General features: G+C 35.6%; 2 protein-coding genes across 2 annotated transcripts; one reads left to right on the top strand and one right to left on the bottom strand.

The window, feature by feature from the left end:
• Positions 1-36,119: 36,119 nt before the first annotated feature.
• LOC131635484 (F-box/kelch-repeat protein At3g06240-like) lies at positions 36,120-38,342 on the top strand. Its single transcript, XM_058906102.1, has 2 exons — positions 36,120-37,901; positions 37,998-38,342. The coding sequence occupies exon 1, from the start codon at positions 36,410-36,412 to the stop codon at positions 37,667-37,669; it is 1,260 nt and encodes a 419-aa protein (XP_058762085.1). The 5' UTR covers positions 36,120-36,409; the 3' UTR covers positions 37,670-37,901; positions 37,998-38,342.
• Positions 38,343-50,021: 11,679 nt separating this feature from the next.
• LOC131635477 (putative F-box protein At3g16210) lies at positions 50,022-53,656 on the bottom strand. The gene has a single exon (XM_058906093.1). It carries the CDS (start codon positions 53,424-53,426, stop codon positions 52,179-52,181), a length of 1,248 nt encoding a protein of 415 aa, XP_058762076.1. The 5' UTR covers positions 53,427-53,656; the 3' UTR covers positions 50,022-52,178.
• Between the last annotated feature and the right edge of the window lie 18,433 nt (positions 53,657-72,089).

Genomic DNA, 72,089 nt, shown 5'->3' with positions numbered 1-72,089 from the left:
TGTATTCGAAAGTGATTTCTTCGAAGTAAAGAATCAAACTCAGCACATATTCTTTGTAAGGAATTAGATTCAGGTGCTTCGTGTCCCATTCCCCTTTGACTTGGTAGATTACCAAGGCCGAGTCTCCGTAGACTTCCAGGAATTTGATTCTTAGATCGATTGCAGCTTTAAGACCCAGAATACATGCTTCGTATTCGGCTATATTGTTAGTGCAATTGAAGCATAACCTGGCAGTGAATGGTGTATGACCTCCTGCGGGGGAAATGATCACAGCTCCGATGCCATTGCCAAGTGCATTAGAAGCTCCGTCAAAAACCATAGTCCACCGGGATCCTGGCTCGGGTCCTTCTTCTGGTCCTGGTTGTTTGTAGTCATTGACTAGCATAATGTCTTCGTCTGGGAAGTCAAAGTTCAATGCTTGATAATCATCCACTGCTTGATGAGCCAGATGATCAGCTACCACACTTCCTTTGATTGCTTTTTGTGAAGTGTATTGAATGTCATATTCTGTTAAGATCATTTGCCATCTCGCTATTCTTCCAGAGAGATCAGGTTTTTCGAACACGTATTTGATGGGATCCATCTTGGAGATTAAGAAAGTGGTGTGATTTAGCATGTACTGTCTTAGTCGGCGAGCCGCCCAAGCTAAGGCACAACAAGTTTTTTCGAGTAGTGAGTATCTTGTTTCACAATCGGTAAACTTTTTTCTAAGATAGTAGATTGTGTGCTCCTTTCGGCCGGATTCGTCATGTTGTCCTAGTACACACCCCATTGAGTCTTCTAACACAGTTAGGTACATTATCAGAGGTCTGCCTTCTACAGGTGGCAACAAGATTGGAGGTTTTTGGAGATATTCTTTGATTTTGTCAAAGGCTAACTGGCATTTGTCATTCCACCTTTCCACTTGATCTTTCTTCAACAGTTTGAAGATCGGCACACAAGTAGTAGTCATGTGGGCAATAAATCGGGCGATGTAATTTAGACGTCCCAAGAATCCTCTGACTTGTTTCTCGGTACGAGGTATAGGCATTTCTTGAATGGCTTTAACCTTGGAGGGATCAACCTCAATACCTTTGCTGCTGACGATGAAACCTAAGAGTTTGTCGGATCTTACTCCAAAGGTACACTTATTTGGGTTCAGTCGCAACTTGTATTTCTTGAGTCTGTCAAACAACTTGCGTAAATGACCCAGATGTTCTTCCTCGGTGTTGGATTTTGCAATCATGTCATCGACATACACCTCTATTTCTTGATGAATCATATCATGAAATAGCGCTACCATTGCACGTTGATATGTTGCTCCTGCGTTTTTCAGACCAAAGGGCATTACTTTGTAACAAAAGGTTCCCCAGGGTGTTGTGAAGGTTGTTTTTTCCATGTCTTCGGGTGCCATCTTGATTTGATTGTACCCTGAGAATCCGTCCATAAAGGAGAATACCTTGCATTGTGCGGTATTGTCAACCAGTACATCGATGTGTGGTAAAGGGAAATCATCTTTGGGGCTTGCCCGGTTCAGATCTCTGTAGTCCATGCACATTCTGACTTTCCCGTCTTTTTTAGGTACAGGCACGATGTTAGCTATCCAAGGAGGATAACTTACAACTTTTAGGAATCCGGCATTGAACTGTTTTTCAACCTCGTCTTTGATCTTTTTTGACATATAAGGCCTACTCCTTCGTAGTTTCTGTTTGACTGGAGTGCTACCTTCTTTGATTGGCAAGCGATGAACTACAATGTCCGTGTCAAGGCCTGGCATATCTTCATAGGACCAGGCGAATATCTCGACGTAGTCTCGCAGCATTTGAATCAGTCTTTGCTTGATGCTGTGTTCTAAATCAGCCCCTATTTTGACTTCTTTCTTTTCTTCGTTGCTGCCCAAGTTGATGACCTCAATTGGCTCCTCGTGAGGCTGTATGGCCTTGTCTTCTTGTTCTAGCAGCCTTGCAATTTCTCTTGGCACTTCACAATCTTCCTCACTTTCGTCCTCAGTTTGGTAGATCGGACTTTCAAAGTCATGACGGGCAATAGCAGAATCGTTGTTGACTGGATCCAGAGTGTATGTGAATCTGCATGTTAGTTATGTGAGTGTGTGTGAAGAAAAACATAGCTATTTGAAAGCGAAGAAAGAAAGAAAAAGGATCACAAAATTTAAATATGCAAGCGTCCCATGATTTTATTGAATGCACATGATCATGATATGATAAGCCCTTATAGAAGGGCCAGTGTGCTTTGGGCAAGGCACACGGCTTTCAGGCTCATGGTTCGATTGTTCAGGAACCATTTTTTTCTTTGCACAATATACACAAAGAAAACAGGAAATGGCATTTACTCCTGGTCAAAGGAAATCACATCCTCAGCTTTCCAGTTGTTCAATCCGCTGTTGTGAGCAGGGAGTATCCAGCTGTTCCAGTTGTAGTTGTCTTCTTCATCTTCCACAGCATTGATTTCATTAGTGGGAAAATGAGCCGGTGATCCTTCGGGATAAGTGATATACTCTGCTGGATACGAGAGCCCAGGCTGAGATATCTCTGCTGGCTGAGCAAGATGCTCAATAAGGCCGTCCCATGCAGTCGGGATGATGTTTTGAATAGAGACTTGTGCATCCTGACGAGGAGTGTATGCTGACAGAAAGCAACCCTCGTTATTTGGTATTTCCCTGGATTCTTCAAAAGTGAAATTGTCATCGTAATGTTCATCCCATCCAGTTGGGACAATGTCCTTCATAGCAATTTGTGAGCTCGGAGGAGCGGAATATTTCACCATATAGTCATATTTGCCGCTGGGTTCTCCTAGCGTGTCCCATACTTCTTTGGGTGGATTTTGATATTGCTCAGTGACGGGACTTGTGAAACTTTCGTCCTTTCCAATTTGATCACCCCATCCAGTCGGGGTAATGTCTTCCAAAGCAATATAAGAATTCTGAAGTGTGGTATACTGATAATTATACCCGCCATTTGGTTCTCCCACAGCATCCCATATTCCCATGGAAATGGGTGGAATCTCATCTGGATATGGCTGAATGATATGGTTCAAGAATACTCCTTCATCTTCAATAGCGTTTACTTTTTGGCTGACGAAGTGTGACATTAATCCTCCAGAACGAGGACCTTGATCATTCTTTTGATTTTCACTATCATAGCCCAGGCCTAGCTTGTCAGACTTGTAGGGTATATCGGGAAGTTGTCCCCATACTGTGCAATCACCCTGTTCAATCATGGCTTTGGCATCTTTGAGAGAAGCCATAGTTCTAGTTGGAGTAGCAGGAATATGCTTGGTGGTAGAGACATCTGGGGAGACCACCTCAAATGATTGGCATGGAGTTTCGATGAATTCGTCCTCCAACTCAACATATTTGGAATTGCTTAGGTGACTAACCACATATTCCTCTTCGCCATAGACTGTGACAATCTTTCCTTTTACTGGATATTTTAACTTCTGATGCAGGGTAGAAGTTACAGCGTTTGCCCCATGTATCCAAGGACGTCCAAGTAAACAGGAGTAGGCTGGGTGAATTTCCATTACGTAAAAGATAGAATCAAAGATTTGAGAACCCACTCTGATTGGGAGATTCACTTTTCCGTATACCGTTCTTGTTGATCCGTCAAAGGCTCTTACCACAACATCACTTGGTTGTAACACAATTCCTTCGAAGTCAAGCTTTTCTAGTACTGTTTTCGGTAACACGTTCAAAGAAGAACCGTTATCTACTAGCACATGAGATAGAGTGGTGCCATTACATTCAATGGAGATATGTAGGGCTTTGTTGTGATTTTTTCCAGCAGAGGTTAGATCCACATCAGAGAAACCGAGACCATTGTTCACGGTTAGATTGGCAACACAATTCTCAAATTGGTCGACTCAGATCTCTTGAGGCACATGCGCAGCTTTAAGGAACTTCATCAGAGCTTTGGCATGAGCTTCTGAATATTTTAGCAGAGATAGCATTGAGATTTTTGAAGCGGTGTGCCCTAGTTGCTCAACAATATTGTAATCACTTTTGCAGATGATTTTCAATATTTCCTCCATTTCTTGCTTTGATGGATCCTCAGCAGTGATCTCCACCGGGGTTTGAACTTGTTCAACTTGTGGCTCTTTGCCTCGAGCGTTGTTATCTTGATTAAGAACTGGGACTCGGACTGGACCACCAGCAACATTTGGAGAAATTTCTGGTGAAAAGATTCTTCCACTTCTCGTGATCTTGCTGGTACCCACAATATTACCCACAGTTGGAGTAGTTAACTTTGCGGCCTCTTCAGTCGAGGTACCCTGCTTAACTCCATGAACGTAAACATTAGTGTCGTATCCCCATGGGACAACTTTGTCTGAGGAGTATGGAAATGGAGTTGGACTAGCAATGACTACTGATGCCACTTTGAGTGTAGCAGAAATTTTGAAGGGAGCCTTGGCAGAGATTTTGAATGGTAAGCTGGAGATCACTGAGGCATCCTCTATTCTCATCCCGTTTGCAAAGACTTCGCACAGCACGTCCATAGAAGGGAGCCTCTCAAACATAATGATACGGTGATCCATCCATTTTTGAATTCCCATCCTCAGATTTTCACAACCATTGGGCAGGTATGAGCAATAAAAGCAGTCGGGGTCACACCCTGGAAAGTAACCAGCTTGGATTAGATTTCCTTTGACTTCGCCGACTGGAGTTGATAATTCGTTCACATCATAGATGTAAACAGTGTCCAGGATAGCGTTAATAGTTTTGTCATGCTTTGGCATAGGTGCAGTGATGACATTTGGAGTTTCTGGAGGATCGAACTCAATTTCCCCAGCATCTATCATATCTTGTATTTTATTTTTCAGGGCCCAGCAGTGATCTGCGTCATGTCCTGGAAAGTTTGAGTGATAGGCACATGTTGCATCAGGGCGATAATTCGGAGAGGAAGTGTTGACATTCTTTGGAGGACCTTTTAACGTGATCAGATCTGCTTTTAGCAAGTGCTGCAATGCCTGAGAGACTGGCATGTTGATTCTGGTGAAATTTCTTCTTGGTGCATCTGGTCGATGCGTATATTTTGGCTGTTGATCTTTTTGAAGTGCAGATGCGGAGATCAGAACTACCCCTACAGATTGATGCTGCTCACTTTTGCGACTTTTCTGAATTTGTGTTGCATTGACCTCATTTCTCCCGCTGATGGGCCTTTTTGTAGTACCAGAGGAGGAACCTATTTGAATTTTTCCATTTTGAATGCCACTTTCGACACGTTCTCCGGTCAGTATCAGGTCAGTGAAACCTGATGATGAGCTTCCCAGCAAATGGCTATAGAAAGGGCCCGTTAAAGTGCCCATGAACATGTCGACTAGTTCGCGATCAGATAAGGGTGGTTGAACCCTTCCAGCCATATCTCTCCACTTTTGTGCATATCCTTTGAAACTTTCTTTTGGTCCCATAGACATGCCCCTTAGTTGAGTACGGGTTGGCGCAAGATCAGCATTGTATTGGTACTGTTTGTAAAAAGCAGCAGCTAATTCTTCCCAAGTATGAACCTTGGTATTTTCCAGCTGGTAGTACCACTCGAGTTGTGTACCCGACAGACTTTCTTGGAAGAAGTGAATCCACAATTTGTTATCTGTTGTATGAGGTTGTATCTTCCTCACATATGATCTCAGATGTAGTTTCGGGCAAGAAACTCCATCATATTTTGCAAAGACAGGAACTTTGAATTTTGGAGGGATAACAACATCCGAGATGAGCCCCAGATCATTGAAATCTAGGACAGGTACTTTTTGTATCTCCATAGCTTTCATACGGTCTTCCAGCTGTTGGTATTTGTCATCATCCGGTTCGTCCCCAGAATGATCATCTTCTTCATTTGAAGAGAGAGAGGGTTTAGCAGAACCCTGGTTGCTTTGATTGTCTTCTTGTTCATCATCACCGTCTGTTTCAGGGATTGGTGGCTTTTTGAACTTTTTGACTGGGATTTTGATCTTCCTTTTCAGGTGACTCAAGCCTACAGATCCTTTGGGATTCTTTTTCTTCTTGATTATCAGGGCTTTCAGTTCTTGTTGCCCCTTTGCCAGTTCCAGAATTGCCATTTGAACTTGGGCATTCTGTGCTTCGAGGTTCTTGATGCTTGTCTCAGATTCCATCTCTTCTGACTGAAATAAACAGCGAGGAGATGAGAAATCCGTCATGAGAACCTGTTACGAAATGTGTATGACTGGATGCAATGTATATGAATGAAATGTATATGCAAATGTATATGAATGCAATGTATGAAATGTATATGCAATGCATGAAATGAAATGTGTGTGCAATGTTTTCAAGGATCTTAGAGTTTAGATTTGTTAAAGAAGAAACAAACATTAGTTAATCAATTTATTCTCTTTTTTTCTTTGCCTCATTTGGGCTTACAAGACAGAAATAAAATAAATGATCCTTCAGGTCTCCCATGGACGCTTTCTCTTTGCCCCCAGGAATATGTTGATCTGCTGTTATTCTTGAAGCTGTCTGGTGAGCTCCAATATCCTTCTCTCATAGTCCTGACAGTGTGCTTTGAAGGTGTCTCTTTCCTCTTTTAGTTGAACCCAAGATTTTTGCAACTCTTCTAGGTCAGTTGGCATATCCGGGTGTAGAATAACTTGAGGTTCGTATCCTTCGACTTCTGGCTCAATAGTCACTGGTAGAATAGCGGGATATGGCATAATGAGTTTCTGAGCATGAGTGCGGACCCATCTGAGGTAAGGTTCCATAGGGATAGAATTCCATTGCCCCAAAATTTTGCTTTCTGATCAGTGCATATTTATGCACATTCTCCTATATTTTTACTTAGGCATTTCCTTACTTTACCTTGATTATTTTTCTATTTTAATGTGTTTTTATAATTTAGTTTATTTTTGCCTTTATATGATTTTCGCACTTAATTTTCAGCATTAGCAGTCTGCACTAAAATGATCATAAGTTGAGCTCCGAGAATCCGATTGAGGCGTTCTAATAATCTCCGGAAAGCTAAGAGAAAGAGCTACAACTTTCATGTTGGAGTCAAAGTCAGATTCGGAGCGCATATTTTCCAGAATTTCGTTTAAAGCTGCAGCATTAGTTTTATTTAGTTTTGGATCATTAGTTTATGGGCTTGGGTTGCGTTTTTAACCCAGTTTGAGTTAGTAGAGAAGAAAACCTTATTTTGTTTTATAAGGGTTGGCAGCCGCTAGAATAGGAGAGACCTTTTTTGCCACAAATTTTACCTTTGGTTTCATGATTAGAATGAAGAACTAATTCCCGAAGGCAAATCCTGCTGCTTATGGGTTCCACTGCTTTGAGGTTATTCTAATACTAATTTAAATTTGATTTCTGTTCAATTTTTTTCTATGAAATCATTTGCTTAATTTGATTACAATTGTTTGCTTAATTCGATTGTTATTCATAGGATAGAATTGATTAAATTCGATTGTATGCATGTTCCTAAATTTAATTGTGTGTTATCGTTTGCTTAATTCGTTAACTCGTCATATTCTTAACCGTTTGCTTAATTCGGTAAATAGGAACATAACTCGTATGATTTTGATAAGCGCTTGTCTGATTAATCTCATAATCGAATAGGATTGAAGCCGTTTAGGGATTGGTGTTATTATAACCGATGATAAGTCGAAACCCGAAACAGCAGGATTAGCCGTTTAGCTTATTTTGATAATCACTTATTTTACTCTATTTTATAAATCGATCCTGAACCAAAATCCCCATTAATCGTTATTGTTAGTTAATAAGATACAAGAATCCTTGTGAGAACGATAATCCGAGTTAATTTGTCGCTATACTACGTTTTTGAAAAACTACTCGTTTTGATCCGCGCGAGACAGCGGATCAAATTGGCGCCGTTGCCGGGGATTCTTGTCGTTATTAACTGATTTTAGAGTCTTAGGTTTAATGTTTATGCGTTTAGGCCATAGGTTCCTCGCGGTTTCGGCCATAACACCTTTTTTAGTCGAAAAAACGATTTTTTTGGAAAATTGAGTCTGATCGATAATCTGTTTTTGCCTACTAGGAGCAGAAAAATCGTGCGATCAGTACTCCCTTACTCTAGAAGAGTAAGGGAATTTGACCCCAAATCGCCAAATTCATCGTTTTTCTATTTTTAATGAATTTTTTACTGTTTTCATAAAGTCGAAAAAATCCAAAAAAATTCCCAAAATTATTATTTGTCTTAATTAGATTAAATTTAGTGTTTTTATCTTTTTATGAATTTATTTTAATCGTTTTTCTTCCTTCTATTTGTTTCTGCCTGTTTGGGACATAGTTGGTATTTCTGTGTTTGTTGATAACATGGCTGAACAAAGAACCTTAAGGCAGTTGGCTTCCCTTGATGCGAACTTATGCATTAAGTATCCTGATGTTGGTGTACCTTTTGAATTGAAATCTGGTTTAACACATTTGTTGCCTAGATTTAATGGTTTTGCAGGAGAGGGTCTGCATAAGCATCTGAATGAATTTGAGGTTGTGTGCTCTGCACCTACCGAACCTTCACTAGAGGATATTATCAAACAAATGGCTGCGAATAATCTCCAGTATCAACAACAAATAGATTCTACTCTTCAGAATTTGCAAACACAAATTGGACAACTTGCCACTTTGGTGAATGCCATGCAGCAAGCTAAAGGATCAAACCAACAACCCTTGGAGGAGCTATCTGATTTTCAAATAGAGTTGCTTTTTGAAACTGTTGATGATACTTGTACTGATTTGTTTGCAGATGATTTTCCATCATTGTCTGGTTTTGATGATGTTTACTCTTGTGATGTTTGTACTGACACTAAAATTTGCTCTGTCTGTGCTGAGATTGAGGTTGCCTTGCAGGTTGATGTTTCTCATGCAGATAAAGTCATACATGAAGTCGTTTATGCGGCTGAAGCTCTTGACATTCCGGCTGCCCCAAACACTCCATCCATCGAGCAGCCTCAGTCCTTAGAGCTGAAACAACTCAATGAAAAACTCCTGGTTATAACTTCTTCTGACCTTGACTTTGATCAAGAAAATAAGCTTTTGCAGGTTTTGAAGAAGCATAAGAAGGAGATTGGGTGGACATTGACCGACATTCTCGATATTAGCCCGTCCATAATTTTGCATAGGGTCTCAATTGAAGTGGAAGGTGAAACAAAAGTAGTGAGGCAGCCCCTGAATCTTTTGATCTCCGAGGTTGTGGAAAAGAAGATCACATGCCCATTCGAAAATTTTACTTATCGAAGATTCTTCTTTGATCCTGGAATAAAAGGAGAAGACACTAATATAAATTCCAAGTTCAACAGGCATTACCCAAAGCTACTCCATGAGATCCCCGCTTTGGAAGAAGAGAATGTAGAAGACATCTCTTTGGGAAAGACTGCTTATGTGATCACTTATCCTCCATGACTCATCGGGTGTGTTCTTTCCTTTCTCTCACTCTTACTTTATATTTATGTTCTTTCATTGAGGACAATGTATGTCTTAAGTGTGGGGGAGAGAATCATTTATTTGTTTTGTTTACTTTAAAAAAAATTGTTTTTTGTTTTTTGTTTTTTGTTTTTGTTTTCTTGTTTTATTTTTCAGTTTAAAAAATATGCATCGTTTTGAAAGTTTTAGGCTATAGACTTATTTGAGTCGAGTTTGTGGAGACTTTGGAAAAATTCACAAGATCGGTATTGTTTTAACACCGTAAGTTTCTGCATATGCAAATTGATTTGAATTTTTTTATTATGTTTTAGCCTTAAATTCTCATTCTTTGACATCTCTTGAGTAGTTTATTTCAGCAGTCGGCACCATCTCTCACACACTTTACGCAGGGAAGCCGATGAATATAAGTGAATGTTTCAAAAAGAAAAAAAAAGAAAAAGGTAATGCACCTTCTAAGTTTGGTGATCCTCACCCGATCACTTAATCCAACGGTTGTGGAACCTTAAAAAAAAAATCAAAACTCTTTGTTAGTTGGTTCAGCGGTTTCTGGTGCTAAACTTGGTAGGGAGGATTACGGTCCGATCCCCCGCAACTACAATTGAGTAAACAAAGGGTTATGCCACGTAAGGACCAGAACCCCGTGCAAAAAAAGGATCAGAGTCACTAACCGGTCATCTTGCTATAAGTGTGTGGAGATAACGGGCTTAATGTGATTGCGCCTGAATGAAAAAGAGCAAAAAGGACGAGTAAGTTAGGCTATGGTATAATAACATGATTTGAATTGGTTTGTGTATCTAGGAGGCTTATGTCTACATAACTGTGGTTAGTGTTCTTACGATGTCCTTAATATGCAAGATTAGTACTTGTCGATGCAAACTTACCCGAAGAAGATTTGTAGCCTAGGACGAGTAACTGTTGATGTATTTGTGCTTTCTTTGTTTTGTTTTTCATTTTGCTCGGAGTGCAAAAGTTCAAGTGTGGGGGAATTTGATCAGTGCATATTTATGCACATTTTCCTATATTTTTACTTAGGCATTTCCTTACTTTACCTTGATTATTTTTCTATTTTAATGTGTTTTTATAATTTAGTTTATTTTTGCCTTTATATGATTTTCGCACTTAATTTTCAGCATTAGCAGTCTGCACTAAAATGATCATAAGTGGAGCTCCGAGAATCCGATTGAGGCGTTCTAATAATCGCCGGAAAGCTAAGAGAAAGAGCTACAACTTTCATGTTGGAGTCAAAGTCAGATTCGGAGCGTATATTTTCCAGAATTTCGTTTGAAGCTGCAGCATTAGTTTTATTTAGTTTTGGATCATTAGTTTATGGGCTTGGGTTATGTTTTTAACCCAGTTTGAGTTAGTAGAGAAGAAAACCTTATTTTGTTTTATAAGGGTTGGCAGCCGCTAGAATAGGAAAGACCTTTTTTGCCTCAAATTTTACTTTTGGTTTCATGATTAGAATGAAGAACTAATTCCCGAAGGCAAATCCTGCTGCTTATGGGTTCCACTGCTTTGAGGTTATTCTAATACTAATTTAAATTTGATTTCTGTTCAATTTTTTTCTATGAAATCATTTTCTTAATTTGATTACAATTGTTTGCTTAATTCGATTGTTATTCATAGGATAGAATTGATTAAATTCGATTGTATGCATGTTCCTAAATTTAATTGCGTGTTATCGTTTGCTTAATTCGTTAACTCGTCATATTCTTAACCGTTTGCTTAATTCGGTAAATAGGAACATAACTCGAATGATTTTGATAAGCGCTTGTCTGATTAATCTCATAATCGAATAGGATCGAAGCCGTTTACGGATTGGTGTTATTATAACCGATGATAAGTCAGAACCCGAAACAGCAGGATTAGCCGTTTAGCTTATTTTGATAATCACTTATTTTACTCTATTTTATAAATTGATTCTAAAACCATAAACCCCCAATTTCATTTATATTAGTTAGTAATGAAACAAGAATCCTTGTGAGAACGATATCCGAGTTGTCGTTACCGTTACACTATATTTTCAAAATACTCGTTTTTGATCCGTGCGCGACAGCGGACCACTTTCTATTCTATAGACACTGTCCCATGCACGTATGAACCTTCGTCGGTGTCTATGAGAATCATTCTCGTAATCAAACACAATGCCACGGATAATCATGTCATGAGGACCGTTGCTCCTTGCATATCCGAATTGGCGTAGAGCTAAAGAGGGATTGTAAGTGATGCCTCCTTTGATGCCAAGGAGTGGCACATTAGGGTACTCTCCACAATGATCAATGATAGTAATGTCTCTTTGAAAGAAGTTGTTCCACCGGATATCTGAATGAGACAAAGACATAATCCTGCGAGACCATTGCATTCTTTGTTCATTTCTCAACACTGGTCGGGGAAGATGAAATGTAAACCACCTAGCCAGTAGTGGTATACAGCACATGAGAGTTCCTCGTTTCTTCATGGTACGAGTGTGTAGATAATGTAGAATGTCTCCCAGCAATGTTGGTATCGAGAATACGATGTGTACACTTATGAACTGGTCGGGATTTGGGAATAAAACCAAACCATAGATCAAAAGGGCCATAACTTCCTCAAAAGCTGGATAACTTTTGTTTTCTAGCAGTAGTCGATCCTTTTCCAACAAGAACTTGGCAAGCAAACCCTTAACTCCACTCTTTGTTTCCCAATTGGACTCGATTTCTGATTTTCGCAGATGTAAAGCAACAACAATGACTTCAGGTTTTGGAATCCTTTCTAAACCAGTGAAAGGTAATTGATTTCGAACAGGCAATCCCATTAGTTCAGAGAATTCTTCCAAAGTGGGTACCAATTGGTAATCAGGAAAGGTAAAGCAATGATGTTCAGGGTCAAAGAACTGGAACAGGACCCGTATCATGTCTTCTTCAAATTTTGAGGTAACCAAATGGAGTAGGTGACCATGCCTTTCGGTGAATTGAACATTCCTGGGGAATTCTGATACTAAGAGCTCGTTTGACCCAACTTTTTTAAGTCTTAAAAGTTACTTTAAAGTTAAAGTTAAAAATAAGAGCTTTTAAAATAAAGTTAAAGTTGTTTGTTTATGATTATTTTTTAAAATTATTTTTAATTTAAAAGTTGTTTTTTAACATATATATATATATATATATATATATATATATATATATATATATATATATATATATATATATATATATATATATATATATATATATATATATATATATATATATATATATGCATATTGATTAATTGTTGTATTAACATATATAATTTAGTGTATAGTATAAAAAAAATAATTATTATTATTGAAAATCATTATATAATAAAATAAGATATAATATGTAAAATGAATAAAAAGTTGGACAATACTAGCATCTATAAAAATGATAATGCAAACAGAAGAAGAAGAAGAAAAAAAAATAATAAATAAAATATAACTCTAGATGTTATTAACCATAGAAAAAATTGAAAAACTTACGGTCTATTGTAATAGTGCCATTTTTTTTAAAGAAAAATGTTTTCAATGGGATTCGAACTGCGGCCACATGTTTTAAGCTTCAAAAAAGTTGGTTTCAACTCCTTTTTTACAAGCTCCTTTTACTCAATTTTTTGTCTTTAAAAAAAAGCTACTTTTTTTTCATAAGAGCTTCATAAAAAATGTGTTTGGCCCTCCGTCTCCTTATAAGGAGAAGAAAAGTAGATAAAAAGTCGGGCCAAACAATACCTAAGTCTTTTAGTTCAGATGGTACCGTTGAGATGTTGATTCGGATGTAATCTCAGGTGGCGGGAGCCATTACCTGCAAAAACAAAGGTAAACTCTTTGATCCTTGAAGTGTTTTGTGAGAAAATGATATGCTTATGATGCAAACATGTGGCACACAAAAACAAATCAAACAATAGCCTTAGGTTTAAAGGCTTGCATGGAGCTGATAGGTGATACCCTCCCCACTGAAGTTGAGTTGGTTAAAACCTGTCCTAGAATAGTATTCGGGTTCTATGATCCTTGGAAGTAACATCTCAATACGGCGCTCGAGCGGCCGATCAAAATATTCCTCGAGGATAACTAACTTCGATCAATTTCAAAGCTAGCCACTTAATAGGCCACAAGTCAAGTTCAACTAAAAAGGTTCTAAGACAAATTAGTGTTTAATGACATTTCAGAAGCCTAATATACTCCTTGATCGTTTTCAAGGGACATCAGTATAAACCAAAGTATCGCACTAATGATGACTACCAGATCAACCGTATCGGTACATGCCGTACAGTTTCCTTGGTCTATTGTCATATACTTAAGGTATCTCGAGATTCGGGTTAGAATCTTCCACACAAGCAAAATACCCAAACAAACCTTTGAAAAATAGAGCAATCAAGTCAAACAATTGAAAACATCGAAGTAATCTATTCTCTTAAGGTAACCCCTTTTGAAAACATTTTGTTTTTTGAAAGTGACTCCCCAGCAGAGTCGCCAGTTCTGTGGACCTCCGTTTTTCTCGGGCCATACCTCTGAGCGGGAGAGATACGTGAACTGACTCTTTTTTATCGCTTATGCTTTCGCATTTTTGAAAATTCACAGAGTCGCCACCGACCTTTTATTTTATCCAATTAAGGAAAGGTTTATAAAAGAAACAGAAAAAAGACCTTTAAGAAATTCTGGGTAAGGGGGTAGGTTATACAAAGGGAAGGTGTTAGCACCCTTTGTATCCATGGTTATCCATGGGCTCTTAAGTTTGCTTAGCTCACTTGTTTTTCGATTACTTTTCAATTGCTTTAGAATGCTCATATGTGGTTTCAAATACCTTTGTAAATTGATTTTGTAATGATCCTTGGGCGGATGTATACAAAATGTTTGTTTATCTTTCGAAAGATGTTTTGAAAAGAACGTTAACTTTGTAATGATCCGTGTTTGGATGTATACAAAATATTGTCCTTTTGGAAAGTTTTGAAAAAAACAACAGTGTATGAGAATTTTGTTTGTTTTGATTTGAGCAAGCAAACTAGGAGGTCTACCCTGAGTTGTAAGGTCTTTATCCTTATTTCCTTTAAAAATCTATCCTTTCACCGGATATAAACAAAAGGTTCAATTTTGTACTCGAAACAGTATAATTTTGACTTTGATTTTGAAAAGAATGAGAAGGGATTACCTTAAGAGGTGCAAGTGTGATTGTGTTTGGATTCAGATATTTTATCTTTGAAGTTAGTGATCTAACGGTTCAATTTTATCTTTGACATACACGCAGTTTATATTTGCTGGAAATTAAAATGCGGAAATGTAAAGTGCGGAAAGTAAATCTACGATATTACATCGATTGTGCAGGAAATGTAAACTAGCCTATTTACATGAATTTGACATCCTATACATTTATCTAGGAATTTAAATTGCAATAAGATAAATAGAGAAATGCATGTTTTTGGTTTTTTTATGATTGATTTTAATTATAATTAATGCATGATTAATTAAATTAAAATGAAGAAAAAGATGAAAATAGATTTAAACCTAGAAATTAAGTTTAAAATATGTACAAAATATTTGTCAATTAATTTTAAAACAAAACTAATTTTTTTTGGAATTTTTGAAATTGATTTGAAATTGATTAAGCTAATTAAAACATAATTATACAAATAATTAAAACTTAGAGATAAAATTATTCAAAATATGTACAAAATTAGTTTATAATATATAAACAATATTTTATATAAAGAACAATTTTTTTATGATTTTTTGATTGGTTAGAATAATTAAAAAGCAAATATATAAATATATACTAATTAATTATGCAAAATATTGAAATTTTGAAGAAAAATAAAATATTTTTATTTCAGAAAATAATATATTATTTTAGAAGTCTAAAAATATTTTTTGTGTATTTTTTGGATTTTTAAAACTATTTTTAATTAATTTTGCAAAGAAAATTAAAATAAAATAGAAAATAAAAGGATACATGATCATGTGTGATTAATCTGAGAGTTCATGGTATGAGGGTTCATTCGGAGGCGTTGGATGGTTCATTAAATGAGATCAGATGGTCCAGACATTGAGGCACGTGGTAATAGTTACACCTGCAAAGCACAGAATCAGAGACAAATTTAAAAAAACACGCGCGCGTCTGAACCAATGGGGGGAAGACACGTCTTCGTCTTCAACCTCCAGACAACACTTATAACAGCGCTTTTGTAAAAAAGCGCTATAATACATGATGCCTAAACCTGCAAAATAGCGAATAGGGTCAAACGTAAAAATAAATTTGGCGCGACCTATCCATTCAACTCGTCTGATCCATACAAACTCAATGGTACCACTTAGATCCTCTAATTTTGCCTATTTCAGAAAGCCCTAATTTTGAGATTATGAACCCTAGAATGGTAACTTCGGGTGTAAGCGTCTAAAACTCAATTAAAGTTCCAGAAATGATCTACACACCACACCAAGTTCAAATATATGTCTACATCGTGCTAGATATGCTTGTGTTATGAGATACAAGTCAGTTTTAGTTTGGACAAATCGTGACCTGTAGTGTTTGATTCAATGAGTTTCAAAGCTTGCAAATGATCTGGATAGGTTCAGTGAAGTTCAAGGAACATGTTTGAGTGTTTATTTTGTATTGAAACTAACTTAAACTTAGAATTCGAATTTCAAAATTCTTTGAATATTTTAAGAGGTTACAAATGTATTACAAGCAAGAGTTTGATTCTGAATTCGTTCTCCCTTTATTGCTGAAGTATGGTAGCCTATTTATAAGCATTGAAGTGCTTAAAATCTAAGCTAGAAAGCAATAAGTGCTTTGTTGAATTTTTGACTTTTTTAGCTTAAGATTCAAGCAACCTTGGCTTGATCTTTCCACCCTCTTGCCCTAGGCTTGCCTCATGCTGCAGAAAATTGAGATTTCTTGATGAGTCATGCTTGGAAAATAAGCTACATATTATCCTTCCATTTTCCTTTTTAAATTTAATCTTATATGTGATAAAATTAAATCAAAAATGGATAAAAATGATGTGGGCTTTGTCTTGGTCGTGGGAGGCCCATTATATTATGGAAATGATGTTTGAACCATGAAAACTTGGCCCCATTTGGAAAAAATGCATTTTTGAGCAATGTTGGTTTTATGCATTTTCCCAAAATTTAGCCAACTTCAACAAGGTGTAAATCCCTCAATTTTTGTCATATGAAGGAGATCTTGCACTTTTTGGAAACCTCAAAGAGTCCTCTAACCAATGTCTTTGGTCTCATGTCAAAATGATTTTGATGCTCCTTGTGTGTCCTTTTGAAAAAAGTGTCTTTTTGTTGACTTTGAAAATGACCTGTAATGTCTTTGGTCATATTTTTCAAATGGTGAATGCAATGACCATGGGATCAATTGCATTTGAAATATAATTTAATTTCCTTCAAAATGAGCTTTGGTTTGAATTTTTTGGATGAAGGATGAGAGAGTTATGATCAGTCAAAGTTGAGTTGACTTTTCAGGCAAAAACCCTAATTTTGAATCTTGGGGTTTTGTTGATTTTTGATCTTTCCTTGATGAATTATGATCATCCAATGATCAAATGATGAATCCTTTGAAAAAATATGGACTTTGACAAAATATTTCATTTTTGACTGTCTGTTGACTTTTTTTGGTCAAACGGGTCGTCTGTTGACTGTTGAGCTGCTGACGGTGCGTCTGAGTGAATTGAAGTTTGAAAATTTGTATGATGGTACTTTGAGATATATGGATGTGCATGAAATCCATTTGAGGTCTCAAAAACTTGTTTCTCCTGTAAAAACAAGAAAACCCTAGTCAGGGACTGTTTGTGTAGGAGACAGTTAAGCGTACCTGATTTTTGTGCAGTGTTGAGTCTCTACTAATCGCGTGATATTCAGAAGACTTCTAGAACAAAAATCTTGGAATTTTGAATTGTGAAAGATTGATGTGATTGATGGTACAAAACACTGAGAATTGTACTGCCAGCAGTTTGGCTGTCAACTGACTGTTCAGGTATTGACGTAGCAGTTAGAGTGAAAAATCAACAGTCAAAGTTAATTTTCTTTTTTTGTTGTTTTTGTTTTTGTTTTATGAAAGTTTATTTACATGACTTGTTAAAAAAACACAGACATAATAAATAACTAATATTTACTGTATGCGGGCAAAATTACCGATAATAACCCTGAAAATCATTTAATGCACAGAAAAATGAATATTTGACTGGCAGAAAACACACAAAATATTATCTGAGCAATTAAGCAATATTATGACAAATAGTACAACATTTAATACTGGCAGAACAAATATTACATACTATATTGAACAGTACGAATAAACGGTACATTTAAGAAATAAGAAATACAGCAAATTTTAAAAATGACGATTGATAACCCATGCTACAAATAGTAACATGTAGATGATTGGGAGCATAAGCATCCCAGGTCCACAGTGTTCCGGGCTATGTAGACAGAAGAAAGACATGATCACCGTAGCAATGGTGATGACCATAAGAAAACACGTTTCCCACCGCTTCGCCATTTTGTCGGGGAAGAAGAAAGGATGGATTATGAAGTAGAAATTTGAGAGATGAATTAGAATTTGATGTGAGATTTTTTTATGAAAAAAAAAAGAGGTATTTATAGAGTGTAAAGAAGGATAGAGACGTTGGGGAATGATGTGATTCCGTACAAAAGGAAAATTTGAGTGGAAGTAAGATTTGAAAGAAAGTGTATGATAGTGTTGGGAAAAAGAGAGATGTAGAGAATAAAGTTAGGATTTGATTTTTGAAAAAGAGATTTGAAAAGATTTTTGAAAATAATGGAATATAGTACAAAAATTAGTGGGAAACAAAAGATAATAATAATCTACTTGTTACCAGTACAGTCTGAGTTTCCTAATTCTGCGCCTGCAAAAAGATTTAACTCTGTACCAATTGTGTCAGTACTATTTATCTGTAAATAAATAAATAGCATGTGTGATGTAATAAACAGTATTTGGCGTTTGCGTAAGAATAAATTCAACTGCAAGCCAAATAACTGTATAAGAAAAATTCTAAAAACTAAGCATTTCATATGTCAGGATATTTGTTGAAATAAAAATCCATGATTATATGAGACTCTTAATTTTCAGATTGGAGTTTTCTTGAAAAAAGATGCGGGCAAATTTTGGGGTATAACACACTCTGATGCCATAGTAAATGTTTGAACAACAAGGTACAACAGAAAAGTGAGAGATTTTGGGTAAGAAAGTGATTACCTTGCCCCCTAGGGTTAGAGGGCTATTTATGGGGCAGTTCTATGAAAAGGACTCCATCTTTTGAGGACCCATGCAAGGCGTTAGTCCAGGAAAAGCGGATACTTAGCCGTTGCCGAGTACGAGGATTCAGCGTGCTCGGTTGCGTTTCGTGTTTGCCCGGAGCAGGCCGGGGAAGGATGCGCGTGTATGGACCTGAATGCCTTGGGCCAAAGAGTGGATTGGACCAATTGGAATAATTGGGCCGGTCCAGAACATGAGCCCCCCAAGTCGTTGCTTCCGACCGTGGGAATGACGACTTTAAGGAAGCTGGGCAGATGAGCTCTGTCGGGGAGGTTGCCCTGAAAATACGGGGAGAGGGACGGTTAGGCCGGGAGCTAGGAGGTGTGTCGCTTGGGAGTTAGCAGTTTGGGATATGTGTCGCATTTAGTGCGTGATGATAACTAGTCTAGCCGTAGGCTCCTAGGGTTAATGATGACCCTTCCATTCCCAGAGCTCAAGTGCGGCGCGCGAGACGTCTCTTAGGCGCCTATAAATACTTCGAACTGTCTTCTTTTTCAAACTTTTTAAACTCGTTCCCTGGATTTCTTCTCCCCTCTCCAACCACGCCTTCTGCCATGACGTTTCACCAGCAACAGTCGTCTTCTTCATCATAATCTAAATTGTAAGTTCACTCTTTTTCTTTATTTTCTATCTTTTCTCTTTCATTGCTTAGAGATGCATGAAATGTGGTTAGGATAGGGTTTTTAGCGCGACTTTAGATGTAGGTTCAGTGGTTTGTTGGTGGTAGACGGTGGAGAAGAATGGTTTCTCCTCCGTTGACGGTTGCGAATCGTTAGTCTGTTTGTTGTGAATTTAGTTTCTACTTCATCGGTTATTTTTAGGGATTCCATGTTTCCTTTAGTGCGTTTTCAAGTCTGTTTTTGGAAGCGTTGCCCTAGGGGCATTGTGCATGTTTGGCCTGGGTTGCGTGAACGGCATTTGACTTGACGACTGATTCTTCAGGGAGGGACATGGTCGGGGATCTTTTGTCCTTTGATCGTTTTTGCGCCCTTTCACTTTGAACAGTGGTGGAAGAGTTGATTTGATATTGTGCTGTCGAATTCACTATTCTCCCACGCTTTTCAAGTGAATATGGCCAATCAAGGACGTCCTTCAACTTCGGGCTCGTCGTCAGCGACGCCCCCGGCCCAACGAGGGTGTCCCCGGACTCATGGGTGCTGAAGGAGGCGCTCGAGATCGAGAGTCATTTCGTGGAGGACCTATCAGATATTTTCTTGGAGTTCAGGGGCTATGTGGACCCCGAGGGGGATGTGAATAAAAATTGGTGGTCCGTAATTGTTCCTAGACTCATGGGTGCTGAAGGAGGCGCTCGAGATCGAGAGTCATTTCGTGGAGGACCTATCGGATATTTTCTTGGAGTTTGGGGGCTATGTGGACCCCGAGGGGGATGTGAATAAGAATGGGTGGTCCGTAATTGTCCTCGGGGAAGAAGACCGGGTGTGTGACGTGTATGCCCCTGACCTGATTCCCATATACGAGGTGGTGTTTCGGGAGATGGGTTTCCGGATACCTTTTACTGATTTCCAGATTGCAGTGTTCAATCACTTGGAGGTGGCGCCCCGTCAGCTTCACCCAAATGCGATTGCGTTTATCCGGGCATTCAAGCTGACTTGCTCGTATTTGAAGATAGCGGCGACCACTATGTTACTTTTCTATTGCTTTTACGTGCAACGAAAGGTTGCCAATGGTCAATTCGGCTGGGTGTCCCTAAAATAGTCGAAGAAGATCTTCAAGTCCTATTCCGTCTCCCTGAAGAATCATAAAACGCGTTTTTACCTTATCCGCCCTCAATCCAAGGAGGCTCGCGACTCTGTTTTCTCTCGGGAGCCAACCTTGGATGTGCACGGTCGTTCGGTCCTCAATGATATAGGGGAGCCTGTTACTGCCTGAAAACCGAAGTTCAGATTTTTCTGGCCGCGGGACCATTTTGCTTATGGCACCGACAAGTATATTACTAGGCTCGGGGATCTAGATGTAGACGGGTGGAATGATTTCTCCGTTCTTCAGAGATTTGTGCAGGGCCTCCCTCCGGTCGCAAAGTTGGATCGATCGGGGAAGCTCGTAGTTGATGATGGCGGGGAGCCCGTTTCGGAGCCCCATCTTATTAACATCAAAGACCTGTTGGCGAGCGGGACGGACGAGGGCGCCTTTGCTTACCTTAGTATCTGCCCATTGCCATTTTTACTTTTTATGTGTGTATTTTGTTTGTTATGACGAGATGACTCTTATGTGTGTTTGTTTTTCAGAATCTATGGATCGGGCACGTCACGACAGGATGCTTAAGCATGCGAGCAAGACTAAGGTGGTGATTAAGAAGAGTGGTGGTCCTCAGTTGGCATCTGTGCAAAGTACCTCGTCGATTGGTTCTGGAACTTCCTCATCCTCCCCGGTGGCTGTTGGATCTCCTCTTCGTGCTTCTGACCAAGGGGATTCTCTAAGGCCTGCTATCGTCTATCCTTCCCCCCTGCGTCAGTAACTAGGTCCGGATGCTCTGGTCCGTTCATAAGCGGCCTAGGGTTGATGCTGTGGATTTGACTCAGGAGGAGACTGGTGGTCCCTTTACCTTGTCCTCGTGTTTCCTTCAGTCTCGGTACTTTGAGGGTGGGCCTTTTCTGACCATTCCCCGAGCGGAGTCCCTCCATATTGAAGGCCTGGAACCATCTGTTCGTCAGAGGTTTTTGGTGAAGGATGCGGCCGTTGTCGTTAGGATCCTCTAGTTGGCTACTTTGTATGCCCGTTCGACGCCCCTATTTGCGGAAATCGTGAGGAGGCTCAAGGAGGATTGCAAGAACAAGGCGGGTGCCTTGGAGGGAGTGCAGGGAGAGCTGAAGGCCCGAGATCGGAGAGTTGGAGGATTTGAGCTCAAACCACTGTGTTGAACATGAGTTGTTATTTGGTGAGTCGTTCCTAATAAAGCATGACAGATGATTTATACCTGGTTTTAAATTATTTTAAAATTATGGCACCCTTGTTTCATGTTTACTCTGATTATTGTATGAATTTCCGCAGGGGTTTAGAATGGTGTTACAAATTTCTCCTGAATCGAGGTACCACAGACTGTTACCATTGGTATTGAATTCATTTTGAGCCATCAAGAGGAAACCTTTATTTACTTCGGCTTCCAAATACAGATTGTTTGTTTCTTCTACTTTCTTTTCAACTCGACAATCTTTTGCAAGATGTCCCACTTTATCACAGTTGTAGCATCTGTAGGAATTGCAATCCTTCGCGTAATGAACATACTTCCCACACTTATAGCATTCGAAGTTGGAGTAGTTCGACCGACCACCTCTTTGGCCTCGTCCTCTGCCACGCCAATTTTGTTGGCTCGACTGTCCTCTCTCGAAGTTGCAGCCTCGCCCACTTCGACCACTGTCACGATCTCCACGGCCATGTCCTCTTCCTCGAAAGTTTTGAGAAAATAGTGCGTTTTCATCTTTCATTGTCTCCTTGGTTTGATGTGCTTCCTCGACTACTTCCTCCGTCTTTTTCATTTTATGTTGTTTGTGTGCTTTGAGAGAACCAGCGAGCTCTTCGACTGAGAGCGTCGAAAGGTCCTTCGACTCTTATATTGCACACACAATATTCTCAAATTTATCTTTTAAAGATCTCATAATCTTTTCGACAACTCGCGTATCAGTCACCGTTTCGCCATTTCTAGTAAGCTGATTCACCATTGTTTGTACACACGTGATGTAGTCAGATATATTTTCTGACTCCTTCATCTGCATCCTCTCCAATTCACCACGAAGAGTTTGGAGTCAAACTTGCTTCACTCGGTCTTCTCCTTTGAACGCTTTTTCTAACGTGTCCCATGCTTCTTTCGACGTAGTCAAACTGACAATTTTTTCAAAGCCTGATTCGTCAACTGCTCGGAACAGCATGTACAGTGCCGTCTTATCCTTTGATCGCGTCTCTTTTAACGCCTTGTTTTGAGCTTCCGTATTTCCCGCAGTATCTGTTGGTTCTTCAAACCCATCTTTGGTCACCTCCCATGCCCCTAGAGATCCAAGAAGAGTTTTCATTTGGATACTCCAGTATACGTAATTTGACTTCGTTAGTCGCGGCAACGACATTTGACTCATCACGTTTGCCATTAGCTCTGATGCCAATTTGATAACAGAAGCTCTATTTTTTTATTCTGTTGAAATGGAAAATACAACCTTGGTTTTTATATAGACCCAAAAACTTCAGCTATTCTAGGAAATTAAGACAAATAGATATTATTAATAGGCCACTATCTCTTGGCCTTTCAACTACAATAGACTCTTTGTTTTTCCACTAATTTATTAATAGAAACCCACCTAACATAACATTAAAATTTATTCAACCATTTTTATGTTGAAATATTTTATATATAAACCTGAGTTTTCCCTTGATCTGCTCTCTGTCTCTAAATTGTGTCCAGCCCCGAATTGTCTCATTACATTTTCTGGTTTAAAATTTCTAATACATCATAGATATCTCAAGATGTTGGGAATGATTGGTTTGGCTAAATACTTAGAGGGCTTGTATCAAGTGGTGGCTGTTGCCAGAGTTGTTCTTTCCTCAAGATGTTGTTGGTACTGAATTTTTGCCAAAAAGTAGCCCTATCACAAACTATATTTTTCAATTCAACATGAGTTTCCTCTTGTGAATGTTGATGGGAACTCAGATTAGGACATATGTTCAGACTATTCTTTATTCACTCACTGCAGAAATGATAATTTCACTACCCTCTTGATGTGATACTTTGGAGGTTTCAAATAGCTCCTTGGATTGGAAGTATTTTGCATACTCATAACAAGGAATTTCTATTTGCGAAAGTAAAATATCTTAAAACTAGGCTCACAGAGTCTAAGCCAGCAAATACTCCTCTGGATGCATCCATTAAACTACATCAAGATTCCAGCTAGCCTTGTGAAGATGTGGCAGGATTTAGAAGATTCCTCTATCTATAACTACATCCAGACATACCTTTTGCTTCACATTTCGATGGTTATTTGGAAAGAACAAATTGTGGTTGGTTTCCTTCAAGGCTGTTCCCATATTGACGGATCATTGCACATGACAACAAGAGGAATGTTGGAAATTTCTATGCACAAAGGAAACCCTAGAAAAGAAAATTGTAAAAAAAAAAACACTAATTTCAAAACTGATTCTAAGATTAAACATATCTTCTGATACTATGTCACTAGTTTATATCACTTACTTGTAAAACACTCCAAAGTAACCAAGCAAGCAATGTTTGGTTAATTCTTTAATCAAATTCTTTCTCTTCATCTCAACATTGTGAACTTCACTTAGTTGTTAGAGTGTTAATTGACTTAATTCTAAACCATATTAAACTAAGTAGCTGATAATGCTTATTGTATGTTTTAATTTAAAAATTTGGGAATTTTAAATAAAATTGTCACTTGTGAAAAATAGTTTCAAAAACGTGTGTACAAACTGTCTGATGAAATGCCTAAACCGAAGGCTCAAGTTGTGAAATATAAATAATACTAGAAAAAGAAAGGGATAATAGGTATTTACTCCCCTGTCCTATAGGCGAGATTCGATTTACCTCCTATTAATATTTTTTTTTGGATTATCCCCTGTTTTTTTAGTGTACCCCCTAAACGTGTAAAAAACACTGAAAAACCAGGGGGTAAATAAAAAAAACAAGTTTACAGGGGGTCCTAGGGGGGTAAATCATAGAACTTTTCATATTTCAAGGGGGTAATCCAAAAAAATATATTAATAGGAGGTAAATCGAATCTCACCTATATGGTAGGGGGATAAATACCTATTATCCCAAAAAGAAATAAGTAAGAAAAAGATATGTGAGTTTCATGAATGATATGCAAACAAGTAACTACATTACAAGCACAAAATATGCATCCAAAAAAGTGCGAGAAAAACCATAACCGACACAAATGTTATACCCCAATTAGTTTTATTTTAAGAGAATTTCTTTATCCACCTCCCTATCTTCTTGGTCATCCCTGACGAAAACCCCAAAATGCTCATAAACTTTGGAAATGCACTTCCGAAGTCACTTTTTTATGAGAAAAAAGGTGGTTTCGGAATGCATTTCCGAAAACATGTTTTTTTAATGAAAAAAACTGATTTCAGAAATGTACATCCTAAATAATGGTTTTTTCTAGAAAAATAGGTAAATTCGGAAGTGCATATCCAAATTCACCCCCCTTAGAAGAATTCAGAAATGTACTTCTGAAATAAGGTGTGATACAGAAGAAAAATAAAAAACAACAACGATTTGATTTATTTAAAGGGTGAAGATTACAAAGATCACATTACATAAAATTAAAGTTACATATTGTTAAACACGGGTAGGTGAGGATGAGTCAACATTTTGATAACGTCGGCCCCCGATCTTTGAAGTTCCGCATCCAACTCAATCGGACCCTTCGAAGAAAATCGGTCGAACGTTGTCCACAAAACCTCTAAATCTTCGTCGTTCTTGACCTCGAATGGGGTGAATTGAACGTTTCCCTCGTCGTTTAGCGGTGGCGAGCTGTACTTAAGCTTGACAACCTTCTGATTTTCAGGATATTGCAATAGCGTGTTGAGCGACGTTATCAATTCCGCAAACGGCATGTCACGCGAGAAGCAGAATTGGAACGGCATCGGGTAGCCACTGGTGAAGTAGACAAATGCTAGGTGGGGTAGGTTTGTGTCATTGGTGTTTTGTGGTATGATGATGATGAAAAAGATTGTGTTGTATTTATAGACTTATTGGAGTAATAATGGCCCAACAAACCTTATCTTACATTCAGTGGATGTTTCGGAAATGTACTTCCAAAATAATAGTTGACTGTTAAAAATAACGTATTTTTTGAAATTTCATACATTTCGGAAATTTATCTCCGAAAACACCAATTTTTTGAAAATTTCGGAAATGCATTTCCGAAGTCTGGAAAAATTTAGAAAAAAAATACTTCGCAGATACATCTCCGAAGCAGGGGCAAGTTGGGAATTTCGCTGGTGGTCATCCCCATAGGGGGTCAATAAAGAAATTCTCTTATTTTAAATATCATTTACAAATGGCTCCAAAGCAAGATATGTGTTGGAATACATAAGCCCATTAATAATATAGCCTAAAAGCCCATTTCTGTATTATGTAACTTACTTTCCACTTTGGTAGTATTAGTAGTTACAACGGCTATATTTTCATCTATTAATAGCCTGTGCCCTTGTACATTACACAATCAATACAATAATAATGGTTTATAAAAAAAAAAAATACAATAATAATGTTTTCTTATTCGTTTTCCTTTTCTTTCAATGCTTCCGCAGGCTTACGTCAACAATATGTTGGAAAAGAAAGTCCCACACAGAAAAAGATCAACAAGAACCTTCTTTGATTTGTCTGTTGGAATATAATTGATAAGTAAACTCCACTCATAAAAATGTCAACAATCCAGAAACAGAGAATACTACTTCAGAGGAGAGTCTCAATCCATGACGGAGACAAGTATCATGTGTCATCACGATAATTGATAACCATATATGGGGGAAAATAGCTTACTTTAACTCACATTACAACATTCACTCTGACTCATGAGTTCAACACGAATTCTTGTCCATCTAAAGAAACACAAGCATGATACTCTATGGTAAGATGAGTGAAGATTCCATTTGATAGAAATAATATCAATGCAGATCTCCATAAATCTTTCCCAAAATCTGATGGAGAGCTTGATGAATTCTTAAAAAGGTTAGTAACCCCTAACTGAGGTTTTAACGAAATAGTAAAAGATATATGCATGCAAGAAAATATTTTTGTGAAAAATACCCACAACATCCTAATTATATTTTTAAGACAAGACTTGATAGTTGAAGCATAGTTTATGGGCAATATTAATTCTACACAATATGATTTCAAATAGCCGCAACCTCTATCACCTTAGACGTTTCCAAATTTAACTAGTCAACTACCTAACTAAGATTATGGTATGTCTATTAACATCTTTAATTGCACTTTTGTTATTTCAAATTTGCACTAAAATATGTCCATTTTGGTAATTTGCTAAATCAAACTTCAATTGGACCAATCATATGTAACCATTAATCCAAGTGGCACCCCATTCTCAATTTTGCTTTTGGTTATTTCCTAACAACAATTTAACCATTGTGTAATAATGAAATTTGATTAAGGTTTTTACACGATAGACAAAACACAACAATTAAAATATTGAAATTTGATTAAGGTTTTTACACGGTAGACAAAACGTTCACAAAATTTCAATATTTCTCTCTCTTTCTCTCTTTTACATTCATTCTGCATTCATCCTTCTCTCTCCTTTCCATTCGGCGATTTCTTCATCAGAGCTCCTGCGCATTCCACTGGTAATACAAGCCCATTTCTCCCTTCTCTCTTAAGTATACAATTTCATTTTCGAAGCCATGACTTTTGTATTTCGATTTTGGTATTGTGAGTTGATTTTTCCCAAATATGGTGTTGACTGAGCTCATGTAATGTAATTTTGCAATCATATCGAGATATCCTCTTATCATTCTTAGTTCAATCTCAATTTTTTGTTATTAGTTCAGTTCCCTTTTCATTTTATGAACAACTCTCTAGCAAACATTTATTTAATAAACGAAAAGAAAAATTTCTCGCAAAATAGTCATTGTCTGTCTCTTGATTTATACATTTGCTTTTTGTTTCCTTTTAGGCTCTGTTTGGCATGCTACTTTTTGAGCTTATGTCTTATAGCTTATAGCTTATAAGCTCATATAACAATAAAAGACCTGTTTGGTAACGGTCTTTTCATTACGAGCTTATAGCTTATTTTACTAGCTTATAGCTTATTTTTCAGACGCTATTTCAAATAGCGTTTTAGCTTATAGCTTATAGCTTATCATTTTTTCTTTCATTTTTACCCTTATTATTTTAATTAAAATCCACTTTTACCCTCTATAATTTATTTTAATTTAAATTAAAATAATTATATATTAAATATCCTTTATGTCATTTTAATTAATCAGCTAGTTGAACCGCTAATTTTACCAAACACTTCAATCAACTTATCAGCTATAAGTCATCAGTCATCAGCTATAAGCTATAAGCTATAAGCTATCAGTCATCAGCCATAAGCTATCAGCTATCAGCTAGCTTATCAATGAACCGCTATTTTTACCAAACAGAGCCACAGATAGAGATATGAAGGTCATTTATATAGATTTTGCCAATGGGCTCTTTGTTTCCATAAGATCCTATGATGAAGAAAGCTACTGTTATTCACATCATTATGATGTTTCCTTTTCAATTTGTTCAGGTATTTGTCAGCTATTGAATTATTACCAATAATTGGGAAAGTCCATCCAACTTGGTGTTGTTATGCAAGGAAACAGACGGACTTGGTAGGGAGAACCGCGGTTCGATCCCCTGCAACTGCGATCGGGAGGGGATGAAACAATGGCAGAGCCAGAAAAACTATGAAGCATGGGCAAGTTTTCACTTGCTTCGCCACTGGATTCATAATTTTCGATCAAAACAGTATTTGACATAATTATTTTTTGTCGATTCGTAGAAAATAAAACCATTATCACCTCACCTAGCCGTCGCCGGCCAACCGTCATCTCTTTATCCAGCAATCCCTGTTGTTGAATTTCCAATGAATGAGAAGTTGTCTGTATGATCCAGTAAAACTATTTGATAGAGAATCCTTTGATCGGCTCGAATCTTCAAATTCTTTTATCCTACTCAGTTCTTGTTGGCCATTCAATTCTTAAGTGTGGTGCTAAATTGAGTTTCAATAAAGAAAATAAACTGAGTTAGATGTTTGAGAGTTTCAAACTTTGATTTCATTAGAATTAGAATTATTCAAGTGAATAGACTAAAATTAGGAAAAACGTATGGCCTAATATAGAAGTATGAAAAAGGCTCCCCTAAATATCTACATGCAGTACATCAAACATATTTTGAAGTTTTGGTAAAACATGAAAAATAAGGTAACTTTCTTTATTTAGCATATTGACAGATATCATAAGGAACTTTGATATTTTGAAAAGTAATAAAAGAAAATTTGATAGCTGTACACTAGCATATCATGAAAAATATCTACAATGAATCCCTTTTTTGTTACTAATTTCAAATCCCATCTACCTACCCACTTGTAATTCTAGAAGGAAATGCCAGCTCCATTCTCGGTGATCAAGCTTAGGGATAAACTCTGAATCTTAAGGTAATTAGCTTAATTGTCTCTAAATAAGTTGGTGTTTCATTTTCTTCAAACTCTTGCACTTAGTCAAAATTGGAGGGGAAACGCAAGAACTAAGCATCAATCTTCAACAATAGCACAACTACCATTCAGAAACCAAGAATCAGAAGAAGAGAAATACAAAAACGCACAATACTTGACTCACCGGATTCGACGGAAACGCAAGAACCAGCTTGAAGTGTGACGGCGGAGCCTGGGCAGCTGCCCTACCTCGCCGGGCGCTGGCTCCGCCACTGGGATGAAACCACTTGATGTCAGAACTCGCCCCCAAACCGGACTAAACCGGTGATATAAAGCCAAAAAAAAGGAAACAAACGGAATACTTTGTTTCACAGATATTGAATTTATATTATAGTAATTGCACTTTTATTGTTGACAAAGTCTGGCGGAATAATTTTTATAACATGGGAAAAGCTAACATGTGCCCCAAGGGCACAAGTTAATGATATATTTATAGAAATTTTTTCTTGGAACTTGTGCATTCAATGTATCGAAACTTTAAATATGACTTTATTGCATTTAATTATATTTAAATTTTTCTAATTATAGTATGCTTAACATGTGCCTTTAGGGCACATGTTAGCATGACCCTTATAACATTATAGAAAGACTCGTGAGCCTTTTTATTTGGTTTTATCAAGTAGATCAGATAATCATTTTTCGAGGATGCAGCCAATCGAATTCCAAGTCTTGAATATAACATTAATCACAAGCTACACTTATTCAATCTTTAGAAGATTCCATGCACGAGAAAGTTTACCCTTCTTGGTAAATTTCTTTTATCTTTATGTATTTTTCTTATATGACATTTGTTATATCGCATCCGCGTTGCGAACTAATGAGACTGATGCTGACTCAAATGTGGCTGCAAAGACATCAAAAACCCATGGTGTTGTATCCCTGAGTGTAGTCTCACACTCTTTTAATAACCTTGAATATGACTAATAATGTCTGTTGTAAAGTTTGAGCATAAGGTGTCGTGGAAATTTGAAGTTATTTTCTCATGGTTAGTCTGGCATGTGATTTGTGACTGCCATGAAGAAGCTATGTTACAAGGATAAACTGTCAAGCTGTGATATTGAAATAAAATAACACAATCAGTTTAGGCAAGTGTTAATTAGTAATGAATTTGGGCATATAATAGAAATTGCAAGCTTTGAGATGCATGTTGTGGCAAGTTGTTTATTTGCAGATTTTGTCATGACAATTTGAGCGATCACTCAATTGATAGGTAAACTTCTGTTGGGATTTCTTATATTTCTTATAATCCCTAGACTCTGCTATGATGGGAGATTTATAGTATTAGTTTGCCCTTTAATATTCTTCTAACATCTGCTTGATCATTACAAAAAAGCAACATAAAAAATGATGTGTATGCGCGGCATGAGTAAATAGCCAATTGGGCCTGCACCTTCATGTAACGCACTTGCAAGCAATTTTCTTGACAAGGTTCAACAACAATGCAAACGTTTGTTCATGAAAAGGTTCATAAATTGTGCAGCATAAGTATTTCAACTTGTGTAGGAAAAAACCTTTTGAAACATATCTATTTACGCATTGTTTTCCAGCTTTCCGTTGAACACAATTCGCACTCCTAATTGAAATACTCGAATAATATTATTGAGGAAGAAGTATTGACAAGTCCTGCTTTGGGATTTACCATTGATGAACTGAACAGTGATTATCATTTTGGGCTTTTAGCTCAAGTGGATTGTATCAAAAAGGAACTTTACCAATTAGGTGGCTGTAACTGCGATAAAACTCAACTTCCGTTTAACACCGTTGAAGGTTCGTCAAGTGATTTTTTGAAATTCAGCCTATTGAATCAAGTCCGATTCGAAGTGACTTAGGCGAGTCAAGTTTTTTTGTCACAGGTTTAGTTTACCAATAGGTTTAGTTTTCCTACAGCATATTCAATTACAGTGTGCAATAGATTTATTTTTCCTACTGCACATTCAATCACATTGTGCACTAGGTTTAGTTTTCCTAATGCATATTCAATGCTCTGTCGTGGATTCGATAACACCAGGTTTATGTCTCGGCTGCAAGAAAAATATATTGATTTTTTTATTGCTTGCATTTAAAACAGTGTGCACATGGTTTTATTGATTTTTTATTTTTATTTCAATCGCAAACAATTTCGTTGTAGCTATTTTGTTTCTGTTTAGAATCCAAAAATTTGCCTTTTCACATTAGGAAGTAAGTAAATTTTTACAAATGATCAAAGAATAGAAAACAAGCATTGCATGGAGGTTTTTAAGGCCACATTTTAAGTCCATGTTTGGTTAGAAGTCAATTCAGGGTTTTACTGTTTTTTGTTCACTTTAAAAAAAATCACACGAGTATATAATCCCAGCTATTCTTGGCGTAGCATTTTGAGCTCTAATCCCAGCTATGCTTGTCGTAGTATTTTGTGTTAGAACAAGATTTGTTCTGATCAATTATCTTAGTTTTGATGATAACAAATAATATGAATTTTGCTTAAGATAATATGGTACTCTAATCCAATGCAATTTCCCTTTCAGGAAATATATATAAAGAGTACGCATAATTCAGCGCTCAGAAGCTTTGTCTCAAATGGTTCAGTATGCAACATCAGAACATGGTCTGGCAAGACATCAGAAGATGGTCGAAGCAGAATCAGAACATGGGTCTATGGAAGCATCAGAAGAACAAGAGATCAGAAGCACTGAAGCTCAGAAGATGGTATCACGCAACAGAAGCACTTCACGGTCAGAAGATCAGAAAATGCTATGCACCAAGCTGTTTGACTCTGATGATATTCAAACGTTATATTCACAAACATCAGATCAGAAGAAAGTACAAGTGGCAAGCTACGCTGACTGACAAAAGGAACGTTAAAAGCTATTAAAGGCTACGTCAGTAGACACAGCGTGAACAAGGCTCGAGGTAGTTGACAAAAGCGTATAACATTAAATGCGATGCTGTACGGAACACGCAAAGCATTAAATGCATTCAACGGTCATCTTCTCCAACGCCTATAAATATGAAGTTCTGATGAGAAGCAAGGTTGACGATTTTAACGATTCTGCACCAAAACAACTTATATCAAACTTGCTGAAACGCTGTTCAAATCTAAACTCAGAATCTTCATCTTCATCAAAGCTCACTACATTGCTGTTGTAATATATTAGTGAGATTAAGCTTAAACGATTAAGAGAAATATCACAGTTGTGATTATCGCTTTTAAGAAGCATTTGTAATACTCTTAGAATTACATTAAGTTGTAAGGAACTAGAGTGATCGGTTGATCAGAATACTCTAGGAAGTCTTAGGAGTGAACTAAGCAAGTTGTAACTAGAGTGATCGTGTTGATCAGTAGACTCTAGAAAAGTCTTAGAGGGTATCTAAGCAGTTGTTCCTGGAGTGATCAGTGTGTGATCAGAAGACTCTGGAAGACTTAGTTGCGGACTAAGTGGAAAACCATTGTAATCCGTGCGATTAGTGGATTAAATCCTCAGTTGAGGTAAATCATCTCTGCAGGGGTGGACTGGAGTAGTTTAGTTAACAACGAACCAGGATAAAAATAACTGTGCAATTTATTTTTATCCGTCAAGTTTTTTAAAGCTACACTTATTCAAACCCCCCCTTTCTAAGTGTTTTTCTATCCTTCATTTTGAGCTCTAAAGAGGTGGTGATGAAGGGATCCAGATGGAGGATTGGTAACGACAATAAGGTCAGCATTGGGGATGAGCGCTGGATCCCATCTCTGCCGGGTTTTCAAATTGCAGCAGCGCCGCGAGTCCTAGATCCCTCTATTAAGGTTAATGCCCTCATCAATGCAGACTTGGCCTGTTGGAATCTGGATATTCTGCGAGAAAATTTCAGCCCTAACGATGTCCTTCATATCAGTAGCATTCCTCTTTCTCACAACCCTCCAGAAGACAAATTGGTTTGGCACCACAAAACTGATGGCTTATATTCGGTTAAAACTGCATACCACTGGTTAGGGGAGCAGCGTCGCAAATTCAATCCAGGATCTTCGACTAATGGAAAACCGTAAATTTGGAAGCAGGTATGTAAATTACAGGTGAATCCTAGAATTAAGAATTTTTTGTGGTGGGTTCTTAGAGATATCCTGCCCACTAAGAGCAATCTTTTGAGAAAAGGTTTGCCCAGTGATGGCCTCTGTCCTCTGTGCCAAAAAGAGCTAGAAAACTCTGTCCATCTTTTTCTCCGCTGTGATTTTGTTAGAAGAACTTTATTCTCTTGCCCCTTGGGAATTCGTATCCCTTTAACTGGTGGTGTTGAGGATCTGTTGAGTGACATTTTCTCCCGAAAGGACTTGATGCTAGGTCAGATTTTTGCGATTTGTTGGTGGAAAATATGGCAGCTCCGAAATTGTGTGGTCTTCAAAGGAATTAAACTAGAAGTGGCTGCTGAATTACGACGTACCATTGATGATGAGACTGTAGGTTGTTTAAGTGTGGATATTGATTGCAATAGGGCTGCAACAGGTATGGGCAAGTAGGCAGGGCCGGTTATCCACCTGTGCAGCCTGGTCCACTGCACAGGGCCTCTACTAATATAAGGGCCTCTAAATAAGTTAGTCCAATTAAAAAATTAAAGAACAAATGATAACTTGTGTGCACAGCAAATACGTTGAAATTTGATTTTCCATATAACTTGTATTCATACTAGTAGATAATAAAGGTACCTATCAGATTCAACCAATAAGCAGCATATAAACATTTCACTTTCGCTTTTTCTATCATATTTTCTTTAAAGATTTTTATATAGTAAAGTTTATAGAATACATTTTTAATTAATTCTTATTATTAATATATTTGTATAGTAATAGTGAGTTGTAATAACTTTTTATGAATATCAATTTAATATTTTAATGATTTTTTTTCTTATTAATTAATTAATTCATTAATATGTTATACCTTATTCAAATTTAAATAAATATTACATTTGAAAAAAAAAATTGTCCCAAAATACTTTTCACTTTACATTACCAATGCAATTTTATATTTAATCTTCCAATTGGAAAAAAATTTGTCCCAAAATTTATTATTTTTTCACTTAATATTAGTGTTATTTAAAATACACCAATAATTAATCAGGATAATTTGGTAAAGTCCTCATTCTCTCTCTTTCATTTACTACTGTTTCTTAATATGTGTGAAATGAGTCATTGCGACAAATAATTTGGGACGGAGAGAGTAATATGTTTTAAAATTTGAATATTTAAAATTTATCTATTATTTTGCATAAATATTTTAATTTAAAATTTCAAATGTATACTATACATTATAATGATATTTTTCATTGTTTCTATTTTATAAGTTTACTTTTTAATTATTATTTTTTCTCTTTTATAGTTAATTTTTAATTTATAATTTTATTTTCTAATTGTTAATTAACTCTTAATTGTATTTATCGGTTCAACTTTAACATTGTCTATCTATTTTGTTCAAATTTCAATGTTGTGAATATTTGACCAAAAATAATACAAAATATTAGGTTTTAATTTTTCTTTTTTATTTCATTCTTGATTATCGCTTCATAAATTATCTCCTAAGATTAGAAAGTTTAATTTTGAATATAAAAAACATAAAATTACAATTTTTTTTTAAAAACCTAAAATTTGTTAATATTGTGGTATGAATTTTTTTATTAGGGATTTTTTTAAAATATTAGAACAGAGCCTCCGAATAGTTTGAGACGGCCCTGCAAGCAGGCTGGGTGGGTTATTCAAACAGACGCATGTTGTTATGATGATGGAACGATAGTGTTTGGCTGCATTATCAAGGATCCAACTGCTAGCATTTTCTTAGCGGCCACTCTTGCAGTGGTCGACTGTATCAATGGAGTGACGATTAATTCTGATTTGGAACCTATTACAAATCACTTTAGAACTTTAATGTTTCAATAATGTTTATTAGTAGGTCTCTTAATGTTGATGCTCATAGGATAGGATGGTTGGTATTGGCAAGACTATGGGGTCTAGGACATGGATTGAGCATATAGCAAGTATTGGTAGCTCTAATTGTTTATCTGCCGCTTTTGTTTATTAATGAAACAAGTTTTCCATCAAAAATAAAAAATAAAAATCACATGAACCTTGCATAAATTATATACTGATTTACTCAACAAACTTTTTTTAAATTCACATTTAATAAGTATAAAAAAACAGTGTCTAATAATTGATTCATAAGGTGTCAATTATCTTCACTGAATTTTAATAATTTTTTTAAATAAAAATGAGGGGTCTTCATTGGCATTTTTTAATACACGAGTGACTTACCATAAGTAGAAGGGTTTTTCAAATTAAGAGATATCCAAACTCTTAGAATGATGAGCTCTAAGAATTCTCGATTATCCTACCAAACTTTTCATAATCAAGCCTTACATGAAATGAAATGCTTGCAAGTTTCTAAACTATCACTTATCAATGTTTTCATTCTAAATTGTAGGATAAACAGCAATTTTTCAATTTGTAAATATTGGTAGATAGTAGCATATTTGAAAAATAATTGTAGTTATTAATTATATTCAATTTTTTATATCGGCAATATGCTACATATTTTAAAATGTTAGTGATTTTGCAATAATATAATTAGAGAAAATGGTTGATGCACTGACAGTGTAAAAAAGTTTTACACTGTCAACCAATCACAACCATGAATCAGGATAAATCAGACTGTAATTTTTAAAAAGTTTATATGACATGGCAAAATGATTTGTTTTTATTGGATGTCAGTGTAAAAAAGTTTTACACTGTCTGTGCACTACCTTTAATCTCATATAATTATACATCAGCAAAAATCAAACTTTATCGAATTACATAAAATACGAATAAATTTATCCGTGCGGACGTCCGGATCTTCTACTAGTTTTTGATAAAAGGACGTGAACATGATTTATTCATAATTATATTATATCAAATGTAAGATATTATTCACTCCACTAAGAATCAACCCATACATTTCCTAGTTTACTCGTGAATGCTTTCAATAGATTCGAAGTGCCGATGGCCAACATACAACCCTACTCCCGTACTGCCAGACATCAATGATGTATACATAGATAGATTTTGCACAAAGACAAAGAAACATAGAGAAGAACACATCACATAAGTGCATTTAGCCGCAGATAAAACTTCCATGGATCCATAACTTGTGGTTTGCTCCGAATATGAATGGAAGCCAACAAAAAAAAATGCAGTCATTAAATACATCCCAAGTCCCAACAATGATTACAAACAAATATTCCTTATCCAATTTTTTTTTGATAAGTCCTTATCCATATTTTTATGGCTATGGATTTTCATAAGAATAGACTAAGATTTCTTAGCTTTAGATTTTGCTAATTTACGATGTTTTCGTCATTGTCCCTTATTTACTCTCAGCTGTGGCAAAATGGATCCAGTCAGCCGGATTATCTTGTCCACATTTATTTTTTAACCTTCAAGCAGATTCGAATTAACATTTTCTTCCACAAAAATAAAACCGAACCGATATGAAAGCGCGCTCTTCTATCAATCTCGTTCTCTTCTGCTTGCCACACACACGTCGTCGTCGAAGATGGAGAAATCTGTCACCCCAAGGAGCAAAAAGGTTAGCAATAACATACCTGATGACGTTTCACTCTCCATTCTATCAAAACTATCTCTAAAATCTCTCAAGAGATTTGAATGTGTATGTAAACAATGGTCAATCTTATTCGAAAACCCTTATTTCATGAATACCTACCGCAATCATATCATACATACAAATCATTCTCATTATGATTACTATGATGATGATGATGATGAATCTCTCATCTTACAACATGCTATACTGATTGACCCCGTAGTTACTCCCGGCCCCACACACTGGTCCACCTTGTATTTCGTTTCTGGTGAGAGATTTGAGAACAGGTTCAAATTGAATTTTTCACTTCCATTTCAAGTCCTTGGTCCAGATGTTAATATTGTCGGGTCTACAAGTATCAATGGCACTCTTTGTCTCTCTAATTTATTGGATGATGAGAGGAATGTTGTATTGTGGAATCCAATTACCGACGAATTCACTGTCATTCCTCCTAGCCATGTCGAGTCCTCACCTTACAGGACTTTTATTGCTATTGTTCATGGATTTGGTTATGATCATCTTAACGATGACTATAAGGTGATTCGCTATGTAGAATTTAATAGCCTATCTTTCAGTGAAATTTACTGTCGGGATTTGTCAGAGAATGATCCATCATTAGATGTATATGAGGAACCGGTATGGGAGATATATAGTCTTAAAAACCACTCTTGGAAGAAACTTGATGTTGACATGTCTATGGTGCTGCGCCCTAAAACTGGGAAAGACCTTATCCGATTCTACATGGATGGAATGTGTCATTGGTGGGATAAAATTGAAAAAGACAATGATGGATCATATTTTGTTTCATTTGATGTCAGCAATGAGGTGTGTGTTACAACACACATGCCCTTGGAAATCGGTGATACTTTTGATCTTAGATCGGTGAAGAGACATTTGGTGATGTTGAATAAGTCCATTGGTTTGATCTCATATAGTGAGGAGACGAATACTCTTCACGTGTCAGTTTTAGGTGAAATTGGTGTAAAGGAATCGTGGACCAAACTTTTCATTATTGGGTCATTGCCTTATGTTGACTATCCCGTTGAAGCAGGGAGGAATGGTGACATATTCTTCGTTAAAAAAGATGGAGAACTAGCTTGTTTTAATTTGGATACCCGGACTGTTAAGGAGCTTGGTGTAGAGGGAATCATGAGTCAAATGGTAATTTATAAAAAAAAAAGCCTTCTTTCGATCAGAGGAATAAATAAATAATTGTCTTTGTTTTGTTTTCACCCAAGAAGTATCCTTCGTATTTTTAAGCAATTATGGCTGGTAGTTTGGACTCTATTTTGAAGAACTGCCCAGAGAACAAATTGAGCAGTTATAGCAGCCTTAAGCTACAAGTTTCATTCCACCAACTACTTCAATTCTCATAATATCAACAGCAAAAGCAATCAAGCATTCCATTTCTTTCTAAACTTAGCCTATACAAAGCAATCTAAAGGTACCAACTACCAGCCTTAAAACCACTTTCAAAATTAACTATTTGATTTATTGCACACAAATTATTAAGTGCTTTCAACACACATTTGTGGAACAGGTTGCGATGAATGAAGCAGCCAAGGAAATAGAAAGGAAAGCAGTAGTAACTATGAATAAGGCCCAAGGAATGGAAGTTGCTGCAGCAGTTGGTACTTACCATGTTTGAGAAGACATTGTACAGGTCTTTGCTTTTAGTGTCATTTTAAATAACTCGACGTATTCTATTATGTTCGGATTTTTAGATCACTTCAGTTTGGGATTGACGCGTCTGTAGGGGTGAAATAACTAATTGACTGGGTTAGTAGGTTACATTCAAATAAGTGTCATGTCACTTATTTGCATATCTTTTTTATGTTATTTTCTGTGTACTCTATATTCCATGTTTTCTCCACCTTTATGAGTATATTTTTTGTGCGCTCTATATTCCATGTTAATCTGACTTTTCTTTCTGTCGAGGAGTAAGTAGAGTGGAAAATGAATACTGTATTTGGAATTGCATTGAGAATCATAGTAAATCTAAGTGCATTTGTTCCATTGGATTAAAGTTTTGATTGAATAAAAACAATGATTACCATATCTGAGCGCATTATGTTGTGCTAGTATGAAGTATAGTAAGTGTTCGATTTTATAATAAATCATGACAAGTATTTGAGTACATGATAGTTTTTGAAGCAAATGAACAAGGACTTGTAGAGAGTGAAGTTACACTGAAGGTAACTTCATCTGATACAATATTACTAGGATTTGCCTTTAAGGCTCAATGGGATTCTTGATACTTATAATCGGGGGATCCAGTAAGCCTGAACCTAGATCAAGAAAGAATGGAATACCCTTCTACTTCCACGTTGCTTCTTCAGGGGTGCATCCAATGATTTATTATGCTTGCTTCTTCAGGGGTGCATCCAATGATTTATTATGCTTGCTTCTTCAGGGGTGCATCCAATGATTTATTATGCTTACTTAACAACATCATTGCTATGATTATCATTTTTGTTCACAATACCACATTTTTTAACTCTTATTACAGTGGTAAGCATTCAAACAAATGTGAGAGGGTTTATTGTTTTCTTCACTCCGATTGTTTCCTTCATATTCTCCATAATCCAAGAAATTTCGGGATACTCTCAAGTAAAGTAGAGTAATTTTTCAGCAAGAGATGCTCAAGCAAGCAACTAAATATGTACCTACATGAAGCTTTACTGCATATCCCTCTGACCTAGCCTCATCACAAGCAAATCCTATAGCCGAGTTGAAAAGCAAAAGTGAAAGCCATTAAGTCGCCAAAAAAGAATGAACGTCTCATCAAGAATTAAGCATGAGGACTCGACATTGACTCATACGTGAGTGATATGCAGGAAGCCACTGGGCTCTCCTTGCTCCTACTAAATGAAGTTGCATGCATGTCTATGATGCATTAAGGGGGAGACCCCATGTGATTTTGTTGCTTGTCTCTTAATCTTTACTTTGTCTTTAGTTTTATATATGAGTCTCATTTTCAATTGCACATCATGAGGATTGAGTTTTGGATCTGTATTTTAGCATGCATAATTCAAATTGTTTGTGTTTGAGTATGAACATTATGATTTATACTTTAAGTCAACTAGTTGAGTTTGTGGAACAAGAACCATAATTGAGATTGATCCAAGTCATGTCAAAAATATAATCTCAAAAGATCTTTGAAAACTTGAAATTTTGAGATTTTGAATGTGTGATTCGAATCACACTATCCCCTGAGTCGGAAAAAAATAGGTAGGGAAGAACCAGGATTTTGTCTGAGCTTATGAGTGGAATCATACACATTGTGATTCGAATCATTGTCTGTACATGAGTCAGATCCCTAGTCCTTCTTCCGCCTCTTCCATGCCAAGTTTTAGTCGAATCATGCTTTACCCTTGAATCGAATCACAGAAAAATGGGTCTCTCTTTAAGTGCAGATTTTGTTCCTCGTTACTTGGCCACTTGACTCAAATCACCAAATACTCTTGACTCGAATCAAAAATGATTTTTTCACTATTTTATGTGTTTCATCTCTAGCACCTATGAATCATTTTTTACTCTCAAAACCTTCAACAATGTTAGAAAGCACATTCTTCCATTGATGATTTGAAAACTCACAAACCACTTGTTCTTTCTTTTCGTCAAAAGAGTTTGAATCTTTAGTGTACACTTGCAAACGATTTCTTTCATCTTCTATCTCATTCTTTTCATTGTTACATGGATCTGAATCTCACATTGAAATGTTTGTGATTGATTGAGGAAAAATGGTTTTGAAGTTAATATTTCTTTGAAGATTTGTTTAAGATTTCAAAAGATTGCAAGATGGGGGTGGTGTTGTATCTGTTTCAAATAATCCTAATGAAAAAAGAAGGTTCTTCTCTTCAAGTTGATCTTGGTAGTATCGTGTGGAAGTCTACATACATGATAGGAGTTCTTTTCAATCTTCATACAATCCAACTTCTAAGATACTGGCAGAATTGTGTGAAAATTTTTGTAGACGGAGACTTAGGAGTAGAGCTGTCAAATGGGCCGGCCCGGCCCAGCCCGCTTCGGCCCGGTGGGCCAACGTGTTTTAATGGGCTGGCCCGGCCCAGCCCAATTGCTTAATGGGCCACATAAAATGAGCCCGGCCCATATTTCAAAGGCCCGTGCGGCCCGATGGGCCAGCCCGGCCCGTATTTCAATATTATAATTTTAATTTATAAAAAGGATGTAATGGATAAATGCAATACAATTTAAGTAGAGAGTCATCATAAACGTATATAAGTGGTGTTTAAAATATTTATCCATAAATATATATGAATATCACAAAATCATCCATGTAAAACTATAAAGTAACTTAATATTATCACCAATAGTTATCAAATTTTCTCTCCATCTCACAATCATTTCTTTGATCACATCATCTTGAAAATATATCTTGATCCTCTTTAACTTTTCTTTATAACTTGAAAACACATTTATGAAATCATATCTCATATCAATCTTTTTTCTCCAAATTTTACCGAAATCTTTTTGTAATGGGCCAGCCCGAAGCCCTCTTGGCCCGGCCCGGCCCAGCCCATAAAAAACATAGGCCCGGTGGGCTGGCCCAAAAAGACAGGGTCGTGTTTTTTTAAGGTATTTTGCGGCCCGGCCCGGGCTAAATTGGAGGGCTTATGGGCCGGCCCGATGGGCCGAGCCCATTTTGACAGCTCTACTTAGGAGTAGGTTGTTGGAGCTAGAAGGTTCAAGAAGCAAATTCGAGTAAATATTTCGAATAGAGTTCAATTTGTGAAGTTGAGTACAAGTCAAGATCCCGAAAGAAGGAGTTTATTTTTTTCAGCGTTTAATTTTGGACTAGTTAATGTAAAACTTAAACGTAAGCCAATCCCAAGTCCGAATAAAAGGAGGGGGTTGTGTTAGGCACTCGACAGTCAACGTAAAAGTGTGCCGAATCTCTATGACATGGATTAGCTATGAAATAATGTGAATGATAGGTCGTTGCCCGTAAGCAACACGTTGTATGGCTCAGGTATATTGTCAAAAGAGCAAGGGTCGCTACATTGCGCCCGAATGTAGTAAAAAAATAAGCAAGGGTTTCTATATTTTCGTGAACGGGTTTGAGTAAAGAAGTTAGTTCATGAGAGAAGAGTTCACTTTGGATCATGGAATATAGGCATGCATAATAGAAAATCTATGGAAATAATGGACGTTATGGTTAGGAGGAAGATCAATTTTATGTGCCTACAAGAAACTAAGTGGACAGGTGAAAAAGAGAGAATTAGAAAACTCGAGATTTAACCTTTGGTTCACCAGAAAAGTTAGATAAAAAAATGGGATGAGGATTATTGTGGATAAGGAGAGGAAGAAGGATATTGTGGATGTGAAAAGAGTAGGAGATCGAATCATAACCTTGATAGTGGAACAAGACACGTTTAATGTTGTTAGCGGGTACACACCTCAGGTTGGATTAGCAGAACGCCTTAAGGTAAAATTTTGGTAGGATTTTGAAGGTTTACTTCATGATATACCCTACCGAGAGAAGCTTTTCCTAGGAGGGGATCTCAATGGACATGTAGGAAGCGTGACAAGAGGTTTTGAGAGTGGACATGGGGTTTTGCCCTTGGGGAGATTAATACGGAGGGTAAATTCATCTTGGAGTTTTTTGTTGGCTTTGAATCTTACTATAGCAAATACAGGATTTAGGAAAAGAGATGAACATCTTATCACATATAAAAGTGGGGTAACATATTCTCATATAGATTTCTTTCTTATCAGGAAGTTAGATGGGAAGATTGCTTGAACTGTAAAGTTATTCCGAGAGAGAGCTTTACTATCCAACATAGAGATTTGGTTATGGGTGTAAGAGTTAAAGGGAGAGAAAAGAGAAGAAGTCATATGGTAGCGCCATAAATAAATGGGTGATATTTGAAGATGAAAAACAAGGAATTTTTCAACACAAGATCTTGGAGGAAGGTTTGGACAGCCACAAGGAAGTGCAAATGATATCTTGAACAAGATGACCCAAGATATTAGAAAAGTTCCTAAAGAGACATTAAGTGAATCTAGATATTTTGGACCTAGGGGTAAAGAATCATGGTGGTGGAATGAAAGTGTGCAAAGTAAAGTTAAAGTAAAACAAGATTGTTTTAAAGAGCGGTCTAGGTATAAAATTTTTGAAACTTTGGAAAACATCAAGAAAGCTAAGAATGAGACCAAGAAGGCAGTGAGTGAAGCAAGAACCCAAAATTTTGATGAATTATATCAATCTCTAAGAACTAAGGAGGAAGAATATATATATATATATATATATATATATATATATATATATATATATATATATATATATATATATATATATATATATATATATATATATATATATATATATATATATATATATATATGGACTTGCTAAGGGAAGATAGAGAAATATTAGAGATTTGGACCAAGTGAATGTGTTAAGGATGAAGAAGGCAAAATATTTGTTCATGAAAAAGATATAAATGATAGGTGGAATACGTATTTCTAAAATTTATTTAATGAAGGATATGATACCTCACTATAGGAGACTCAACATTTGAGATGAGGTACATAACTATAATTACTATCATTGAATTGAGAAACAATAGGTAAAGAAAGTGTTGAAAAGAATAAGTAGCAGTAAGGCGGTTGGGCTAGACAACAAATAAAGTTTGAGCCTTTGTCAACCCGGGATATTTTCTCCGCGAGGTATTCTGATGATTCTTATCTATGTACTTTAGGGATTTATAATGATGTGTATTGTTTGGTAGACAACTTAGGATTACGGAGTCTGTTTGCATGAAAAGATTATACCTATGAATATTTGACTCATGAATTTCTGTGTTCATTCATTTACACTATTGTGCCTGAGTCTGCAAGTACCGTAGGTACCGCCAAGTTTCGTATGTTTAACGTAGATTATGAATACACTACTGATCAAATTGCTGAATTATTAGAATTTTCTCACGGGGAGGGGATACCTTGTGAAGCTCCACTTGAATCTAAGTGGGGACATGAGGTTTTTTATTTTGGAGAGATATTATTGGTGTTATGACTCACTCCTTTGAGGGTAACCATGCATCATCAATTCATAAGCCGGCCACCCGCTATTTTGGCCAAATGTTGGCTGACACTATTTTTGGCCAGGAGAATACTAACAAAACAAACACGAAAGAGATGGTTTATTTGCAGGTTGCCCTTAACAGGAGACAAGTAAATTCGGCCCCTTTTATAATAGAACACATGAGCGCCAATAGAAGAGGCACTATCTCTTTTGGGGGCTTGGTTACCTCATTAGCCCGTGCTATAGGCCTTGATGATAAGCTTGCCAACTTAGTACCTCTACCATACCGCATTCTTGATCTTGATTATGTCCGACAAATGAGGCTTTGTAAAAACCGAAAGGAAGGTGGACATCACCTTATGATTCATAATGATGTCGTGGACAATATTGTTTTACCTTGGCCTTTACGTACTAATGTACGATTAAGGGTCAGTTGAACTTATGATTTAGATGCTCCCCCATTTACCGGACCATTACCCACATTCATTCCTGTCGATATGGCAGTACGTCATGATATTGATGAGGAATATAAGAGATATGACCATGTTTCACCGGTTCGTAGTCCTCCACCACCTGATTTTTCACATGCTCACATTGTACCACATACTTCTAACTATTTTGCAGGTACTTCCTCCGGTCCCCAAGACCACACTAGAGAGCTCCTTTAGGAGGGGCCTGACTCTTTGTTGAACACCATGTACAAACAACAATAGTAATGAAACAGAATCAAATTTCTATGCAAGCATCTATTCAGACTACATGACCAAAATGCGGAGATGCTTGCATACATGAGACTTCAACAGGGAGGGGGCAGCAAGTATACCTTTCCTAAAATAAAGGAGGGAGCACCAGAGGATCCCACTCAAGAAGGGAATGAGACATAAATGTGAGAGGCCTTCATGGTCATGATTAGCATATGACACTAGGTTCTTGTCTTCCTTTCTTACCTTAGATCGAAACATTGAGGACAATGTTTGATTTAAGTGTGTGTGGGAGAGGACCTTTACTTGTTTTCTAGTTAAATTTCCTGCTTTCTAGTTTAGATTTATTGCTTTATAGTGTTTTTCATATTTTTAGTTTGTTTATCGAGACATTGCATGTGTTGTCGAGTCTTTATGTGTGGTTTCTAGTTGTTTATTGAATATTCTCCTTTTCTTGAGTCATACCGTAAAATTTTGATAAAAAAAGAAACAATGCTTGTTTTGAATTTGTGGGCTATTAGACAAATTTAGGACAAGTTATAGAGACTTAACACCCTAAAATATCGGTATCTTCTTAACACTGTAAGTCTCTAAATTATAGAGATCTATCTGGATAATTGTTATGTTGTAGCCTTAAAATCTCACTCCAAAATGAGTCCTTAAGTAGTTTATTTTAGCAGTCGGCTTCGGCTTAAACATGTTGTACGTAGGGAAGCTGATGAAAGTATGTGAATTATCCTAATTTTTGTTGTTGTAATTAATTTAAAATAGGGAATGCAACTTCTAAAGTTAGGTGACCCTCATACGCTCACGTAGCCCAACTGTAACACCCCATACATAACTGACTAGTATATTATGCATGAAACGTTAAAAATTGATATTGAGTACATACAAAAGCTATTGTTATAGAAAGATCCAAATTGAGTACAACATGAAATTCTACTAGGAATGACAAAACATGTGTATTCAATGGACTTTCTATAACAATAGCTTTTGTATGTACTCAATATCAATTTTTAACGTTTCATGCATAATATACTAGTCAGTTATGTATGGGGTATTACAGTTGATATCAGAGCAGGTCGATTCTCGGCCGAGCCATGAGACATCACTAGCAATTCCTTTCTTCCTCACATGTGTGTGCTGCTAACCTGATTTTACTGATATCACATTCAGTCTTTGAACTTGATCAACTCATCGACTGAGTGCGTGACAGTAGAATTACGGCAGAGCCGCCACGAGGACTCGTAAAACCTGCAAGGTTGTGAACCCAAGTTGTTGGAGTGGGATGAGTAATGAATTGTTGGATGTTTTAAGTGGATGATATTGGAGTCGTCAAGCTTAAAGAGAGCGTTTGACGCAAAGAAGTAGTACCCGAACTGCCAAGGTGTGGATCGAGACAACTAGAACCCACAGGATTTTGATTGGACGGAGTGAAACCTTCTCTAAGTCTTGGTAATAGCATGGGAAATCCATACAGGATTGAGAAAGAGCCTTGTAAGTGAAATTCTCTGAAGGCGTTGAGCTGAGATTTAGTAATCTCACCCCAATTAACTTATTTTTTTCAGGTGCAGTTTAGTAGCGTTTGGTCAGTAGGAGGTTTGGACTGAAGACTTGAAAGTGGTGTTGGCTCGAAGACCTCGTTGGTTTTGACATTCCGCTGTGCAAGATCCATTGAAGACTCATGTATTGTGCTACTTAGTAGAATTTCATGTAGTATTTTATATGGATCAAATATTGTACCTTGACTTGTGTATGTATTCAATATCAATTTTAACGTTTTATGAATAATATACTAGTCAATTATGTGTGGGGTGTTACACCAACGATTATAGAACCTGGAAAAATAGAATAAAATACCCGTTTATAGTTGGTTCATAGGTTTCTGGTGCTGAATTGGTAGGGCGGATTACGATTCGATCCCCTGCAACTACAATGAGAAAATAAAGGGGTTACACCACTTAAAGTACCAAAACCCCGTGCAAAGGATCAGAGTCATTAACTGGTTGTCTTACTATGAGTATGTATGAATAACGGGCTTAATGTGATTGTGCCTGAATGAAAAAGGATGAAAAATTGGATGAGTAAGTTAGACTTAAGCATAACAACATGATACATATTGGTTTGTATAGGAGAGAGACTTATGCCCGCAAAATACAGAATGTGTTATTACGATACCCTTATTTTTTGTGAATTAGTATCTATTGACATAACCTTGTTCTAATAAAAGTCTCTAAACCCATATTAGTTGTTGAGTGTCATTGTTTTCTTTGATTTTTTTTGAGGAGAAGTAGTGGTTCAAGTGTGGGAGAGTTTGATAACACCAAATCATATCGTGTATTTGACTCGACTTTCATGAGTTTTATTATTGTTTTATTTTCATTTTCATTTCTTGTATTATGTTGGTATTTTGTCTGGATTTTAGGTATTTGATCAAATGGGAGTCATTTGCGAAGAACGCGGCAATTCAGACAAAAAATGGAGAGTAAATGGCATTTTACACTAAATGCGATCACCATGGTGTTCACCACAAAGGTGGCTATGAGTGGTCCACATACTATGATCACAAGACAAAGTCTAGCCTATTTTGTAAGCATGGAATTTGCCATGAAGGGTGTGGTGGTCGTCACACTAAAGAAAATCGCAGAAGTTGATTTTGGGCTTGACTTGGTCACCCACTCTTCTCATTCTATCCTAATTTCTCTCCCACAAATTCAGCAACTGCCCACTAGATATTTTAGGTCTTGGAACATTATAAATAGGCCTTTAGTTTCACTTTTTGAACTATCAAAGCTTAGTACAAACTTATGTCATATACTGTTGAAATTGTAAGCTTTAGCTTTTCACATCAGAGGGCTATTGCACGATCGATTGAGTCTGTATCGAGTTTGGAGCAACCTTTAATCTTGGCGTTATTTTATTTCTTGCATTCAAGTCTTTTCATAAATTTACTTCTTGTATCATATTATCGCCTCTTCGGAGCAGGTTTTTATTTAATTCAGCTTTATTTATATTCAGTCTATTTACTTTACTTGCATGTTTATTTTATCGCACTCCTTTATTTATCATTACGCTTAATTTCATCTTCCAAACAAAACCTTCTTCTTTTACCGTAATTATGTCCAGCTAAATTATTGGTGTTGGAATAGGAGGATTTTCAATTTGACGGTACTGGGTTCGTTGTTTCGTAGGATTGATACCATGGGTTGTTTTGGTTTTTATACAATTTTCCCGAATTTTATTTGGCCGGCTATCAAAAGTAAAACTGGGAATACATCAGATAAGATCGAAAGTCTTTCGATACTTAAAATTAAAATTGATTTGTTTTTTGTTAACGAATACCGCAGAAGCACTTTGTTGATTAATTAAGAAACTTTGATATTTCTTGAAAACGATTTTAAAACTATTAACAGACGCGTTTATAGGGTTAGGATCCAATTGTCCGAGCGAAAGCCGAAAACCCTTTTAAGTTAAACTTTCAAACCAAAATTACTTTTCAACCGAGTAAAAAATCTAATTTCTTAAAAATGGATTTACTACTTTAACACAGACGTAACTTGAGAATGTGACAACCCAAATAAAGATTAGAGAGTAAAATCTAGTTCTAAATACACAAGAACGACAATTCCTGTTCATTAATTCTTTTTCAAAGTAGAAAATATTTCTCAGTATGTAATCCTATTTAGAAATAATAAGAGTATTGTTTGGTCAACGAGAATCACATTCTAGTATTATCATTCCATATTTATCAAAAGTTTCTTACTTTATTTTCTTGTCCATTACAAACCTTCTAACGATCGCCTTAGATAAACACTGTAACAATAGTAACAACAGATTAACCGTTTGGTCTATGTGGGTTCGACACTTTTTTATATTACTCTGATACACTCCGTATACTTAAGGATACACGCAATCCAGCACCAATCCTCTGCGTGTACTTAAGAATACTATATGAATGAGAATGCATTAAGGGTCATCTGGTGGACCTTGGGGAGTCATTTGTGATATGACCACGATCATGCATGTCACAAATGGACGATAAATATTCGTTTATCCAACACTATAGTAATATATATATATATATATATATATATATATATATATATATATATATATAACAAATTAGAAATACTAAATATCTTTAGTAAATAATCACAAAATAAATAAAACATAATAATTATTCATAATTGAAATAGACTCATGCATCTAGCAAGTTGTCTTGTCTCAAAGGAACCCACCTCTTCAAATGCATTATATAGTATCATCCAAGCAACACAATCATATGTCCAATGGAGAGACTCAACGTCAACAAATATGGAAATGTATAAGGCATCAATGTATACATGAGACTTATCTGCTAAATTAGTACATCTAAAAAAAATGCAAAACATATACTCTAGTGTCCGCCTAATACATGGAATGTTCCACCAGTGACTGATAAGTATCATGGAGCCAAGAGAGACGGGAAATGAGCACCTTTATTAGCCATGAGCTCCTCCAATACCAACTCTCCTGTAACACCCTAGTATGTCTCAGCAACCATACATGCAATCTCCTAGTTTAGCAGCAGAGGGTGAAATAGTTACCAATAATGGGGAGATGGAAAAGGCTGGAGACATCAACCAGGATAATCATCATCTCACCAAAGGGAAGATAAAAGAATGATGTCTTCATATGTCATTGCTCTATTAAAGCGGACAACAAGGGAGCGTCAAGTATGGTGAGCGAACGATCCATCAACGAAAGCATGCCAACATCCACAAAAACCGCCTTAACCTCATCAGGCATATGTGTTGCCGAAAGCTTCTTCAACTTCGACCCATGAATGGGGAACTTCAATGGAGTGCGGTTCTGTAACCAAAAAACATAAATCATCAGCTAAATTTTATTAACCACTAATAAATAAAAAACAACTTAAATTAAAATATTTATACCTCTCTCAGCCATAACCTAAATGCCAAATAATCAGAGTACCGAGTGAACACGACAAAGTCAGAGAGACCTCTAGAGAACCCCCATATGTGTGATCCTGGATAGGCACTTATGTATCAGTCCCAATCAACACCAGCAAATCTAGAGATAAAGAAATCCATGATAAATACAAAGACACGCACTCAAGCAAATTCAATATTGGGGAGGAGAGGAGAAAATAGAGACGCCACACATGGACGAGAGAATCAAAAGAACCAGTCGTTATTGAGTACTAGAGATTTCTTGGATCATTTTCCTAAGGAGCGGGTCAAGGGTTTAAGCTTGAACCTTCTAATGTGTTAGTCCTTTTTTTTTTTTGCAGAGGCGAGCATTAGCAAGATTTTAGACTTAAAATGTATAGTGTCGTCCCGCTCCACCCTCACTTTTTTGATGGGCGGATCAAGATTTTAGGTCTGCACCCTCAATTATGTTCGCCCCACCCTACTTTTTTGTGGGCTTTTGCATAATGAACTTAAGTGGGGCGGACATGCCCGTTCGCCTCCCTTAATTTTAATTTTGAGAGCTTAGAAGAATAAATAATTGATAAGATTAGCTCAAAGTACACATTTTGATTTACGCCATCTTTTAAATATGTAGGTCTACTAAAAAAATTGAAGTACACCTGAGCCTACTGAACCCATATTTTGAACATGAACTTATCCTAAGCAAGTATTATATTATTATAATATATAATAATGTGACTAATGTATATCAAGCTAAGACTATATTATATATTTCACAAAAAGAAATTGTTTTTCTACTTAGAAAGAAACAAGTTACGTAAATTTATTATAAAGTTGCTGCAAGTAAGTTCATCTGAAATTCATTATAAAGTTGTTGCAGTTTCAAATAGCTACTCATTTAAGAGGCCAAAATCTTTTAAAGATCAATTCATTGTTGGTTAAAGAGAAGAATTTTAATGGATGTAAAAAAACAAGTTAAAAATAAGAAGAAAATATCAGTTGCTTAAGACATGTAAAACCAGATATCATAAATACTACTTGTACTTGTCAAGGGGTTAAATTGACACATACAATTTCTTCATATGAAAGTCAACAACAAATAAGTCACTTAATATATTGGTCAATCAAGAATCAAGTTTGAAAATTCTTAACAAAGAGTTCTATTACTACCTTTGTTACTAATTTTCTGCAGACATGCTAAAATATACAATAAAGTTGTCAAAAGGAACAATGCTTTCTGCTAAACTAACTTTGTCAACCATTTGTGTTTCCCTCCACATTAAATGCTTAGTGAAATGTAATACTTGGAGAGTAGTTATGAAACAGATGAAATCCCCGGCAAACTTCACTTAACATGCACTAAGCTTGGGGGAAGAATTAAGGTCTGAAGTGGACAATTCCTGAAAAATGACTCAGTAGTTGAGTAGCCCTCCTATGAGCCTTCTAATTTCAGAGTTGAACACAATCGAGAGACATAAAGTAAATCAAGGGAAAACTTGGGTATGTAAAGAAAAACTAAACCAGGTGAAAAATTTAACTGTTCCAGCAAGTTTGACTACTAAGAAATGTTGAATTTGCAGCCTGACAATTATTGGTTCAATCTCACTATATGAGTTGAAACAATTTAATGAAGAACATGTGATCACTAGCTCCTGAATCAATTATCCAGGAGCCAAAGGTACAACTATTGAAATGAGCAGGCTGGGTAATGGTACTTCCTTGTATCAGACTGAACAGTTTTTCATACTGCTCAGGAGTGAAGTCAGGTGAAATCATTATAGAGACTTCAGCTTCCTTCTGACCATAGACATCAACTGCTGAGTTGTTTACAAAGTTTATGTAAATCTCCCAAAATTTGAAAAGTCATTTAGTATGAATATTTTCAAGCGATATTCTAAGCCACAGATCTTGAAGAAAATTTTGAAGAATAAGGAGAAGATAAAGAAAGTTGGTTTAGATATAATGAAGCTAAAATGACACTAAAAAAACCTGTATAATCTATTCTCAAAGATGGTATGTATCAAAACACTGCAGCTACCTCCCTTCCTTGGCCTTAATCACAGTTAGTACTGCTTTCTTTTATAAATGCATGTTGAAAGCACTTAATAATTTATGTGTAATAAATCAAAGAGTTAATTTTGAAAGTGCTCTTAAGGCTGGTAGTTGTTACCTTTAGCTTGCTTTGTATAGGCTAAGCATAGAAGGAAATGGAATGCTTGATTGCTTTTGCTCTTGATATTATGAGAATTGAAGTAGTTGGTTGGTGGAATGAAACTTGTAGCTTAAGGCTTCCATAACTGCTCAATTTGTTCTCTGGGCAGTTCTTCAAAATAGAGTCCAAACAAGACCTTTGTAAATATACGAAGGATACTTTGCAGAATGTTCACAGCATCTCAGTTTGATATTTGATAGAAACAGAAATAGACAATTAAATGAATCTTGAACTGAACTTCTATTACTTCATCACAAAGTCTTCTCTTATTAATACTAACCTCAATCTTGTTAGACCTCTACAAGCCCACAGCGACTGCTAATTTTCCTATGAAAGACGCTAACATCTTCCAACCTTTATACATTACAAACACACAAAATAATTCACATGTTTTACCGCACAAGATAAAGACTGATGGTATTAATGGAAGATAACACAAAATTCAAATAAACCAATGTCTGATATACCCTATCATTCCCACGAAAAACTCAGGGTAATGAAAGACAAATTTCAAACAGAGATATATTCTCATTTGAGTATCAACATTTACAAGTTACATGTTACAATTGCAGGTCATTCAATAAAGGCTAAAGATCATTCTTACAAGTTACAATGGAAATGCAAACCACATAAATATGCGAATTTAGAGATAAATTTTTCAAAACAAAATTGATAAAGCAAAAGTCATATCATCAAACGGTTTCTTAATCTGTCTACTTGATGACAAGTATGATATGTGCAATTGACAAGCCACTTCCCATACAAAGTAAAAAATATCCCAAGAAGGTCTAAATAGACCGCTTGGGTGAAAACAAAACAATAATAATTATTTATTTATTCCTCTTATCGAAAGAAGACTTCTTTTATAAATCACCATCTGAATCATCGATCCTACTACACCAAGCTCCATAACCATCTGGGTAACCAAATTAAAACAAGCTAGTTCTCCGTCTTTTTTTACTAAGAATAAGTCACCATTCCTCCCTGCTTCGACGGGATAGTCAACAAAAGACAATGACCCAATAATGAAAAGTTTAGTCCACGATTCCTTTACCCCAATTTCACCTAAAACTGATATGTGAAGAGTATTCATCTCCTGGCTGTATGTGATCAAACCAATGGACTCATTTAATATCACCAAACGCCTCTTCGCCGATCTAAGATCAAAAGTATCATCGATGTCTAAGGGCAAGGGTGTTGTAAAAGACACCTCATTGCTGACATCAAATGAAACAAAATATGATCCATCATTGTCTATTTCAATTTTATCACACCAATGACACATTCCATCCAGGTAGAATCGGATAAGGACATTCGAAGTTTCAGGGCAGAACACCATAGGTATGTCAACATCAAGTTTCTTCCAAGTGCTGCTTTTTAGACTATATATCTCCCATAAGGGCTCAAGGGATACATTTCTGAATAATGGATCTTTCCACGACATACCCCGAAAGTACAATTCATCGCAAGTTAGACTATTAAATTCTACATACCGAATCACCTTATAGTCATCGTTAAGCTGATCATAACCAAATCCATGAACAGAAGCCACAACCGACCGGTAAGGCGAGGACTCAACAGGACTAGGAGGAATGACATTAAATTCGTCGGTAGCTGGATTCCACAATACAACATGTTTCTCATCATTAAAGAAAGTAGAGAGACAAAGAGTGCCATTGATACTTGTAGACCCGATAATAGTAATAACTGGGCCAAGGACTTGAAAGGGGAGTGAAAAATCAAATTTGAGCATGTTCTCAAATCTGTCCCCAGAAACGAAATACAAATTGGAGCGGCATCCGTGTCCGGGAGTATCTGAGGAATTAACTTCTATAGCATGATGTAAGATGAGAGATACCTCGTCATCATGATAATCAGAATGATTAGTATGTATGATATGATTGCGGTAGATATTCATGAAATAAGGGTTTTGAAATAACATTGACCATTGTTTACACACACATTGAAATCTCTTGAGAGATTTTATAGAGAGTTTTGATAGAATGGAGAGTGAAGCATCGTCAGGTATGTGATTGCTAACCTTATTGCTCTTCGGAGTGACAGATTTCTCCATTTTCGTCCAGCGGCGGAAGAGAACGAGATCGACGAAGGAGCGCAATATCAATCTGCTTCTGATTCAGTTGCAACAAGCGACGCCGGAAGAGAACGAGATCCAGAGAAAACCCTAAAGAAATAAAACTGAACTAGTTAATGGATAGGTTTAAATTTTAGGGAGTTGATTCACTGCATTTTTGATAGAGTGATCTGGAAAAACTAGCGGGATGGATACGCTTCGGACGGGTACCGGATATCCTCGTTGATTTAAGAAATTATTGTTTTTAAATAAAAGAATAATTAAGTGTTATTTTAGTAGTATGCAATAAAAATTAAAAACATTAATTATTTGACTTAAAATATTACTGTTTTATCAACAGTAATATTATATTTTCGGTTTAATATTTTGATCACTAATTTTTTTCGTTAATATTTAATTTTTTGTTTAATAACTTTATGTTTCTGTTAATATTTAATATTTTGATCAGTAAATTTATGTTTCCACTAATATTTATTATTTTGATCGATAACTTCGTATTGTATTTAGTATTCTAAGTTTGTTCATCTTAATATTCAATATTTTATGAACGTAATCAAAGACTTTATTACGTTAATACAATGAACCATGGTGTGGGCATGTGGAATGACAATGCAATAACAAAAGAGAAAGTTAGAGTTAATAACAAACAGAATGCTTCCTGCATGTTTTGAAGAGCAATGTTTTGAAGCAATGGCAATAACAAACAGAATCATTAAGAAATATCTTAGAGAGTTAGAGTTAAAACAATGAACCATGGATGTGGAATGACAATGGGAATAACAGTATGAAATTCTTGCTTCCTGCATGTTAATCCATTTAGAAAATTTATGAAACTTTAATGCTTGCTTTCTGAAACTTTTGTTTGCTACCCTTTTCATGCATTATGAAATGACATTTGCTTCCCAAAACTTTTGTTTGCTACCCTTTCATGCATTATGAAAGAATGGTTTTGTGTGTTTAATTTTGCATGCAGTTAATTTATTCACGTTATCTTGCAGAATAGATATTGAACATGAAAAGTATGGCTTTGAGCTTGGAAGCTTGCGTCCTCTAAAGTATGAACAAATAGCATAGTTGTCGAATGGCATTGTCAATAGATTTGACTGGAAAAAAAAATAATGGAAGGTGATAACATAAAAGAAAATACATCAATTAAGTTTATGTAAATACAATTGAATGAATAATAAATCCCAATAAAAGTTATAATCCAATGGTTCATTCAACATGTCCTTAAGGCAAGGTACCTCTCCGAATCGTGTCAGTATGCAAAAGGACATATTTAATAAACATTATTATTGAATATTTTTATATAATTTTTTATGTGAGACATATATCTAACTTCTTATATTTTAATATCATTAAATGTTTCTGACTTTAATTCAAACTTTAAAATATTAGCGATATTATAATATAAAAGAGACAGATAACTATCATCTCATAAAGAATATTAAAATTTATTAATATTATAATAATGATGGTATAGTATAAAAGATCCAAAATAATAAAAAGATAAATTTAAAATTTAATAAAAGTTATTATATTTTAATAAGTAATAAATAGTATTTATAATGGTGGTTTAATAAGTAATAGGTATAATTATATTTCCAACATCGGATAAAATAAAATAAAAATACATTGTATTTTGTTGATGTTAGTTGTACAATTTTATCTATTAGTTGTACATATATTGTACTATTAGCTTTATTACAAACTATTATCACTGACATGTCTGAGAACTTCCACTTCTGTCAGCCACATTTTTTCCTCATCCTCAGACTATCCATATGTGTTGCCTTCTTATTGGTCTTCTTCTCCTTATTGTTCTTCTTCATATTCTCACTTATCTTTTAAGATTTCTCCTCATTTAACCAAAAAAATTAATGTTAGAACAAGAAATGTTCTGATCAATATTCTTAGTTTTGATGATAACATTAAGTATGAATTTTGTATAAGACAATGTGGTACTCTAATCCTTTACATTTTCCATTTCAGGAAAAGTATAAAAGAGTATGCACAAATCAGCGTTCAGAAGCACTGACCCGGAAGTTCTGGATGGCTTCATCAGAACATGGTCTGACAAGACATCAGAAGATGGTCATGCAGAATCAGAACATGAACTGGAAAGCATCAGAAGATGGCATTCAGAAGTACAAGCTCTGAAGCTCTGATGGTATCACGCTCAAAGCTCTTCAAAGTCAGAAGACAGAAGATGCTCTGCACCAAAGCTGGAGACTCTGAAATTCAAATGTCTATTCAACACATTCTGAGTCCAGAAGAAAGTACAAGATGAAAAGCTATAACGTCAAATCTCTGACTGACAAAAGGAACGTTAGAAGCTACAAAAGGCAAAGTCAGTAAAAGCAGCAAAAGCATGGCTCGAGGTAGTTGACAAAAGTGTGAAACATTAAATGCATTGTTGTACTATTCACGCAAAGCATTAAATGCTCCCAACGGTCATTTCCTCTCAAGCGCCTATATATAGAAGTTCTGATTCAGAAGCAGCAACTAACTCTCTTGCATTATACCAAAACACTGTCAAACTGAAATCGTGAAAAGCAAAGAAGAACTTCATCTTCAACCTCACAACTTTGTAATATCTTAGTGAGTGTTAAGAATTAGAACTTAAGAGAAATATCACTGTTGTGATTACAGCTTTTTTAGAAAAAACAAACTCTTGTAAACATTTATTTTTACATTGATTGTAAAAGGATTTCCTAGAGTGATCAAGTTGTGATCTGTAGACTCTAGAAGACTTAGAGGGTATCTAAGTGGAAAACCATTGTAATCATTTGGATTAGTGGATTAAATCCTCAGTTGAGGTAAATCACATTGTCAGGGGTGGACTGGAGTAGTTTGGTTAACAATGAACCAAGATAAAAATAATTGTGTTCATTGTTTTTATCTTCCAAGTTTTTGAGTTACACTTATTCAATCCCCCCCCCCTTTCTAAGTTTTTTTCACTCCTTCAATTGGCATCAGAGCGTCGGTTCTAGGTGCAAGCACTTAACCGTGTTAGACAAAAGATTCAGAGAGAAAAACACAAAGTCAAAATGGTTGAAACAACTTCATCTACTCCTACTCCTGAACAAAACAACAATGGTAACAATGGAAGCAGTAGCTTCAATGGTTACAATAAACCACCAGTCTTTGACGGTGAAAATTTTGATTATTGGAAGGATAGACTTGAAAGTTACTTTCTTTGTCAAGATGGTGACTTATGGGACTTAGTGTTGAATGGTTACACATATCCTGTAAACACTCGTGGAGTCAAGATTACAAGGCAAGCTATGAGTGATGACCAAAAGAAAGAATTCAAGAATCATCACAAGTCAAGGACCATATTGCTAAATGCTATCTCTCATGCTGAGTATGAGAAGATAACAAACAGAGAAACAGCTCATGACATCTTTGAATCTCTAAAGATGACTCATGAAGGAAATGCTCAGGTAAAGGAGATAAAGGCCTTAGCTCTAATCCAGAAGTATGAAGCATTCAAGATGGAGGAAGATGAGAACATTGAAGCAATCTTTTCAAGATTCCAGACTCTGACTGCTGGATTGAGAGTGCTTGATAAAGGCTACACCAAAGCTGATCATGTAAAGAAAATCATCATAAGCTTAACCAGAAGATGGGGACCCATGGTGACTGCATTCAAGATTGCCAAGAATCTGAATGAAGTGTCTCTTGAGGAGCTGATTAGTGCCTTGAGAAGTCATGAGATTGAGCTAGATGCAAATGAGCCTAAAAAAAAGGTAAGTCTACTGCATTAAAATCTAATTAAAAAAATGCACTAACGCTTTTCAGGATGAAGAAGAAGATTCTGACGAGTCAGAATCAGAAGAAGAAGAAGAAGAAGAAGAACTGTCTCTAATATCCAGAAGAGTAAATCAACTCTGGACAAGCAAGCAGAGAAAGTTCAAGAACTTCAAGAACTTCAAAAGACCTGAAAAGGTAGAAACTTCTGGACACAAAAGATCTGACAAGAAGAAGGTGACGTGCTATGAATTTAAAGAGCCTGGACACTACAAGAATGAATGTCCAAAGCTTCAGAGGTAAAAGCTCAAGAAAAGATTTTAAAAGAAGAAAGGTCTTATGGCTACATGGGATGACTCAGATTCTTCTGATCAAGAGTCAGACTCTGAAGATGAGCAGGCCAACATAGCACTCATGGCAACAGTTGAAGCTGGTGAAGAGTCTACCTCTGATCCAGACTCTGATAAGGTATTTTCTGAACTCACTAGAGATGATTTACTTTCCAGCTCATCTGAACTTCTGGAAGTCAAGAGTCATCTTAGTATCAAATACAAAAAGCTGAAAAAGCTCTTTGAATCTGAAACTAAGAGACTTGAAATAGAAAATTCTGAACTTAAGGAAAAAGTTTTAAAACTAACTAAAGATGTTGAATCATCTTCAAGTTCAAAAAAGTCTATTCCAAGCACTAACAATATTCTTGCATGATACAAGATGTAGAAAGCTTCCTCTGGGAGTCAGATTGGTCAGAACAAACCTAAAGAGAGCTTGTCTAAAGGGAGTCAGAAACTCGGCATTATTAAAAATCCGAGTCACTTATCTGTTCTGATAGTTTGAGGTATTCCATCAATCAAACTCTTCTAAGTCCAGGGCAGAGGGATTTGGCTCAAAGGCGATTAGTTCAGCTATGACTTCTTCTGTGATGCTAACAGGAATGCCATGAATTTTGGCAGATATACTGAGGTGATAATCATTGATGGACGCATTTACCCAAAAGGTCTTTACTAGATTTATAAAGACGGGTCCGCAAAGAAGAACAACATACTTGTAACATCCTTGAGCTATAAGAAGTTCTACCAGATGTTGATTAATTTCTGCCAAGCTTATGAACCTTTCTTTGAGGATAGTGAGACTAGGCTGAACATCCATTTGGAAGAAAGGAGACAGTTGAAGAGAAGCAGGAGATGAGTTTAAGAAGGAAGTGTATTGGATTGAGAAGAACTAGTGAAGAGATGAAGGCTAATGAGTAGATTAGGGAGTATAAATAACAGTAGAGAAAGTTTTGAAAAAGGAACCCTAGTTAAACCTAATTATTATTCATAATTGATGATCCTGGCGGTTGGGAGGAGAAAGCGTGATACGAAGAGATTTGGAGCAGATACCTAGGACTTAGGACATAGAGCAACACTGATAGCGACGTTTAGAAAACATTTGACACGTGTTCAGGATCCAAGGGTTTTGCGTGTATGAAACACTAAGGGTTATAATTTGGCCGCTCGAGGTTTTAAGAGCTCATAAATACTGAAAGCTTCAATCTCCATTTAAACTACAGACAAACCTTTTATGCCTTGTCTTTTAAAACTAAGGTCTTATCATAACTTCCGAGGAAATTAAAAGATCTTCAACTTTCTCAATCTTGATTATAACATTTAGGTGTTTTTAACAAAACAACATGTTTAATTAACTTACTTTTCAAGACAAATTTGATGAGGACAAACTTAGATCAAGTATGAGGTGTTGGCCATTTATGACGATACGCTTCGTGAGCATGTAGGAGTAGATAAGAGATACTGACATATACTTAGAGTACAGAGATAGATTTTAAGAGATAGCTAACAGATACGAAATGAATGTGGTAGATAATGTTAAACACAGAGATGCATCACATGCATGGATAATGTGACAGATAGTAGAGTAGGTAGTAATTAAAATAAATATACAGAAGAAATCTATGTACACAATCAATAAACTCATTTAGTAAAATTATAAAAGAGAGAGTTTTAGAAAAATTTGACCGTATTGAGTGATAAACCTTCATTCTTGTCTTTGTCTGACTTGAGTATCTTTTGATGAAGAGGTTCAGTCTTTTTCTTCTTCTGATCTTTGTCTTGAAGAGTCTTCCTTTCTTGACCTGATCTTGACTGAATGGATTTGATTATTCTGGCTTGAGTCAGCTTTGCTTGTTTTGTCTTTCTAATTTTGAATGTCTTCATTTGAGCAGATGTTCTGCCTTTCCTTGTTACAAAGTCTTCATTCTTACAATCTTGTTCTTTCTTATCTTCTTCCTCTGGATGGCGCTGATAAGTCTCAGATGATCCTTTGTCATGAGTCAGCTACACTTATTCATTTTTGAATATTTCCATTGAGCACATATTCTTCATTCTGATGTCTTGAGCTTTGTAGAATATTCTTTTGTTGATTCTCAGAACTCCTTCTGATAGATACGTTCAGAGTCTTGAGATCTTTGCCTTGACATCTTCTGATTATACTGAGTGTTTGAATATGACATTGATCTTCAGCTCAGTGTGGTTTTTCTCCTTCTGGATCTATCTACACGGTTAAGTGTTTGATCTTGAGATCAATACAGAGCCATGCTATGATACCAATTGAAGGTGGAGAAAAACACAAGAAAGGGGGGATTGAATTGTGTTTTTTATCAACTAAAAATTCCCTTTCTTTTTCTTTAACGTCTTTTCTTTCTTTTGTTTAATCATCTATTGGATTATGCTTTTGATGTTGCGGAAGCATGAGGGTGTAGAACTGCATAACCAATAAGATGTTCATTTTAACTTCTAAAGGATATCAGAACTTCTGACTTGATCAGTACAGTTCTACAGATTAAAGCATGGAGATTCTGAGTTAAAATGACATGAGCAGAAAGTAAAAGACACATTCATTTTTATCCTGGTTCACATTCTGAATAAGGATACCTCCAGTCCACCTTCTTCAGGTGATTTGCCTCTGTCCAGAGGTCTTAATCCATTATAACCAAATCATGATTATATCTACACGATCCTCCATCGTGACTAACCATCCTGCACAGCCAACTGCTGTGACTAACCCTGCACAAGCTACCCGCGTGTGACTAACCCCTAGATGACTGAACCGTTCAACGATCCTTGCTGGATATAACGTTCATCAATCTAGTCACCTGCACAACAATGCGTTGTGACTAACTCCCTGCACAACTACCTGTTGTGACTAAACATCTGGACAATGATCCGTTCAATGATATCCACGAGATATAACGTCCATTGACTCAGGCACCCTGCACAGCCAACTGCTGTGACTAACCATCTGGACAATGACCCATTCAGAGATCTCTACGAGATATAATGTCCATTGACTTAGGAACCCTGCACAACCAACTGCTGTGACTGACTACAGATGATGAACCGTTCAGTGATCTCAGCGACATATAAAGTTCATCAATCTTTTAGAGATTACAAGTATGCTTCTTAGTTAAGCTGATTGTCTCCTATTTTCAATACATATGTTTACGACTCACTGACTAGTAGTCACTTATGGAGCCTAAACAATCTATCAGAAGTTTCCTAAGATATAACACACTTCGAGCATTAACTCTATGTGTTTTACAATTTAAGCATATTAAGAGCATCAGCTCTGCATTGAGTTGCTTCTTCATATTGATCTTCAGCTTCTCCTTCTTTAATACTTTCTTCATCTCCATTGGAGCATGCTGCTTAATAGCCGAATTAGCTTATTCTTCTTCTTCTGATATCTTCTTCTGATATCTTCTTCTTTAAGGCTAATGATTAGTGAATGACACACTATAGATTAATTCATCACATACTGAGTATGTGTTGCCTCTACGTAAATTCTGATACATGTCTTCAACATTTCTTCTTTTATACTTTCATGCTCAGATTCTCACTACAGATTTTATTCTTACATACTCTGATGCTTCATTCCAGATGCATACTTGGATGCATACAAGAACACATACCTTCACGTTTTGAAGTTTGGTCTATTTATAGAGCTTGGTATGTTATCGTTGGAATCTAGCCATTGAAATTTGTTTGGATATTTCTTTGAATGCTTTATCTCGGTTGAACCATGAATGATAAGTGTTGTTCATTTGCATAGCCTTATCTTTAGCAAGATGATTACAGTGGATGGCGTGTTTCCTTTTTGAATTAGCTTGTCTTCCCAATGTGCTGCATGTAGCTTGCTTCTTCTTTTAACATTGGGAGTTGTTCCTTTTAAATGTTGTAACCGTTTTTCATGTGATGAAGTTTCTAACGGCTTTCCCCTTGATTCTAAGCTTTTTGTATTTTATTATTTCTATATGCTGAGCTGTAGATTCTTCATTGGCTTGTTCGTGACTTCTACTGAAGTTTGTATTTCATAGGTCATTGTATCGTAGCTTTAGAACTTGTAACTTCAGAACTTCTGATCTTTATACTTGCGTGATCTTCTGATGTTTTGCAAAGCTTCTTGTAATGATCTTTCTTGTTCATTTCCTTGCAGCTTCTGACGTACTTTCTTGATTGTGTGCTTTTTGTGATACTGTTGTTGTTGCATATTCTTCTTAGTGGTCTTGTTCCTCATTGTTGCTTCTTTACTTCTAATTTGCTGATCTTGGTCTGTTTGACGTATTCTTAATTAAAACATCTGTTTAGCTTTGTCAATCTTCTGGATGTTTGATTTCATATTTGTGCCAGTCTGATGTAGTCTTTATATTATGCTTCTGATGAAACCTATATAAAACTTATAGTATAATATCTGCACACTAAATGAAACCATTAGTAATAAAATTGTTACTTACAAAATATATGCTTGTTATCATCAAAACTAGATTCTGAACATAGATTCTCAATCTTATTCTAACATCAGTTACCATGTAACTTCTGGTGACAGTGTATAGGGATGCTTTAAAAAAGCTGTAATCACCACTTTGATATTTCACTAAGATTAAGTACAAAGTTATGAACTCAAAATATGAATATGAGAGTTTTTGCTTCAGAGAGTTTTCTTCACACTTGATGATTTTTCAGAGTAATGATGTTCTCGTGTGTGATTGTTGTAGTTGTTTCAAACGATCACGAATATATATAGCTTCAAGATTTTTGCCCGTTAACTTTAAGTTTTGTATGCAGCATTAAATGGTTTGCGTGTTATCTTGGCTTTTGTTTTCTCCAAGGATTTGCATGTGGATAGCTTCTTCAATCAACCTTGGGAATTGCGCTTTTAGAGTGTTACATCCGTTTTACTAATGGTTATGTATTTAACGGTATTATTTTGAATCAGTCTTCATGATCTTCTATTCAGCCTTGCATTTCAACTTCTGTTATAGATGTGTTCGCAGCGGTTTGGTGCATAAGCAGAAGTTGCCTTAAGACTTGAGTATCTCTTGCGTTTGTCCAGCTTTGTGTATTTGTCAAGTTCTGATTGTGTTGGTACTGGTACATCTTCTGAAATCAGAAATATATTATTAGAGTACCATGTTTGCTTTATACAAAATTTATTTGCTTGTTATCATCAAAACACTAAAATATGATTAGAACCAAACTATGTTCTAACACAAGTTTATCATGAAAATCTTGATGTCACAAAATGAAATATTAACATTGAGGTGATTTTTTTTATTTTATTTGAATTGTACTGTTTGGATCTAGAAATTTTCGTGTTTGTTTAAGGGTTGATGAGTGGTTGAAATTGAACCTTTTGTGTTTTTGTTTTAGTGGTTCAAGGGTGGAATCACCAACATCTATTATAATTGTGTTGATAGACATGTTGAAGTTGGAATCACCAACATCTGTTATAATTGTGTGGATTTACATGTTTTATATTTATTGTTGTTTGAGGAATGTGGTTGATGTAATTGGGGCTTATAACTATGTCTGCAAGTATGATATTACTGTCTGATAATTATAGAATTTCTCTCTCAATTTCCAAATACTGGTCTCAAGGATACATTTTTCTTGCATACATGTTTTTTTTTGTCTGCATAGCTAGGAACAGAGATTTCATTCTATTCTTTGAGAGAGAATTTTGGTACAAGGATCTCCATATTTTGATTAGAATATAGGGTAATAGATACTTATCCAATGTTTTGATTCTATATATAAATCTCAAATCTCAAATCTCAATTAATTATATATCAACGTCATGAAAAATAGAATTAACTATACTTAGGTACCTATATCAGAATATATGAATCCCTTCATACCAGGTATTTGACAAAACTCCTCTATTTAACTTGATATTATTCTTTTAACTATCACCCTCCTATTTTGTTCTTGCAGCCAACTGAAATATCCACATATATTTCCAAAGGGCTCCTTTTGGGATAAGTAAGTGAATTTTTCATACATTTTAACTGTATTTATAAAGGCTCTCTTTGCATTTAGAAAATGTTTTCTATTTTCGTTTTCGGTTTCCACTTTTAATTACAATCTGTCATTTTGTTTCCGTTTTGGTTCCTCTCTTCAAATATCCGTACAAGTGATAGTGTAAATAACTTTCTAATACGAGAAAATGAAAACCGAAAATATTCTCTAATACACGCTTAGGATTCAACTTTGGCTCGACTCTGATCTTGTGTTTCTATCGGTTCAGGTATCCTTACTTCTTGCCAAGCTTTATAATATCGGCGATTTCATTGGTAGTAGATATTGCCTGTCTGTGGATTCCGGTATGTATCTTTACTTTTCATGGATTTTATTTTCAACAACTTATGCTTTCATTTCATAATCTAAAGTTTCTACCTTGACAAAATACTTTAAACTGCATGCAGGAAACACTTCATAAACACAATGATAACAATGTGTCTACGGATGATGTTGAAGATTTATAAAATGGAAATGAAAATGAAAATGAAAATGCCATTAGCTGTTCTTTTAAATAATGCCCTCTAATCTGTTTTTTTCCTGCAGATGTTGAATCCAAGTTACTTAAAGCAAGAATGAAAATGCAACAGAAGTATTAGGACCAGTTTTACATGTTGTATGATGACTTCAATATTAACAAGCTGCCACTTCTTCCAGAAGAGGTAAGTTGTTGCGTTCTCAATCTCTTTGTTCTCAATCTCTTTAACACCGATGCACGACACTAGCACGTGGGATTACAATCACTTAATTCATTTTCTTGACAGGTTATTGGTGTTGATGCTCCGAGATCATTTTCAAGACATTTTACAAAACCATATCAACCATTATGCAGTAGTGATCAAGTAGAGCGATTAGAGCGTAGAGTATCAGTGTTACAAAGCTAATTAAAAGATGCTGAAGAAGAACTGGAGAAAGTCAGAAGAGGGAAGCGCTAGGCTTGACTCATTGCTATCATTCATATATGAATAATGAGGCCATTATATGTAATTTCCTTTTGGTTCACATTTTTTTGTTGAAGTTTACATGTTATAAAGCATCCTTTTATGTTTTGGGATGCCAATGTAACTCATTTATCATTTTTGTTCTGTTTTAATTCATGTAGCTTTTTCTAATGTAAACTGAAAAGAAAAGGATAGAATTGGTGAGCGTAGTTTAAGTTGTTTCGGGAATATTCTTTACTTGTATCTTGAATATTATGAGTTGGATAATTTTTGTATTCTTTTCATGTTTGTTTTTAATTTTCTATCATAACTACGAGACTCTTTCTGAAAGTATGATTTTATCATAAGTTAAGAAGTTATATAGGCATTAAAAATGGAAGTTACATATAACGCTCTTATGCATCATTGTGACATAATGGATTAATGGGGTTATGTAAGAATACCAGACATTTTGAGTCATTTAAGATTTTTATAGAAAACTGTTGTGAATTCAATGTCAAGAACAAAGTATAATGCAAGGGAAGAATAAAGGACAAAGAAGAAGAACACAAGAATTGGTTATAACTGCTATTCTTTTACGTTCTCTTAGAAAACAAGATTACAAGTTTACAAGAATAACAAATAACCTCTCTCACCCTAAATCAGGATTTGCAGCATTGCAATGATGAGAGACTAGTATGCTATTTATAATAAAACCTAACATATACTAACTAATGGGCTTTTGCCACAAGGCCTATTACACAAGCCAACTTAACAAACAAGCCAACTTAACAAATTAGGGTTTAAACGCTAAAACCCAATTTAACATGCTAACAACCCTAGCATCTTCGACACATGCATGTTAGACCCATCTTCGACTACAACATGCACACTTCGACACCAGCATGTGAACAACCTTCAACTTCATGCTTAACCCTGTCGAACTGTGAACCAAGAAGCTATCCTTCGACCATACTAGAGTTCGATCCAATATCTCACAAATCTCCACCTTGAACCTAACTCTACAACATCAAGGAAACAACTAGCTTTCTTCATGCAGCTTTATCAACTGCATACAGTGGAAAAACTTGAAACTCGGCAATGTCTTGGTGGTCATATCAACAGCATTGTTGATCCGCTGTCGTGCACAGATAAAAAACGAGTAACTTTTGAAAATATAGTGTAACGGTAACGACAACTCGGATATCGTTCTCACAAGGATTCTTGTAATATTATCAACCAATTGAAGTTTCAATTAGGGGGTTTTAAGATTCGATTTAGGAATTTTAGACAAAATAAGCGATTAAATTAAGTGATTATAAAATAAGCTGAAACGACAATTTGCTGATTCGGTTCTTATCTATCATTGATTATTGTAATTCCAACCTCCTAAGCGGATTATCTATTCCTATTCGATTATAATATCCATTAACAAGCGCAATTGATAGTATAAGTTGTATGTTCCTATTATCCGAATTAAGCAAACTGGATTAAGTTTCATGAATTAAGCAAACATGAATTAAACGGACACGATAACGAATTAAGCAAACGATAACGTGGCTATAGTTAGGATCATACAACCAATCAAATTAAATCAATATAGTCTATGCAAATCGAATTAAGCAAACAAGAGACATAGATTAATATTGAAAGGAATAAAACTGAATTATAATTATAATAACCTCAAGGTCGGTACCTGAATACAGCAAATTGTCTCAAAGGAATTAGTTCTCCATGGAATTCGTACAAGCTTGCCTCATAATTTTGTGAATAGTAAAAACGTAACCATGAACATTAGCGGCCAGCCCTAGGTAAATGGGAGAAACAATAATTCGGATCATAACCCAACTGGGTCAAACAAACATAACCCAAACCCAAAACTAACGACCCAAAACTAAATAAAACTAATGCTGCAGCTTCAAACGAAATTCTGGAAAATATGCATTCCGATTCTGACTTTGACTCCAACATAAAAGTTGTAGCTCTTTCTCTTAGCTTTCCGACGATTACTAGAACGCGTCGATCGGATTCCCAGAGCTCCAGTTATGATCGTTTTAGTGCAGACTACTAATGCTGAAAATAAAGTGCGAAAATGAAATTAAACCAAAAATAAACTAAATTAGAAAAACATTATAAAATATAAAAATAAGCAAAGCAAACCATAGAAATGAATAAGTACAAACATAAAGGAACGTGCATCAAAATGCACTGATCAATTGTCTTCAGTCGAAACCTTCAGCACTTGGACTTCTCCACGCTCGATTACTTTTCAAACGAAATGTAGCCTCACATCAATGTGCTTAGTTCGCTCATGATAGAATGAATTTTTTGACATGTGTATTGCACTTTGACTATCACATTTAACAGTGATACCTTGACCTTGAAGTTCAACTCCTTAGCAAAACCTTCAAGCCACAATGCTTCTTTCACAACTTAAGTTAAGACAATATAATCCATTTTAGTGGTTGATAGAACAACAACCTTCTGAAGTGTTGCTTTCCAACTAATTGTTGTGCCAAACATAGTGAAAACAGATTCAGAAATAGATTTTCTGGAATCCATACAACCTGCATAATCAGAGTCGACATATCCTTCGATTACTGCTTTACTATCTTCACCCAAGGCTCCACCATAAATTAGGACCTTGTTCAGAGACCCATTTATGTACCTTAAAATTCACTTCAATGCTTGTCAGTGAACCTTTTCAGGATTCGCCATGTACCTGCTTATAAGACTTACTGCATATGCTATGTCGGGTCTAGTACAAACTATAGCATACATCAAAGAACCAACTATATTAACATATGGGATGCTATTCATATAGGCTCTTTCGACATCAGTAGGTGAGATTACAATTATTCAAAATAGAAAAATTTGTATAATTGTATCTACGATAGGTGAGATTACAATTATACAAATTAATGGTATTACTTAATTTTTCAGAATAAAATTCAAAATAATAAAAATTTTAATACACTCATAAACTTTTATTTATTTATTTGAGCTGTGTTATATACGAAAAATACGAAAAATGATACACACTAATTTCACGAAACACTCCATTTTTAATTTTTTTTCTTTAAATTATTTGAAAAAATATCAGTTTTTTCATGCCTTAAGAAATACCCCATTCCTAATAAAATGAGAGGAATTTGTTTATTTATTTGGTCACAATCAAAACCAACAATAAAACAAATCATTCCCCAAATGAGATGAAATACTAGTAGAGAGCTGAGCAGGGAGACAATGAAATCCACGACTGAAATGGTAGCAGAACATTATGACGGAACAGGCAGCAGAGGTGGATTTAAAAGTGGTGGTTGGTCTTGTTGAATTGGGTTTTGGAAGAAGAAAAAAATATATAAATAACTTAAGACTAATTGGAAAGATAAACCCATGATAAAGAAGCAAATAAAACAATCAAGTGGCCATACCACATTATTTGCAATACTTTTTTTTTTGGTTAACCGACCGGTATCCGCGGGAAAAGAGACCCCACGTGACTAATCCGGACCCGGACTCGGAGGCGACGGCGCCGTGGCCCTAGGGCGTTTTTGACTTCAGCCGGGATTGAATCCGGGTACTAGCCGGTTCCGTCCCTTATTGGAGAAAGCTCATTCATTTGCAATACATTCTTGATATTGATTTCGCGATGTAAAACTCAATAAAACCTAGTTTAAAATTAACTTTTTAAGTTCATTTATTGAAAGTGCTCATTCAAAGTCTAAATATGAAATCATATTTAATTATCGTTTATATATTTTCTAATGATTAATTGCATGAAATTAAACAACATAGGAAATTAATAATAATTATGTTATGTAAGGTTTTATAATAGAGAGAATGAGAGGGAGAACTAATCAATAACAATTTATAGATTAAAAATGAAGTATACTAAAAATAGCCAATATCTTTTACTTATATTTTGGTATAATCCAGAAATTTTGATAAGAGGGGTCAAAGTTATTTATAGTGAATTTTCTTTACCATTTTCAACATTATATTACATATTACTTTGATTGATAAAATCAAGTCAAAGCAATAAATTTTTCTTTATGAAATGAAAGAAAAAAAAAACTCTTTTGCTTAAGCTTGCTATACTAATAAAAAAGTTATTACATATCTTTAGATTTTGAAATTGTCTTAATTCATCAGATGGTCATCTCAACTTAAAAGTGATACAAATCCAAAATTGTTTCAACTTTATCCAACAAATATAATTAAAAAATTAACAATAATAATAATAATAATAATAATAATAATAATAATAATAATAATAATAATAATAAATCATAATCAAATTTCTAAATTTTCATTTAAAGAATTGGTAAAGAATTCAGTCTAATACTAATCCCAAAAAAAAAAAAATGAATTCAACCTAATACAAAGGAAAATAAATAGATAATTCACAAGTATTTATGTTTTTTCTTCTACTTAAATGATAATTGTATACCAACTAATGTGCAGTTGCAGTTGTAGTATTTGTCTAAAACAAAATAGTTGATAAAAATAAGGAATGGGGATACGATTATCAAAAAAGATTGAGGATGCATTAGTGTCATTTGTGATCAGGGCCGGTCCCGACTTTTTAGAGGCCCGGGACAAATAATAAAAGTGGGCCCCTAACAAAAAAAATCAATAAATCAAAAAATTAATTATGAATAATATTAATATTTTTAATTAAAAATAACACTAATATTCAATTTTTTAAATATGTTATTGTAAAATAAAATTTAACAATATATCTTTTTTATAGTAAATCTTTAAATATAATTTAATCATATAATAAAACTTAAAATATTTAATAACAAAAAATATTATCAATATTTATTTAGTTCACTTGGAGGATAATATATTTTGAGGTAGAATGCACAAATTTGAAGTTTCATCCTTGTTTTATGTCGTTTGGTTATTTTATTAAATAAAATGTTAAATGAAACAAAATTTATCATCAAGTCTCGAAGCCCGGACATTAACCTGAGAAAATGCACAACCTTGCCGTCTGCCGCTATACTAAGTATATGTTTGGTATTTCATTTAACAAAACGCCCCCTTGCGTTTATCCAAAAGCTACAACTTGTAGCTTCTATAAAACCATGTCAAAAAAGCATAGGGACGCAAGAATGACATATGAAACGCAGTATCAAACACGCTATAAATAGAAATTCTTAATAGTAATTTGAAATAAATATGATATATAATAATTCTTTATAATTCTTAAAGCTATTTTGAGGCCCTTCTTTTTTTGAGGCCCTGGGCTGTGGGCCTGCTTGCCCTGACCCAAGGTCGGCCCTGTTTGTGATGTGGGGGCATCACTCTATTTTTAGTGGGGTCAAGATATAAAGCATTAAACTACTTATCAAAATTAAAATTAAGTATGTGAGGTCAACTGCCCCCAATTTATAGTAACTAGTTCTGTCCCTGTCAATAACCAATATCTTTTATGAAAATACAAACCACATTTTCATAACCTTTAATTCTATTGGCTAAAATATATAGTTTGTGCTCCTAGACAACTCGGCGATAGATAAGGACATGATATATATATATATATATATATATATATATATATATATATATATATATATATATATATATATATATATATATATATATATATATATATATATATATTTGTCCGCTTTATATGGTTTCAAACACAGTCGTATTTCTACCAACCATCGATCAGGGTCGGCCTGTCATACCCCAATTTTTGACCCTAAGATCATATATCATTCATATCCCAATCATTAATCAAGAGCTTCACTTGGAAGTTTTGTTTGTGGTGTTGCACTCACCTCATCAATAAGAGGGACCATCAAGCACCAATGATTGTTTATCTTGTATGCATATTATACTAACCCAAATACCAAAAATATTGCTTTGTTTCTTTGTAGGCTTTTGTTTTGTAGGTACCAAGCCAAGGCATGCAATAAACAAGGCATTTTCCACATTTTGGACTGATGAAATCAATTTCCCTCTTGGGTAAATCGATTTCCCTACAGCAATTTTCAACAAAATCACATTCTGGACAGCATGAAATCGATTTCCCTCCTGGGCAAATCGATTTCCCTAGTGTATTTTGCGCCAAATTCTCTTCTGGAACAGAGTGAAATCGATTTCACTCCTGGGGAAATCGATTTCCTTAAGGCGAAATTCAAAAAAAATAGAGAGGGAAGCTTGATTTGATTTTGGCACCTATTTTCTTTGACCATTTTTGTCATTTTACCAATTTTCCACCTCACCAAAATAATTCCCTTCATTAATTCCATTTTAATCTCATTTTACCATTTTTTTACCATTTAAATGCCACTTTAATCACCAATTAAACACAAGTTAATTAACCAAGAGCAAATGACCAAATTGCCACTACTCTTGCTCTCATCCTATAAATAGAGGCCACTACTCTCTCATTTCTCAAGCTTGGAGAGCCAAAAAATTGCTTGCAAATTCATTTCTCACCCTTTCCAAAACCCTCACCCAAAGTTCATTTTCATAAGATTAGTGAGATTCACATTGAATCTTGCTAATTTTGAACTAAACCTCCTACTATTCTCTCTTTTCTTTGGTTGTTCACCTCCAAATTTGAAGGATCTACACACTTTGTGCTTGCTCTTGAAGTTACTCCAAGATTTTTGTTCAAGAAGTGGTAATTTGCTAGATCCATGATGTAGATCTTTATTGCTTGTGTTCAATGCATCTTTGATGCTATATTGATGATATTTGTTGGTTTTGTGATGGAAATTTCGTGCTCAAGTTGATGTGTGATCATAAGGTGTTTGTATATTTGTTCAAATCAAGTTTCATGCCTTTAAATGATGCTTTTGCTGAAATTTACATTGATGAAATCGATTTCCTTAAGGCTGAAATCGATTTCCTGCTGAACGTAACTTGTTTTTTTTTGAAAACTGCACTATGGAAATCGATTTCCTCCTGCATGAAATCGATTTCCTACTGGCAGAATGTGGTTTTTTGCCTTTTTTATGCTTGTTTTGGTTTCCTTATTCCTCCACTTCATTAATATCATTGGATCTAGGATGTTGATAGGTTTGAAATGACCAAATCCATAATATTAGATGAATGATATTAATGATAGTGTGTGTTGATTATCTTTTGTGAATTTTATTCTTCTTCCTCCACTTCATTAATATCATTGGATCTAGGATGTTGATAGGTTTGAAAGGGCCAAATCCATAATATTAGATGAATGATATTAATGATAGTGTGAGTTGATTTTACTTTATGCATTTTATCTTCTTCTTCTCCTTTTTTTCTTTTGATCGATGAAAGTCTTAAATACTTTGAGAATTCTTATGGATTCTTAGTAAAGACTAGATCGTTACCTATTTTCTTTTCGTGCGGTATTGCTTTCGGAGAATGATCTACATATCATTTCTCTCGCATGCATTAGCACATAAAGTTTTGACCGGCCTCGTTGTAGGGTGATTTCTACATAAATCACTTGGCGATCTGCTTAACATAGCGCAATATTTCGTGTCCCGAATAAAAAAGATCAAATATGGAAGAGAATTGTATGCGGTTGATTTAAGACTTATGGAGGTTTATCGTGTAGTCGCTATGATTTTATCAAGCTTCTGATAAAGTTCCATTGAATTTAA

The sequence above is a fragment of the Vicia villosa genome, unplaced genomic scaffold (assembly GCF_029867415.1).
Source record: "Vicia villosa cultivar HV-30 ecotype Madison, WI unplaced genomic scaffold, Vvil1.0 ctg.001498F_1_1, whole genome shotgun sequence".
Taxonomy (NCBI): Eukaryota; Viridiplantae; Streptophyta; class Magnoliopsida; order Fabales; family Fabaceae; genus Vicia; species Vicia villosa.
This window is presented reverse-complemented; position numbering and strand designations above follow the sequence as displayed.

Excerpts from the sequence above, each read along its gene's own strand:
- LOC131635484 (XM_058906102.1), top strand. The coding sequence starts at position 36,410 with ATGGAGAAATCTGTCACCCCAAGGAGCAAAAAGGTTAGCAATAACATA.
- LOC131635477 (XM_058906093.1), bottom strand. The coding sequence starts at position 53,426 with ATGGAGAAATCTGTCACTCCGAAGAGCAATAAGGTTAGCAATCACATA.